The following is a 72,089-nucleotide window of genomic DNA, read 5'->3' as shown; positions in this document are numbered from 1 at the left end:
ATGGGAATGACAGAACACACATCCGACAAGGACAGAAGGCAGTATTTTTGCATCCTTTGAACGGAGTATGCAAGCAATCTTTGTTATAATGATGAACACCGAGATTAAGCAAAGGTTTGTCTCTGAATTCAACGTTGATGTCTTCCGTTTGCTACATGTTGATCTGTTTCCAGATACAAATATCTATTTAATTTCATTTGCTGTGTAGACTGTGTGTGTATGTGTGTCTGTGTACGCGTTCATTTCTTTTTATGTTGTACTGTACCCACTGCACTGTACCGAGTGCTTAAATGACTTGTAATAGTTGAAAACAAAGATGTTCAAACCATTTTTCGTAGTAGAGTGGTTAGCACAGCCCGCTACGACGCCGAGATCCTTTGTTCGAATCCAGGCCTGAGCGTGCGTGCCCTTTGTAAGTGTCCCTTCATTAATTCCATAATATCTTCACTCTTCCTCATTGACGCGATTAGACAAAAGTGACATAAAAACGACGCTGAAGAATCAAATCAACCAACCAAAGCTTTTTGTATGCTGAACCAACCTACTACTTCAGCAACTTGCCGCGGGCAATATTTTATTTTACTTCCACCAAAAATAATGACCCCAAATAAAATTACAGGCTTTATGAGTATTAAGTCGAGCCACATGAAAAACCTTGGCTGCCCCTGTTTTAAAACAAATGAGTTTGTCTCCATATATTTGAATTGTTCGTAAAAGTAGAACTAAAAGCATTGTTATAAGTGAACTTTATGCCCAGATATGCTAATCCAGACTGATCCTACAGTTGAACAGTACGATCCGAACCACTGCCCAATGTGCTTCCATCGATCGATTGATTGATTTGGTGTTTTAAGTCCACTTTATGCACAGTAAGGCTAATCGGTACTTTTTTTTTCCACTTTTTTTTATTTTTTATTTACAATATAACTATTACATTCTACTACTTTTTAACAAGGTTTAACCATACTTCATTTGTAGTTACATTCACAAATGTTACATTATTGTTGAGTCATACAGTGTGTGTTGAATATAGTTTGCATATAACATTTTTTTTTTACTAGGTAAAATTTTCCCATATTCACTTCGGTAATAGTCCCTCATATTGTTTCCTGTTTGTCCATTGAAAAAAATATATATCATGTACGTACCTATAATCCACTGTATCGCTCGATGCTTTGTAGCAGGGAAAAAATTAAATTCCGGAAAAATTATTACTTTCGGAGTAATACACTGAACTGATGATCGACTTATATGTGCTATCATTTTTTGGAGTACCGGCCAGTCTTGTTTTGCCTTTCCACAGTACGTCATCCTGTGTGCTATTGTATCTTCTAATAAACACTGCTCACAATTAGGGTCTGAACCAAACCCCAACCGATGTCGTTTTGCTTTATTATCAATTAGTTCGTGAACAACTTGGTACCATTGACTGCATTGTCTATTGGATAAGTGTTTTGCCGAGATATTGGTAAAAATTCTGTTCCAATTATATTGTGGGTGTTTCTTCACTATGTGCGGCGTATCCATATTTTGAGTAAGGTATTGATTATACAAATCTTTCACTGTTAGCTGATTATAGTCTATTTTCTTTATAAGTCCATATAAATATTCCATTATAGCTTCTCGATATACTTTTTGGGAAGTGGGAATTTTGATCTCATTCACTGGTGCTTCTAATGGAATATCTCTTATATATGTATACCCTGGAATGTCCTCGACATTTTCTTTAGATTGAATCATTGAAAAATATCGATGATTAAACAAAGCTTTTGTTTTTTTACCAACGTCCACCAAACTCATTCCTCCTTGCTGTTTTTGTAAGCTAAGTGTCTGCTGATTCATTCGGAAAACTTTTCCTGCCCAAAGGAACCGGTTTAAACTTTTCTTTATTCGTGCCAAGTTACGATTATCACATGGCCAAATTTGGGCTCCATACCACAGTTTTGATAAGATATATACATTTGCTATTTTGACTCGCGTACATAAAGTGAAGGGTCGTTGTATAAATTTGTGTATGGTATAATTAATATTCTGATATATATTATCATAACTAAGTTTTATGCTTTTTGTAGTGTCATTTGTAACAAACACTCCTAGGATTTTAACTTGATCCACTTTTTTAAACGTCACGTCAGGTGGCTGTTCGTGTTGTTTTCCTAATGTTAAGTAACACGTTTTAGTCTTATTCACTAAGGCACCAGATTCTATTTCATATTGTCGTATACATTCCATTAAGTTCTTAATCGCTGCCTGATTTTGACATATGACTGTGACATCGTCGATATAAGCTCCAATCGTAAATTCTGTTCCTGTAATGTTATTATTTACGGTCGTGCGACAGTGTTGAAGGAAAGGTGCCAAGGCCATTACAAAAAGGGGTAAGCTTAATGGGCTTCCTTGCGGAAGTCCTCTTTTGACTATGCATTTATTAGTTAAAAACCCATTGATTTTTGCCTTTAAGCTTATATTTGTCACTAATGTTTTAATATTTTCATACATTTGTCCATGAATACCCATCTTTTGTATTGTTTTTAACAAAAAACTATGTCCCACTCTATCAAATGCCTGTGAATAATCAATCGCTACGAGGTATTTATTTTGTTGGGAGTCTTGAGATTTTATTATTTCATCTCGTAATAGTGTCAATAAATGGTATATTTTTTTTTCTCCAACTACTCCATATTGATATGGTGTAGCCAGTTTTGTCAAAATCAACTTTAATCGATTTGCTACACATCTAGTCAGTATTTTATAGTCTGTGTTAAATAAAGTTATTGGTCTGTAATCTTTCATCTCCTTGGGTTGACTATTTTTTGGTATTAAAATTATTATTCCTGTTGTCTCATAATTTACTAAATTATTTTTGTTTAATACTGTATTAACCCATTTTGTTAAAATATTACCCATTGTTGGCCATAAAACTTTATATGCATTAGTCGCTATTCCATCTTCCCCAGGTGCTGTTGCCCGTACCCCCTGTACTATTGCTTTATACACTTCTTCATTTGTGTATGGTTGGTTTAATCCAACCATTTCTTCTGATTTCAGGATTGGTATGTATTTGTCTAAAAATTGACTAGCCTTCTCATTATTTTGATATGCGTTTGAATATTTATTTTCCAAATATTTATACACTATTTGTTGTATTTGGTTCCCCTCATTATGGCCTACTCCATGATTATCCTGCATTTCTGTTATCAGACTCTGTTTTTGTCGCTGATATATATTTGTTACGTGAACTAAATTTATTTCTTCTTCAATATCTATATTGGGGAGCGCACTGTGTATACGGATTCCTTCTACTTTTGTTGCCTGTAGGCGCAGTAGTTGTGCTTTTACTTTTTTAATTTTCGTTTGCGTGTCACGGTCATTGTTCTTTTTCTTATATAGGTCGTGTAATACTGCATAATGGAAATTAAATTTATTATACCATTCGTGTTGTTTTTCCCAGGAGTATTGTTTACAATATCTTTGGAAATTTGGCTTAAAAATTTCTGTCCACCATCTATTAATATTTTGTTCATATAACGATCTCTTAGTCCATTTTTCCCACTGTTTGTCTAAGCCAAATCTAAAATCTTCTTCAATTAAATGTGATGTATTCATTTTCCAAGTTCCCCTCCCTATTCTAGTTAACCTTACCGGTGATTTCATTGTTGTAATTACAGCATGGTGATCACTAAAAATCACCGGTTCCATATGAACAGAGGTAATGTTTGATTTTAGTTCACTTGAAACATATCCCCTATCTATTCTCGAGGCACTAGTTGCAGTGACGTATGTGTATCCGAGTTCATTGCCTCTTTTTTCTTGCCACACGTCCTTTAACTGCAAGTTGTGCACCAATTTTTGCAAAGCATTTGAAAAATTATAACCCGGTGTTTGGTCCACATTACATAATACGCAATTAAAATCTCCTGCTAAATACATTGAACCTGCACTACCTGCAATGTATTGTGGTACTGTATATGTATAAAAATTACTTCTTTCGTTCCGGTATCTTGATCCCGACGGGGCATAAACGTTAATTAATGTCAAGGTTCCCAATTTCCCCATGATTAGTCTTCCACTGGATTCTTTTTGTACTTGGATAAATGATAGTCCTTTACGAACTAAAATTGCAGTTCCTGTACCACTTGAATTATAATTATTATATTCTATGTAATTTTGATTACATTCTAGCGAATTTCGGCCTACTTCTTGCAACATCGCAACATCTATACTTTTTTGATGCAAGAAACTACGTAGTGATTTTAACTTTGTTTCATTTTGTATATTATTTATATTTATATTTGCAACTCGTATTACTGATGTTTCCATATTCCTATATAATACTATTAATAGTATTAAAATAATCCACACTTTTGTATAATACATATTTTCCATATAAATAAATTACTCTAAGTACTATGTTCTTGAGCTGCCTTTTCGCTTTCTTTACTTCGATTACCAGTCCCCATCTTCACTACTGGAGAATTTAATCCAATAATTGGAGCACTATTTGAAAAGTTATTTCCTAATCGTCTGGTAGAACGCCGTTTTGCTATAGAGTTTTTTGTTTTTGTTTTTCGTTTAAGCTTAGTTTCACTTACCTTCATTTGATTACTATTCTCACTCCCACAAGTGGAAATGAGATCACTGTCTTCTTCTGATTCTTGTTTGTCACTCAGTGATTTAGTGGCGGATGCAGTTTCCTCTGGTGATAAGGTAGTGGGGGGGAGGGATGTGTCCATGAATTCTTCCTTTTTCTTCTCACTCTTCATTGATTCTCTTGATTCTTTTTCTTCCTTCGAGTGTTTTTTATCTTGAGGTTCTGACGTTTTTTTTATTTGCTCCCTCCTCTTGTGTTCTTCCTATTTGTTTTCCCATCTCATTATTACTGGTTGGCTTCATTTGTGAGGTAACCTCATTTTTCGTCTGATTTGATGCACTAGCTAAACCCTCTGAGCTTACTATGTCGGTCTCACTGGGCAAAGCTGCCTTACTGTAGGTTGCCTTGACTTTCGGTGGGACCCGTAGGGTAGTCATTTGCCGCTGGTTACAACTGTATCTTAAATGTTCATCCGAACCACAGAACTCACACGTTGGAGTTTGTCCCGTATATATCACGTGTGCCTTATATTTGCCAATAGTTACAAATGATGGTATTGGCTTCTTTAATGACATTTTCACCGTACGTACGCCACTGGGCACGGGGTAACGAAACTTTTCACTCCACATTTCTTCTGTCACTTCATACACTGTTCCATATTCACTGAATTTCCCGTGCACTTGTCTTAATTCAACTTCCATAGGTAAATTAAATACACGTACGTATTTCACTGTTCGACTTGCGTCGCTAATTTTTACTTTCACTACGTTCCCATTATCATACTTAAATTCTAATTCACCTGGGTACTGTTCTAGCAATTTTAACATAGTACGTTGTCGCACTAATTTCAAATAAACACCTCGCGCAGTTGTCGGTATTTGTATTGCTAAAATTTCATCAATACTGAGTTTAAACTTACTGTAAATGAACTCATGCACGTCCATTGCACTGGGTTTTGCTGCTCCATATGCGAAATTTATCAAAATGGTATTTTCACGTTCCATTTCTATCCTTTTTGTTCTTATTAACTATTGTCAAATACTATTACCGATCAGAGTCCTATTTTCCACTTGGCTCAACACTCGCACTCGGTTTTCCGCGTCACGCGTTATCTAAGCCCGCACGACTGCTTAGCTTCGACCTGCCTCTCCCGTGGCCAAGCACGGACTGGTACTGGACCTATAGTTTATAGTGGAATGCGAGCCACTATGTGGGTCCACCAGGTATCGAACCCGGGACCCCTTGATTACAAGGTAACGACGCTACCACTGCGCCATCGAGGAGGCCGTATGTGCTTCCATCGAGAAAGGAACGGAAGACACTTGATGTTATAAACATCAATATCATAAGCAATGATGAACAAAATGGGGAATTTACACTAATTGAGTAAATATAAGACATGAGCAATTTGAGAGAGCTGAAATAGTATTTTCTAGCTTTTAGTACTTTCCAATCTGCATTCGAGGGCAACTTTTTTCCAACCCTTCTGTGGTTCTGTAAATTCTTAAACTGTAGGCCCAGTCCTGACTATCAGTGGCGTACGCAAAGGGGGTTACAGGGTTTAACCCCCCCCTTGAGCTTGTGAAATATTATGAAAAATGCTGTGGGAAAAAAAATTGAATGGCCAATTTATCACAGTCAAAGATCTGGGACAATACTATTACTATTACTACTTCTACTACTACTAATAATAATAATTTGAATTATTATTTCCATGCAGCATAGAGAAAAGCACAGCATTCCAAACACACGCGTCTTTCAGAGTGATGCCTTGAAAATAAACACGAGTTCTTGAAAATAAAATATGAGGGTAACTATGATTTAAAAGAGAAAAAAATGTTTTGTATCTCAGTTGCAACAAAGTTCAATACATTGGCGCACGCAGGATTTTTTTTCTGGAGGGGCTGGAATAGTAAATGTGGATAGCTCATGTCTTCGTTTTGGATGGCAGGATGCATAATAAAATATTTCGTATTTTTGGAGCTTTTCAGTCGATTAAAATTGTATTCAAGGACAAAAATGGTAATCGGGACTCACTTTAAAAGAGGTTTCGCATTTACACATTTTCATTTTTTAAAGTTCTTAACGGATTTTTATTTGAAAATTCTGATTTTCTCAAAATTTCGGTAGGGGCTGAAACACCATCGGCCACCCCTCTACGTACGAAAGTGTTCAACGAACATTAATTTTTTTTTGTGTGTGAACAATGAGAATTAACTAAATAAAGTTCTTGGTTCGTTGTAAGAGGCTAATGTATAGACAAAGGCTAGGCGGACAAGAATAGTCACCAGCCCGCCTTCCCATTGTATTGTTTACCGCAGCACGTTTGAATGTCTCTCTTTAAAATGTCTCACCTTGTTGACTAGACAATTATTAAAACGACTATAAGCTTAACTATTGTAAAGTGTTTTGTTGGTAAGAACAGCGAGACAATCCAGATGTGAATTATCGGGTACATTTATGTGGAAAGAAGCCGGAAAAATTCCAACCAATTTCGGGAATCGAATCCGAACCTCCCGCGTTTGTCAGACGCTCTACAGACCAGAGCACCACAGCTCCTTACTCCATACTTTGATTATTTCATTTATTTTAATATATTTTCTTGTTCTTATGGATTTTCTTCACCCTTAAAATGTCTCCCTCGTTAACCAGACAATTATTTTGTAACAAAGAAACAAAAAAAAAATTCTCCCAGGATTTGGTAAAGATCGAATGACTGGAAAGTAACTTCGTTCTATTGTTTTCATAAATACTATATTCATGTAGATTTCTACTACTTAATAGTAGTATTGGTATTAGTAGTATCATTAGTAGTAATTCAGTTAATTAATTAATAAATATTATTAACTAATTGTGATTATTATTATTTAATTAAAGTAGCTATAATAAAACAATGATAATGTGAATTTGGAGAAAGTTTTAGAAATAATCCCCCACCCCTTGATGAAATCCTGCGTACGCTACTGCTGAGTATAGCTTCTCTATTCATAAATACACCAAGCAAGAAGGCCAGAACCTAGGTAGACATGAATTGTACGACCAGATAAGATTTTTTTAGTTGTTTTAAAGCTCCATTAAGCCTTGTATCCATGATAAACACAAACTCAATATGCTGACCAAGTCAGAAATTATTTTATTTTAAAAAACTATAAACTAAACGTTACGTTTCAACCTTCTAGCAAGGTATTCTTCACACTCTGTACCAAGTACAAATGAAATAAGTAAATACACACGCGTTATTTTGGTGTATATATATCTTCCTGTTTTGTACCTTATTTCATTTGTACTTGGTACAGAGTGTGAAGAATACCTTGCTAGAATGTTGAAACGTGACGTTTAGTTTATAGTTTTTAAAATAAAATAAATTCTGCCTTTGTCAGCATATTGAGTTTTCGTTTTAAAGCTCAGCTGAACGTTTGGGCGATACCAGTGAAGCTGTTTTTTAATTTTCCTGTTCTCTCGAAAACCGATATGATATTCCAAGATCTGAATCATTACATATGATTAGAATTCTTTCTACAGCATTCACTTTAATCTTCAAATGATTTTCTTTTGCTGTTTTCTAGACATTATAAATAGTTTAATAGGCTAACGTAGCCATGAAACAATTGAGAATATCTAAATAACAGCGAAAGCAAGCCACGTAAATGTCCATGTGAATGCTCTAGAAGAAGTTCTAAGAATACGTAATTTTTCAGATTTTGGAATATCACTGCAGTTTTTACAAAGGAGAGGAAAATTCAAAAACATCTGCCCTTATGTTGTGCAAAAGTCCAGCTGAGCCTTAAAACGATTCAAAAATTCTTATCTGGTCATACAATTCATGCCTTCATAGATTCTGGCCTTCTTGCTTGGTGTATTTTGGTCGTTCTGGCACTAAGATCTGTGTGATTGAAACTCGCCGCGCTTTCCAGATTTCACCAGGTCCCACCAAAGCTTTCACCAGGTTAAACCATGACGTCTTCATTTTTACACCGACCTCAAGAGCTGGTGCGGCTGGTGAATCAAAAATGGCGTCGTCTACACTGATACTTGTTCTGATTCATGATATGCGTTCTGTAGGCAATAGTACCGGAATGTCACGCCGATTTTGTTGCACGGAGGGCGAATAAACTTGATGCAGGCATAAACGGTTGACATTTTTTATACTATTGCTTCTTCACTTGCACGCAAAGTGAAATAATGTATGCCGATGCGCCAAAACATGCGTCCATCTTCTGCTGCAACATACAGGAAAGCATCCATTTGCAATATTCAATATTTTTGCAAGAGAATACCACTTAAATTCGTACTGAACATGCAAAATAAGATGTCGTTAAGTGAGAATCGTATAATATTCATGAAATATTTTCTGTGATTTAGTCACTGATGGTGATTTTTTCCTGATAAACGCGAATATGGATGAGCATTCCGAATCTAACTTTAATTTGTTTCAGTATGAAACTTTCAAAATTTCACCGAATTTAACGTCATTTAACGTCATCCTCATACAGATTACAAATCACTCACATTCAGACTTACATCACGCCAATACATAACTCATAATCATGGAGCTCCAATTTGGGTCGACAACCTTACCAAGACAATGATAACAAAGTTAAGACCATCACAGAGGAAGATCATCCTTCGAATGTGGAGCCTTTAAAACAACCTGAACTCTCGCTCTTCTCGTAGTCACTATAGCTTTTGGCCCATCGACAAACCGATAAAACTATCAGCGGGACCCATAGGATTCAAACCCAGACAAGTACCCACAACACTCCATTAACTTAAATTTTGCATTTTCGCTATGCAACATTACATACACACATAACCATTAACTTCAACACTCTCTCAACAATAATTACTTTCTTCCCAGACCCTACTCTTCCTGGAGCTTCCAGAATAGTTCTTTCTCATTGAAATCTTTCCAATATACCTCTTTCTCTTAACTTTAACCACCAACTTTTAATATCATCTAATGCTACCTTCCTTTCTACATAACTTTATTTATTCTATTTTCCTTTATATATATTATTACACACTCATATAATACCAGAATGCTTATCCATTTATATACTTATTGTAATACAGTTGGATAATTCGAACAAAGGCACATTCCCCTTGAAGCCCCTATCTGAAACAATGCTAAAAATGACTACTTAATTCGAATTTTGAAGGTTTAAAATAATTTAACTTTCCAAGAAAGGCCAAAGTGATTGCTACATAAGAAATTCCAACAGGACTCGTCCCCTTTTCTTCTTGAAAAGGTTGTTTTTATGGCTAACACATGTGCCGACGGCAGATAGAGAGGGCAGCAGGAATCACCAGAGCTTTTGTTTGTAGGAATGTGACCTTCACCCTCTCAGAAACAAGTTGAGAGGGGAGCGGATAGCCGGACAGAAGGGGTCATTTGTCTGTGTGTTTTAGTGGAGTCACAGTGTCGAAACGTGGTGCGTACAGTAGCTTAACATTAGATAAGAAAGTTGAAGTGCTTAGAGAGGTAGAAAGAGGAATGAAAAACAATCACGTGATGCTAATATTCCAATAAGTGGACTGTTCCTGGATGGAGATATGGATAAAACATAGCAGTTGTAAGGTAAGGTGTACTGTTTGCGTATTAATGCAGTTTTGTTTAATACAATGTACATTGATGTGTTTTTATTATTATATTCTGGTTAATTCGAATTTTGGATAATTCGATTTTTTTCGCAGCCCCTCGGAGTTCGAATTAAAAATAGTCCACTGTATATGTTTGTAAACCGGGGCTATCCAGGACTGCCGAACAGCCTCGGTACTTGGTACTTGATGCTGCAGTACTTGCTGTGGATGTGACGACCTCATCGCCCAGTGACGTGTTCACTGCAGTTAGTCAACCAACAGAGTGAAATGGTCAACATTTTCCTCTGTTGTGATTTACAGAGCTGTCCTGTCATGGCTCTATGAGCGTCCCACAATCGGCAGAAGTGGGGTACGGTTGGTGGACTACCATGTGATCCTCCCAGCTAGATCCGAGGGATCCGCTGACCAACGACAGGTGCGGTCCTCCATTCATATTGGGGGTTAGGCGTAGAGCTGACAACTCTGCACTGTAAAAAGGCATGTCAAGAAACAGCAATATGAGGCCATGGATGTTCCCAAGGTAAAATATTCCGGAGGTAAAATAGTCCCCCGTTCGGATCTCCGGGTGGGGACTACTTTGGGAGGTGCCTGGACTAAGGATAAGATCTACGTTAGGAATAAGGATATTAAATTAGGCACCTGGAATGTTCTGAGCCTTTACCGGCCTGGGGCATTTCAGTGTACAGTTAATGAGATAGTTAAGTATAAATTAGATGTAGTAGCTGTCCAGGAAGTTATGTGGCCAGGAGAAGGGAATTGTAAAACTAACAATTATACTTTTTCCTATGGTGGTACTGAAAATCATAATTTTGGAACAGGCTTTTTCATAAATAACAGAATTATCTCGACTCTTAAAACAGAATTTATTAATGATAGGATATCATATGCAGTTTTACAGGGTAGGTCGTGTAAAATTATTTTAATAAACATACATGCACCAACGGAAGATAAAGATGATAATACTAAAGATGATTTTTATACAGAGTTAGAACAGATCTTTGATAAATTTTCTCAGTATGATATGAAAATTCTGTTAGGTGACTGTAATGCACAGATTGGCAAAGAAGAGACATTTAAACCCACGATTGGTAAAAAAAAGTCTTCATGAATTAAGTAATGATAATGGTGTAAGATTGATTACTTTTGCAACCTCAAAGAATTTAATTGTGAAAAGTACCACTTTTAAACATAAAGATATCCATAAATATACCTGGTCTTCTCCAGATGGTAAAACTCATAATCAGATAGATCATATTCTCATTGATAAGAGAAGGCATACTAGTATAATTGACGTTCGTACACATAGAGGTGCTGACTGTGCTAGTGACCATTATTTAGTAATTGCTAAATTAAGAGAAAGACTCTCAGTGATAAATCATAAGCAACAAAATCTAAAAGTTGTAAAATTTGATACAGGAAAGTTTACTGATAAAAGAATTAAGAAAGATTACCAAATTAAACTGTCAAATAGATTTGATGTTTTGCAGGATTTAAATGATGATGAAAATATAAATGAAACAGACGTAAATAAGAAATGGGAGCACATACGTAATGCAATAGAATCAGCAGCTAAAGAAAGTATAGGATACCATAATCCGAGAAAAAGTAAGCCATGGTTTGATAATGAATGTCATAATCTAATAGAAATAAGAAATCAGGCTAGACTTAAGTGGTTAAATAACTCTGATTATACAAATCTAAACAATTATAATAGAGTAAAGCGAGAAGTTAGCCGCACGTTTAGAAGTAAAAAAAAGAGATTACTTGAAAAGCAAAATTAACGAAATTGAAACAAACAGCAAAAATAAAAATATCAGAGATTTATATAAAGGTGTAAATGAGTTTCGAAAGGGGTGGCAACCTAAAGTAAACTTGATAAAAGATAAAGAAGGTGATTTTCTAGCTGACCCAAGAGATATTCTAAATAGATGGAAGAACTACTTTAATGACCTTTTAAATGTTCATGTAGGAGATAAATCAGAAGCAAATGAAATGCACACAGCAGAACCTTTAGTTCCAGAATCTAACTTGACTGAAGTTAAAGATGCTATTAAAAGGCTAAAGAATAACAAAGCACCTGGCATAGATTTAATACCAGCTGCGTTAATTAAATATGGTGGAAATTCGTTAATATGTCAAATTCATCAATTAATTTCTTTAATATGGAATAAAGAAGAAATCCCTCAACATTGGAAAGAATCCATAATTGTTGCTGTGTTTAAAAAAGGTGATAAAATGAACTGCAATAATTACCCTGGAATTTCTCTACTCTCAACAACATATAAAATATTATATAACATTATTTTAACAAGACTAACGCCATATGCTTTCTCTCTTCATAAACTTTCGTCTTCTCGTTTAATATCTAAGAAACTAAAAGTTAAAATATACAAAACAGTAATTTTGCCTGTAGTATTATATGGGTGTGAAACTTGGTCCCTTACATTGAAAGAAGAACATAAATTGAGAGTATTTGAAAATAAGATCCTTAGGAAAATATTTCCTAAGATTCTGGCACCTGAGCTTAGTAGAAAATACAAAAAAAAAAAAAAACATTGTAAAATATCCTGTATCAACTACTAATACATTCTAAGTACAGTATTAGTAATTGAATAATAATTTGGCAAAATAATTCAGAAATTTGAAAACCCCTGAAAATATTAATTTGGTTTAGTTTTTGTTCAGAGTAGAGTTCCTTGTTCTAGATTAAAGGAATTGCGCCAATTCGACAGCATTCATTATTCTCTTGTCACTAGATGTCAGTGAAATCTTAACAAGTATTATTTGAAAATTACTACAATTCATCAATCTAATCATTAAGAGTCGAAATATAAAAAAAAATATTAAGATACATCTTACGGTTGAAATACTATGCAGGGATACTTTGAAAGCATTGATAGAAGGAAATTCAAGGCAACGTCTGGTGAAGAGTTCTTCTGCAAATGGCTTAAAAGGACTCGAGGCATCTCTAAGTATGGATCACCTTCACTCTGCAGTGGGATTATATAATCTTCACTCTTTTTGCATAGCTAGAGTGGGGCCCCATTTGCAGCTAACTAGAGAGAAACCAAAATCGCAATTGGCATTTAATTGCCTGTAATTGGAATGTGCACGAACGTGAGAATGACTTCGGTGCATTTACGTAGATGTTGGGACTAAATAACAAAACTAAATCTCTTTACAGTACATAACATACAAAATTAATGTTTTTTGAATTTTCTTTACATTAGCCTTTACCTCTAAGTGCAGTCATTTTCTTATAATTTCAGAATAAAATAACAAATATTATAATTAGAATGAAGAATTCATTTCCTTTGAAATGAGTCTCTACTATGAATAGGAAAATAGCAACAAATAATTTGAGACAAGCACCTAATTTCTATGACTGTAACAGGTTTATTATTCCGAAAACAATATGGCGCAGATTTTTGCAACATGGCGAATTTTGTTGCACAAGGATATAGCCTGTTTGTAATTCTCAGAATATATTCATGTATACATATTGAACAGATCTTCGAAATCGAAAATGTAACACATTTTGCAAGAAAAATTCTAAACACTTCGTCAAAAATAAATAAATAAAAAATAAAATCATTATTATGCAATTTGTTATTTCATTTCATATTCTTAAAGATGCGGAAACGAAAAAATAAACGTTTGGACAAAATACTTGAGGCAAGAGCCACGTTTCATTTCCACGGTAAATATGACTTGGTGAAGTCATCCCAAGACGTTTCGTTTTGTTATTCAAAAAGGAGCAAGTGTATCCAAAGAACGTGCGATTACACCGAGAATGTTTTAGTAAAATTTGCGAAGACAGCTTTTCTAAAAATGCAATGGCGCTTGTTTCCCTCTAGTTAGCTAGTTGAGATATGAACCTCCACCGGGATGCAACCCGGGAATCCTTGAATACAAGGTGACAACCTTAACCACCAGGTTATCGAAGAGGTCCTAATTTTGTGTCTCTCTTTGCTGAAAGGGAAGAGCGTTATCTACAGAATTTAATAGTTATTTATAGAATAATCGAACAACGTTCGCGTACCTCTCCTTATGTATACTCACGCACTAGGTGCATTATGCTTAATCTTCGATATAGTCTAAGAGACCATGGCAAACGTGAGGAAGTCATTTCTCTTTGATGGCTTAAGGTGAAACGATTCTCGTCCTGGGTCGATGCCTGTCCATGTGTAATGTATTAATACCTGCAAAAAGTAATGATCATGTATATTCACGTAGTTTATGTACGTGAAAGGTGTTTGGGCACACACACACATACTTTACTATGTTTCTTTGTGGGCGCACCACTACTAGCTACGAGTGCCACATCCCAAAAAGATTCCATGTCAAACCAAAGCAGAGTTGCTACAAGGTCGCAAACAAGTCTTGTCTGTGGTTCCTATATACCTGAAAGAAATGTAGAATCCGTTTCGAAAGTAGGAACAAGGAAGATCTTATAGGTATAAATTAAAATGCAGAATGTGTCTTTAGATTGATTAATTGAGTTGGTAAAGTTCACTTTATGCATAGTCAGGCTAATCGGGTCTGGACCTAGTTTAACGTGGTGTCCGAACCATTATGTGCCTCTACCAGGAATCGAACCCGGGACCTTTTGAATTACAAGACGATGACGCTACCACTGCGCCATCGCGGAGGCCCTAGAATGTGTCTTTAGAAGCAACAAAAATAGCACACACACAACCATTGCCGTTATTATCACGATTTCATTGCTATTTTTATTTTTGGAAAGTCTAAAGCTAAAGAGCTGTTTTCACCAATCCCAGGACGCCAGAGATCACGGGCTCGAATCCTTGCCTGGGCATGGTTGTTTGTGAGGGTCCAATCATCAATTTATGGGCCTCCCCGTGGTAGCGTCGTGCCTTGTAATCAAGGGGTCCCGGGTTCGATTCCCGGTGGAGGCACATAGTGGTTCGGATCTCAATTTAAACTGTAGGTCCAGTTTCGATTAGCCTTACTGTGCATAAAGTGGACTTAAAACAACAAATCAATCCAATCCAATCATCAATTTCATCGTATCATCACTCATCCCCATCTTCGCAATTAGCCAAATAGGCAGAAAAGCGAAGTAAAATAAACCAAATCAATCAATCAATCAATCACCAAACCCAGCATCTAGACTACTCGCTGATGAAGTGAGAAACGACGGCCAAATTGCTAACTAAAGTGGACAGTCATTTGTTTACTACTCTCGCTTATACACGAGTGTTCCCGTGTTGCCATATTTACTCGTATAACTTCCCTTCCTTGTCAAAAGAATTCAGCAACGTTCAATACCACGTCTCTGCTTCCCCTGTGTGCAGTTTCCCTCTTCCTTGTGACACAAACACTTGGCACTGAATACAGGAGGAGAACGTTGTGCATTTTGGCAACGCACAGGGTCAGGATTACATTACAAGCAGCTGATTGCATCACCCATGCTACTTCGCTCGCTTCAGGTTAAAAATTTGACGACAGCGCGAGAAAGTTTTTTCTCTTGTAGGTAATTAGGTATCATGTGCATTGCAATTAACGTGTTTTGTGATGCCAGATCAGGTGAGTGAAGACTTTCAATATATTATATTTGAACCTACATTCGCTACACAAATTTTGTCGCTGACACAGATCATCTATAAAGCATTGCCTGATATATTTGTAGTACATGTATAATCTTTCGCCTCCCAGATGGCGCACTGGTCTCGGGTTCGATACCTTAGCCTTACTGTGCATAAAGTGGACTTAAAACACCAACTCAATCAGTCAATCCATGTGAAGTGGAAAAAGTTTGTACCTAATTAGAAAATTGTGAACTTTAATTGATGTTCCAATTAATTATAAATTATGTCTCATGAACAACGTGATAAATTTACTACATCAAAGTAAACATCAATATTTCATAAAACTGAAAATTGTATGACAGTTTGTTGTTACTTCATATCAAGTTGAATATTTAACTGTACATGTTACCAACAATTAGTAACTTATTAACTGTACTCTACCCAAATTGTTTCTTTTTTATACATTTTCATGATGACTTATTTAATTATTTGGGGTTAACGCTTTCGGCGGTTTTTCCCGTAACGGTTCACTGGACATTCTTTCATATTACCTTGGTTAATTATTTTCCACACAAACACATTCCACTGTTGATCCAAATCTCTTCTGCTTTACTGAAATCGCACATTTTCTAAAAAATCACAATATATATCCGACTGTAAGTTTACATTCATATAGCAACGATAATTTTTCATTCTGCCATAATGTGTTATCAACACCAAGGATATTACTAACAATGCAATTGACACCTTTTATTGTTAGACGGCGCTGCAACATGAAATTTACGCATCAGTGACTACATAAGGGTCCAAATAAGAATAAGAAACTAAAGTACAGGTCTTGAATAGTGTCATGGGCACCCGCAGGGGGGGGGGTGCACTTCTCATCCCTGAGATTTCTGGAAAGAGTTAATGTCATTCGAATAGTGAAATTGTAGAGATAATTTATAACAAAAAGTATTCTGTGACTTACAGGTCGTTACAGCAACTATTATTATTATTATTATTATTTGAAGTAGGGTTACATTTAAGCTTACAGTCTATTTTACACTGATATCTAACTATAAAAAACTGCTTTTTCTCCTACGTGATTTAATATTAAGTATACAGTTATGCAAATTGTATAGATATACAGAATATGGAAATTACAAATGTATGTATTTTTTAAAAAAACAACATAAAAAGTAGTAGTAATAATAGTAATGTAATAATAATAATAATAACAAAAATAAAAACAATAATAGCACTAATAATAATACAATTTCTGTGAGACTGCCGCCCCTGAGAAGAAATCCTGGAGCGCCCTTGAATAGAGTATGTGTGTGTGCGAGAGGAGGGAGAGAGAGAGAGAGAGAGAGAGAGAGAGAATACAGAGTGATCATCTTGTGATGGTAAACTTCGTTCACAATTATTTTCTCGCTCTAAATTTCATTTACACTTTATCCCTGAGCATTGACCACTGCTACTTCAATCTAGACAGTGTAAAGCAGAGGCATTTTCATATAGTCGACGTGCTAGCTACGTTAACGACCGGCTGGCTTTCAAGTCGACGGAACGTACCCACCAGCTGCAACAATGACAATGAACGCACAGTGTTGCCACACATCTACTCTCCACATCTACTCTACGCCACCTTGACCCTCCGCACACAAGCACCTTATCACGGTCTCCATATTGAAGTTGCAAAGTACAGCAACAGCGTATCCGCAGGTATGTAACTGAGACTCCACGTGGAATAGACAAGCAGAATGACAGCTGCGCCCATTGGCTCAAGGACTCCACGTGGAGTAGACGAGCAGAATAACAGCTGCGCCCATTGGCTGAAGGTTGAGTGTCATTGGACGAAAACAACTCGCCCGCTGTTTATCCCCACCCATGTTTGTGGCGGCGGCTTTCTTCAGTTCTTCGACGTTAACGAAGTAAACCCGTTCACTATACCAATAGATTTATAATAAGTATGCTCATATATCATTTTCATTTCTCTCCTACACCTTTCTTCCCCCTCCTCTTCCCCCTCCTCTTTCCCCCATTGCTTTCTATGTCTATTTCTTTCACTCTAGCTGTCTATTTCACTCTCTCTTTCTATTCCTCCGTTTCTCTAGGATTCTATTGATTCACTCTATTTTTCTCTCTCTTTTGTTCTCACTCTCTCTCCTGCTGTATATTTCTATTTCTTTCTTCCCTATTTCTCACTATCTCTATTTTTTCTCTTTCCATTTCTCTCCAAATAGGTCTGTTTCTCAATTTCTATATCAAGCGTTTTCATGGTACTGGCAGTGTTAATCCTTGTTTTTTTTTCTTCAAGTCAAGCGTTAGGATCATAATTAGATCGACGAAGAAAAGTAATATGTATATTAAAATAGCCTTTTCAACTATCATTTACAACAATTTTCTGAAATCTTCTCGATTCTCTGCGTGAGGAAGGGTGTGAAAGATCTTACCAAGACATTAGGGATATGAGAATGGAGGTATCGAGGAGATTGGAATACCGACAAGGTGGGGGCAAGGGGGCATTCTCTTCCAGTAAATTTAATGTCATTCCAAAATTATATATTTCACACATGTAAGTTCATCAGACTATTGACAATTTGGTATTTTTGCGTCATTTATTAAGACACTGATACTTACGAGTAAGACAGGTTGCAGGTATGTGATAACTTCACACTGAAGCAGTGTTTCGGGGGATATTGCCTTACTTGCCCGCCTCTTAAAAAGTTCATGGGAAAAATCTTGCTGACAACGTCGAATGCCGCCAAGATGGAAAGTTCAAAAAGGAAGTGCAACTAATTATAAAATTTGGAATAATATAGATAAAAATCGAAATAATTAGAAACGTTAATAGTAATAATGGGGTTACAGGTTATCGTTTTACGAATCGATGCTATTTTAATCACGTTGTATTATTTTATATTTCTAAAAGAAAATCTAATGTAAAAGAACTTCCATCAAACCTCGCCGTTGGACGCGCAAACTGCATCTCATAATTTTCCTAATTGTAAGGTATACTTATTTTACAGTGAAATTTTTGTTTCTCTGAAAGTAGTGTGTTACTGGCAATGTAAAAGAAACCGTTAGATATTGAAAGATAAAAAACTGAATGGATGATAATCTATTAGAAGTTACTTCATGAAGCACTCAACTTTTCGCTTCTCAGAAGACAAGATTGTGCCTCCCACAGCGTTCTATGTTCCATAGACTGCCCAGCCAATAATCTGACAACTCGAACAGACATTTTTGAAAATCTCGCACGTTTTAGAAGACTGTTAACTAAAAGTATATAAGTCTCTTAACCACATGTAATTTTATATTATGTTATTATTTTTGTTGTTATTATTTTTGTCGATATTTTCTGTTGCTAATACGTTCCAATGTAAAATGGCTAACGTTGTATTTGGAATCTACTGTTAAATAAAATAAATAAGTAAATAATATGTTTTCAAGCGGAAGACAGATGGAGTAACTTATATACAGGGTGTTTCTAAAGGTCATTTACAACGCTTGGGAGGTGATTCCTCACACGAAAACAAGCAAAAAGTGTGAGTTCCATTTTTACGACTGAGGCTTCGTTTCCGAGATAGGAGCCTCGCAAAAGGTGACAAAGTGAACGTCACACCTAACTGGGACGAATACTATCACAGATAGAGAGGCGGTTCCAAGGGAATCATCAAGGAATCGTATGTGCTCAGTCCGGAAGTCACTATGAAAAGTTCACTGCACGCATGCGCAATGGAGTCCTCAAAGGAATTGGGGATTTCCAGCAAGAACAATGCATGGAAAGGGTATGTAACGCAGCAAGAAGGACCGTGAGTAGTGTATATTAGTTGTTTCAACGCAATACTTTGTAGGTATCCTCTTTTTTTATCAATTGAATATCACTTTTTGACATATTTTGACAATTTTTTGTCGATGTTTTAGCGTTTAGCGATGTTTTAGTACAAATTTTCACTATACTCATTTTTTTTCCACTCATACTTGGTAGGTATATCACGATCTTACGTGATACAACTTAACCTATCCCTTTTTTTTACGATTTTTTAATTTTTTTTACGATCCTAAGTGATATAACTTAACCTATCATTTTTTTATTTACGCACTGAACTAACCTACAAGGGACTCTGTTTGTTTTAATATTTCAGTATTATAAGGTTTTCACAAATTTTATATAACCTAAAATGTGTTGGATGTTGATTTTTAGTATGTGGCAATTTTTTATGAATTTTAAAACTGCTCTGTGACCCTCTCGTTCTTCACGTCGTAGGCGAAGGACTTCTCTGCAATCAGGATGACACTGCATAGAGTATCCTCGGGCAAGGCGTCGCGGAACTCGCAAACACCCACTCTACAAAAATTCTACTATATGATCTTTCACTGGCTAAGCTAACCTACAAATAGGAATTGGCAGCACTGACTTATAAACCCACTGGGTCTTCTTGGCATGTTTTTTCATGATGTGTTGCCAGGCTATTGGGCATCTTGGCGTATACAATGTATATATTTTGAGAGGGGGGTTATAGCTTTTTATGCTGTACGAATACTAAAAACTTGACAGTGACAACCAACAGAGTAAATAAACCTACATGCAAAAACTAACAACACTAGTTTCTGACAGTGAATTTGAAATAAAATATTAAACAAAATACATGAGTAAGCACTGTGATTACAAATAATACCAGTGTTATGCCCCCCAACTCCAACTGGACAACTGGGGAAAATAATTGTACAACAATTTGTACCTAATTGTACAATACTTGTACCTAATTGTACAACATATACACAGACATAAAAGAGAGAGCCTTCCCGTAACTTACCTCATGTACAATTTATATGATTTTACAACTGTGAAAAGAAAGCATATGTGTTCTGTATGCACACATTCATTCTTATTTTTCGAAGTTGAATGGAAGCACATGTTTTTTTACGCTCTCGTAATACTGACCTTGCCCCAGTGATTTTAAATTGCTTCCATCTGCTTTTTTTTCTGTGTTATTTCCGCATGCACGCAACATTCGTTTTCAATAGTTTAATGAAATACAGAAGGAGTGTTAGTATAGCAGGCTCCGAGTTTACAATTTATTAAATTAAACAATAATTTATGTAAGAATATACTTGTACTTACCGAACACAAAATAATAAAAGCACATGTGAATTTTTGCGTGTGTTCATGTTATATGACGACTGAGTAAAAAAATAATGTTGACTCCCCGAAAGATAAAAGTTCCCGGTTCGATATCAGATGCATGCAAATTTTATGTTTTGCTCTCCAAAATCTTGATTTTTATGTTTGTGCTATTTGTCATACAGCAGAGGAGAAGAGGGGAGAGGGCAGGGGAGGGGGTACTATTAGCGCCATCTATTAGCAAACAATAGAAATAAAAAGTAGCGTCAAACTTTTTCAACACCCAAAAATTTTAAACGTCCTCGCGTAGTAATACGATCTAGCTGAAGATGTTTGAAGGAGTACTCTTAGTCGACGAAGCTAATTGCTAGGGCCCATATATTGCTAAAATGTTCTTTGATTTGCATATTTCTCATACCGCCATATGTTGTTCTAGTTGACTTCTTCCAAAAAAATGCTAATTAGCGAGAGTTAATTAAGCAAGGCAAGTAAAAGAAGCAAATAGGACAATATGTGGTGGCGTGAGAATATGTAAAAATTCGATTCAGAGGTGGATCGAATTAAAATTGGGGGATATTTTGCATTTTTTTCCCTATAATGTACAAAACATTTACCGTACATAATCTTTTCCATTTACAACAGTATAAAATAAGAGGAATGTGTGACAATATCCATATTAATTAGGAAGGTATGTTGTATGCTAGGTTAGCTAATTGTGTCTTCTACAACTTTACTGTATAGAGGAAAGATGGAAAAAGAGAGCTCTACAAAAACTAACGCTCTTAACAATATTGAATGCCCCGTGAAAATTATATATAAATAAGGCATAAACGTATTATCTGCTTTCATGTCAGATTTTCCCGACCTGTGAGCTGTAGTGTTTAGGTGACAAGCGACGCGCTCAAATATAATACCGTTGACAATATTGTATGCCCCGTGAAAATTACATATAAATAAGGCATAAGCGTATTATCTGCTTTCATGTCAGATTTTCCCGACCTGTGAGCTGTAGTGTTTAGGTGACAAGCGACGTGCTGAAATATAATACTGTTGACAATATTGAACGCCCCGTGAAAATTACATATAAATAAGGCATAAGCGTATTATCTGCTTTCATGTCAGATTTTCCTGACCTGTGAGCTGTAGTGTTTAGGCGACAAGCGACCTGCTGAAATATAATACTGTTGACAATATTGAACGCCCCGTGAAAATTATATATAAATAAGGCATAAGCGTATTATCTGCTTTCATGTCAGATTTTCCCGACCTGTGAGCTGTAGTGTTTAGGCGACAAGCGACCTGCTGAAATATAATACTGTTGACAATATTGAACGCCCCGTGAAAATTATATATAAATAAGGCATAAGCGTATTATCTGCTTTCATGTCAGATTTTCCCGACCTGTGAGCTGTAGTGTTTAGGCGACAAGCGACCTGCTGAAATATAATACTGTTGACAATATTGAACGCCCCGTGAAAATTATATATAAATAAGGCATAAGCGTATTATCTGCTTTCATGTCAGATTTTCCCGACCTGTGAGCTGTAGTGTTTAGGCGACAAGCGACCTGCTGAAATATAATACTGTTGACAATATTGAACGCCCCGTGAAAATTATATATAAATAAGGCATAAGCGTATTATCTGCTTTCATGTCAGATTTTCCCGACCTGTGAGCTGTAGTGTTTAGGGGACAAGCGACCTGCTGAAATATAATACTGTTGACAATATTGTACGCCCCGTGAAAATTATATATAAATAAGGCATAAGCGTATTATCTGCTTTCATGTCAGGTTTTCCCGACCTGTGAGCTGTAGTGTTTAGGGGACAAGCGACCTGCTGAAATATAATACTGTTGACAATATTGTACGCCCCGTGAAAATTATATATAAATAAGGCATAAGCGTATTATCTGCTTTCATGTCAGATTTTCCCGACCTGTGAGCTGTAGTGTTTAGGGGACAAGCGACCTGCTGAAATATAATACTGTTGACAATATTGTACGTATATTGTATTGTATAGGAGACTAGAAGCATATAATTTGGCGAAAAAAAAAAACCCAAAGTAAGATCATAGAAAATAGTTAAAAAAAAAGTGAGCAATTATATTTTGCATTGCACAGCATTTGGTATTAAATAACATACCCCCAAAAAATCTCTGCATTATGCGTTCTGAAAAAAATTGCCCTACGTGCCAAATTACTGTGTCAAGTAAAAATTTTCAAAGGCACTGTCGTACTTGTGTGCCGGGAAAGCGAATATGTGCGACCAAACTGTGCTCTAAGTGTGGAAACAATTTTTCTATTGACTACTTCAAGCGACACCAGCTTACTTGCAAGAGCACTGGAACATCTCTACCGCAACCTTCCAAGCGAAAGGTAGAAGTAACCTCCCTCGATGCATCGCCACCTACCAAATGCGTCAAGCTGACGAAGAAAGCAGACCGAATTGCGTTTGAGCATTTATTAGAAGACTTTAACATAACATCAGACAGCTTCTGCGATGTGCGTAGTTTTCTGGAGAGCAAGCAAGCTAAGATAATATCCATCCTCAACGATGCATTGGCTACATACTCCACTAAATTCTATGCCGTGCTATGCTGCAAGTATAAGAAACCGTCTGATAAAATACCGGTCTTTTTTCACAATGGCTCGGGATATGATTTCCATCACTTGGTTACACATCTAGGGTACGACAATGCGAGAATCAATGTCCTGGCACAGAACGAGGAGCGTTATATTAGCATCAGCAAGTGGGTGCCGATCTCCAACTCAAGCAACAGCATCGAGCTTCGGTTCCTCGACTCTCTGAGGTTCCTCCAGGCAAGCGTCGATGCTCTTGCTGGGAAGCTCAGAGACGACCAACTAGCCATTACTACATCAAGTTTCCCGAACTTAGATGTCGCACTCATCAGACGTAAAGGGGTCTACCCCTACGAATACGTCACAGACCCTTCCAAGTTCGAAGAAGAGTTGCTGCCTCCCCAGGATAAGTTCTACAGCCAGTTGAGAGGTTCAGGTATTACCGACGAGGAGTACAAGCATGCTCAGTCTATGTGGGTCGAGTTGGGTTGCCGAACTTTCGGTGATTACCACGATGCATACCTGAAGCTTGATGTGACGCTTCTAGCATGTGCGACGTTTGTTGTGGTGGGATCATTGGGGGAAATGTGATTCTCCCAATATGTCATCTGACTTACTAGCATATGCGATACGAAGAACAGGTGTGTATGTGGCTTACTAGGATTAGGCTCATGGTAATGAGGTCCTAGTAGCTGAAACGTTGTCGGGGTATTTTGCAATTTTTTTTCAAATATGAACACGTTAAACTGGACTGTCTCGGATTTTGAGTTTTGTATTCGCCCCCGAGAAAATTCTATATAAAATAACATACCTGAAAATTATATTCACAGTAGATTCATTTTTTGAGTCTTGTAATTACCCCAAGAAATTCTATATAAAATAACATACCTGAAAATTGTATTTACAGTAGATTGAATTCTTGAGTTTTTGTATTCGCACACAAAAAATTCTATATAAATAACATACCTGAAATTCTATTTACAGTAGATTGAATTTTTGAGTTTTGTAATCACTCCAAGAAATTCTATATAAAATAACATACCTGAAAATTGTGTCGCTATATACTAGACTTTTTGATTTCTGTAATTTTGGAGAAAGCAATGGCATCCACCACCAGTTTCAATCGTAAAAATGATAAAACTGAATGTGTTACTTGTGGGAAGCTAATCTCAAGGAACAATTTATCGGTACACAGGGTAAGATGTAGCGAAACAGGTTCGAGAATTAATCGTTCGTTACCTTCTAAGCCCTGTGCTCGATGCAGAAAAATAATCAGCATTGCAAATTTAAGTAAACATCTCAAAATTTGCAAACCATCGATCGAACAAGGAACATCGAAAAGGAAAATCGATAATTCAGAAACGGAAGCTTCCACTTCCAAGCAAATTAAATTATCTAATGAACGCAAACCAATTAGATCTGCATTTAACGACCAACTCCAGGATTTTTCAATTAAGTCAGAATCAGGTCGTGACATTCTTAGTTTCTTGGATGAAACGAAAACATCTGTACTAAATATTTTAAAAGATAAACTTGAAAACAACTCTATAAAAGTATACGTTGTTCTGTTTTCTGAATACGAGAAAGTTGATGGCACAACGAGTATTTTTTATCATCGTACAAAAAACCAGACTCTTTATTTGGCGGACGTCGAAAATTTGGACAACTTCTATTATAAAGTTTCCAACGAGCTGGTTAAGAAATATGACGATTTCGAGGCTAAAGGGTCGGGATGGTCTCTATGTGGAAGTCCTCACACGTTAACTGTTTACGTGAACCAATTCTCGCATCTTCGCGCTTCCAGCTACGTTCCTCTTCCACCGAACATTCAACACAAGAGGGCTGTGTTAAATATACAGAACAGCGATAAAAAGTGTTTCCTTTGGTGTATATTGGCTGCACTGCATCCTGTTCATTGGTCAAATCATCCAGAACAGGTTTCTAATTACAAACAATACGAGACCGACTTTCAAAGTGTAATGTCTGACATTGAATACCCGGTGACATTGTCGGATATAACAAAGTTCGAAAATCGTGCAGGAAAACGCATCGCTATTAATGTGTATTCCTTCACGTCAGATAAATATCTTGTGCATCCCGTCAGGATAAGCGATATCGACGATGATGATGCTCGTGTGATTAATCTCCTTCTCATTTCAAACGAGGATGTTCATCACTACACGCTAATTCGTTCACTATCACGTTTGGTCAGAAGTCAATCAACCAAGCATGCAAACAACATCGAAGTTTGTCCGAGATGCCTAACCACGTTCGACGATCAAAAACAACTCGATTATCGAAAATACACCGGACGTCAAATTGCTATCGAGAAACTTGCCGAACATAAAATTTACTGCGGCGACAACAGACCGGCTAGAATGTTGATGCCCGAAACAAACGAAGTCGAAGAATTCAAAATGCACAAGGCATTGTTGGAACATCCTGCAATCATCGTCGCAGATTTCGAGGCGTTCCTCAAACCACTCTCCTACTGCGAACCGGATCCCGAACTTTCCTCCACAACGCCGTACCAGCTTCATCAACCTAATAGTTTCGGCTATGTTGTTGTGCGACGTGATAAAATAAATGAAGCATATATATACCGCGGGCCAAATGTAATCGAACACTTCCTGGAAAAAATGCTGGAGGAGGTTGAGGTAATTGGTAGCGTACTGCTTACATCAAAACCGATGGCACCTTTAACTGAAAATGAACTTCAAAATTACAATTCCACTGAGGTGTGTCCGGTATGTGATCAAAGTTTCACTGATGAGAACAAAAAAATATTCCACCACGATCATTTCAGTGGAAACTACATAGGTGGAATTTGCAACACGTGCAATCTTAAAATCCAGAAACCTAAATTCATCCCCATATTCTTTCACAACGGAAGCGGATATGATTTTCACCACCTTGTGAGACATCTTGGCTACGATCCGAAACGTATAGGTGTCTTGGCCGAGAATGAAGAACGCTACATTAGTCTCAGCAAGCAAGTGTCGATTCCGGGAACGAAAAATACAATCGAGATGCGCTTCCTGGATTCGTATAGATTTCTCTCTGCAAGTCTGGATGCTTTAGCGAACAAACTCACCGACGATCAATTTAAAATAACTAGAGCTAGTTTTCCCAACGTAGACGTAGAACTTGTTAGACGTAAAGGGATTTATCCTTACGAATATGTCAGTGATGGTTCTAAATTTAACGACGACGCTCTTCCACTTCCAAGAGAATTTTACAGCAGACTCAGAGAGAAAGGAATCACGGACGAAGAATACCAACACGCGCAACTCATGTGGGAGAAATTAGAATGTAGGACACTCGGGGACTACCACGATGCCTACTTAAAATTAGACGTGACGATACTCGCGGATGTTTTTCAAGCGTTCAGGAAAACGGCAACGAATATTTATAAATTAGATCCAGCGTATTTCTACAGTCTACCGGGATTAGCGTGGTCGGCAATGTTATTCCAGACAAAGGTCAAGCTGGAACTGATATCGGACGTTGACATGTTGCTATTTATCGAAAGAGGGATACGAGGTGGAATGGTGCAATGCGTACAGAGACATGCAAAAGCTAATAACGTACACATGAAAGAAGATTACGATTCAAATCGAGCATCGAATTACATCTTCTACGCCGACGTTAATAATCTCTACGGACATGCCATGGTTCAGAAACTTCCTTACGGGGGATTCGAATGGTTAGATCCCACTTCGATAGACATTATTCATTTCGACGATAGCGAGTGTGGTTTCTTCGCAGAGGTAGATCTCCAATTCTCCGACCACCTGCACGACACGTTTTCGGATTTGCCTCCGACTCCCGAAATCAAATGTCCACCCGACTCGGTTCAAGACAAGCTTTTGTTAACATTGGACCCTAAACAGAGATACGTCGTCCACTACAAGAATCTCCGGTTTTTGATTGGGAAGGGTGTTCAGATAGTAAATGTTAGAAGAATACTAAAGTTTAAACATTCCACGTGGTTAAGACCTTACATAGAAACTAACACACAACATAGAACAGCTGCCACTTCCGATTTAGACAAGGATTTTTTTAAATTAATGAACAATGCGGTGTACGGAAAGACCATGGAGAATGTTAGAAAGCACGTAGACGTGAAATTAATTTCCGATAAGAATAAATGTCGGAAGTGGATAGCCGATCCTAGATTCAAGTCGAGAAAAATTTACAACGAGAATTTAGCACTTTTCAATCTACATATAAAATTGATGAAATTCAGAAAACCAATTTACGTTGGCGCAACGGTTCTCGACTTGTCGAAACTTTACATGTTCGAATTTCATTATGACGTGATGAAACCCTTCTACAATGATAAAATATCACTTTTGTACACGGACACCGACAGCTTCATTTACAGCATACAAACACCTAACCTATACGAAGACATAAAAAATCCTTCCATGCTTGAGTATTTCGATACTTCTGCGTACCCTCAACCCAACAGATTTGGAATTCCATCCCTCAACAAAAAAGTCCTAGGTAAACTGAAAGATGAATGTAACGGTGATATTATTGTCGAGTTCGCGGGTTTGCGTTCGAAGATGTATGCCATGAGAACAGAGAGTAGCGTCACGAAGAAAGCAAAAGGTGTGGGCAAAAATACGGTGGAGAACAAACTCACCTTCCACGATTACATCGATTGCCTTTACTCACAATCGACGATACTAAGCATAGAACAAAGAATCCAAAGTGTAGACCACGTGATTACAACAAACAAAGTTAGGAAAGTAGCATTAGATCCGCATGACGATAAAAGATGTATTTTGTCTTGTGGAATCCACACGTTGCCTTGGGGACACTATCGTTTAGAAATTAGTAAAAATTGTAGGCAATGCAAATGAAAAAAAAATGAACTTAAATAACTATAACTAAAATAAAAAAAATTAACTATCTCACATACACAATAAATAACTAGCAAGGACAATGAATCACTTTGGTTTCCGAAAGCAAACAATGGAGACTGTACACCGCACGGCAGATCATGAATTTCTACCTTCCATGTTATCTAAACTCAACGGTCTGTTGATCAATCAATTTTCGGAACGCTGCTCTTCTTGCTGGAACAGTGACGATTTCGGATTCGCGACGATCGACGTGACGGGGAAACCCAACGACGGAAAATACAGAAACAAAATCAACGACTTTCTAAACGTTGCAACGTTGTGAGAATAAATAACCAGCATGCCTATGAATTTGTTCGGTTTCAAAAAACAGATCATTATGGAAACCATACCAGATCATGAAGTCTTACCTTCCGTGTTACCTAAACTCAACGGTCTGTTGATCATTCACCTCAACAGCATTTGGACGAAACTGAATGACGATGTGGGCAAGATGTTTTATGTTTTTAATAACAATTTACATTTCTACGAAATTCCGATCGACGGGAAACTTCAAATCACCGTGAATCCGGAAAACGCAGGCGAAATCAAAATTTCTACCGGCAAGAACATTTTTCGAATCAAGCACGACAAGATGCTTTCTAACATTACGTACGATGTGTCTGCAGGAGATTATCTTTACATGGAACTCCTCGGAGATTACGACAAACTCATTCCTCTTTTTGTAGAATTACGAATCGTCTATCCTATTATAAATAACCGTTAACCAAAAATGCCTAACGACATTTTCGGCAACACCAAGCGTGTAGACCACGCAGAAGAGATTCTCATGTTGGACATTCGAGTTAAGAAGTTGAGGACCGATTTGATCGCTTTGCAGGAGACCTTAAACAAAAGTTTAGAGTCGGAAATCGCTACGCTCCAAACGCAATGTCTCGACCCCATTCTGAAAATCGATTCCGAACTGAAAACGCTCATAAAAAATTATGTCGACGTACCTTCTTACGACAGCGTTCAAAATATACAGTTCAGCGTGGATTCGCTTCAAAATGATTTGGCCAAATTACAGCAATTTCAATCGAAAAATGAAGATTTGGAAAAATTGAAACTCGAAATCGAAGAACGAACTTCCGCAATAGAAAAGAATTTCTCCGAACTTCAAACCGTCGTGAACGATATAGACGCAGAACGCTTGCACGTCGTCGTTTCCAAATTACAAGAAGAATTCACCGGCACGTTGGAAGAAATTAAATCCAAGTTGCAGACTTTGGAAGATACCATGACGAACCTACCATCGTCGGACGAACTGCAGGTCATCGGTAAAAGCGTCGCGAACATAAAAATTCAATTGGAGGCCTATCAAGATTTCGAACACATTCAAACCACCATCGCCACGCTTCAGGCGTCCTTGGAATTGATCAACGAAGAAATTAAAAATATTCACGCTGAAGCGAGAGCGTTGACAAGCATTCAAGACACGTTGAGCACGGTTCAGCAGAAGATCGAATATTTAGAAAATTTGAACGTCGAAACGAATCTCGCTCATTTTCATCACGTACTCGACAACATACAGGGTGACTTGGAATCGTTACGGACGAGCGTGCCTTCGAGCGAAGATTTGGAAAAATTGAAAACGGCGGTGACGGCACTATCCGATTCGAACGACATCAAAAGTTCATTGAGCGATCTCGAGAGTAAAGTGGCCAATCTCCCCACCTCCAAAGAATTGCACGCTTTGAAAAGAAACATATCTCGAATGCTGAAACGACTAGAAACAGAAACGGCGAACGTGGAACAGATTCGAGACGAAATTAGTTCGCTGGTGTCGACGCTGCCCACTTCGCAGAGCGTCGCCGACCTTCACACGCAGTTTACAGAGATGCGAAGCATCGTGAACGATCTTACCGAGAAGAGCTCGAAATTGAATCAAGTCGAGAACCTTCAGAACATCGTCGTCAACATCAGAGATCAAGTTGGAGTGCTGGAATCCACGCAGGAATCGACGCTAGCCTCTTTCGGTGCCAAGTTGCAAGAACTCAACGAAAACTACAAGCAGTTGAACGTGGAAGTGAAAATCAAACCGTCGTTTTCTACCGTAACGGATACCATAGTCGAGCATTTGCTGCCCATCGAAAATAAACTCGGACAAGTTCACAGTAATCTGCTCGGCGTCGACACTAAATTCGCTAAACTGCATTTTCTGCAAGCCATCGAAATCAACAGCATACCCAATCAACAGAGAATCTCCACGTTCGTCGAAGGTAACAAACTGTACATGTTGCATCCTTATCATCCGTACTACAAGTTTCTCCTCGATGGCACGATTCAGATAAACGAATTTTCGTACTGGTCTCACGGTAGAAAAGCTAGCGTTCCCACCATGACCTTGATATCGAATCGTGGTGTCCAGAAAGCAGGAAACATTCCTCTGGCACGTTGGAACGAAACGCGCAACATATATGAAATACACGAAGACGAAGATCTCACCGTTTTCGACGTGAGTGCCGGCGATAAGCTGATCATTCAAAACACGAGTGAAGTACCACCCTCTTTGAATCCCATCACGCTGGTGCTTCTCTTAAAACGTAATCTCTAAACAAAAAAAATGTCTAGGCAGGCCATCGTCGAAGAATTGCATAAACCTGCACGCCGCAACTACGAACGTTTGGCTGTGGTAACCAAGGGCATCGACGACCTCTGGCAAAGTGACCTCGTGGAGATGAGTAGCGGCAATTTGAAAAACGTGCATAAATTGAACAAGGGCAACAAGTACCTCCTCACCGTCATAGACACGTTTTCGAAATTCGCATGGGCTCTACCTTTGAAGGCGAAAACAGGAACGTGCGTCACGGAAGCATTCAAATTAATTTTTCGCGAAAGCGGCGGCAGACGACCTCGGTTTCTGCAAACGGACAACGGTAAAGAATTTTACAACGCCGTATTCCAAAAATTTATTCAAAAACATGGCATTCGACATTATTCGAGCTTCAGTCACATCAAAGCCAGCATCGTGGAAAGATTCAATCGAACCTTGAAAACACACATGTGGAAACGATTCACGCTTCGGGGAAATTACAAACGGGTCGACATCCTGCCGGAACTCGTCGACACCTATAATGATACAGTACACAGAACAATAGGCATGAAGCCAGCCGACGTTACCAAATCTGACGAGCAGCGTTTAATTTCTACCGTTTACTGTCCAAAGTACACACCCACGACAAAAAAAGCTAAATACAAAATTGGAGACCAGGTGAGGATCAGCAAATTCAAATGCACCTTCGAGAAGGGATTCACAAAAAATTGGAGCACGGAACTTTTTACGGTGGTTCGAGTTCTACCTGGAAACCGACACACGTATATAATAAAAGATAGTAGCGGCGAGATTTTGAAAGGAAGATTTTACGAAGAGGAACTCTCTAAAACGAAACACCCCGACACGTACCTCATCGAGAAAGTATTGCGTAGGAAAGGTGACAAACTGTTTGTCAAATGGCTGGGACTTCCGGAAAAGAGTTGGATCGACGCGGACGAAGTGATCTTGTAAGTACGTGGAACGTGGTGAAGCGTCTACCGGATCCGGAAAGTCAAACGAAGAAAAAGAACGGCGAGTTGCTTCCCGACAGCATCCGCTGTCTGATCGTAGGTCCTTCGGGGTGTGGGAAAACGACACTGCTCGTGGACAATTTTCTCCTCGCACCGAATTGGCTAGATTGGAAGAACAGGCACCTGTACGTGTTCTCGAAAAGTTTGGAGCAATCCAAATACCAGCAACTGATGAAACTGTACGATGGTCTGGACATTGCAACGTTCGCCTCGGAAATAAAACCACTCGACGATTGTCGTGAAAATTCAGTCGTCGTGTTCGACGACGCCATCCTGGAAAATCAAAATGAAATTCGCAACTTTTTCACGCAAGGTCGTCACAAAGGAATGGATTGTTTCTACCTAGCTCAAACGTTTTCCAAAATTCCAAAACAGTTAGTACGCGACAACGCTAATTTCATATGTTTGTTTCGTCAAGATCACACCAACCTCAAGCACGCGTACGATGACTACGTAGGCGGAGACATGAACTACAATCAATTTTCAAAACGCTGCTGCTCTACTTGCTGGAACGGTGACGATTTCGGATTCGCGACGATCGACATGACGAGGAAACCCAACGACGGAAAATACAGAAACAAAATCAACGACTTTCTAAACGTTGCAACGTTGTGAGAAACGACGTATATAAATAACGTCATGACGAAACGAAAAATCGAAGACGAAAATCTCAAGCTTCGCGATTACCTCGCGAAACGCTTCAAAGGTTGGAAATCCGAGAATCGCGGATTCTACGAAGAGAAGAAACGTCAGGATCAACCCGTGATCGATGCCATCAGCAGTCTAGGTAAAGAAATTAAAAGTGTCACGGAACAAAATAAAAATTTGATTAATGAACTCGTACCGCTCGCAGCTAAAAGTTACGCCGTACCCACGCCCATTTCGAGCATTCCTTCGACACCGTTCGAACTGAAGGATGCACCGGCACGACGTCGAGCCATAGGTAGCACGTCGTCGTCTTCGGATAAAATCGAGTTGGGACCTTTGGCACGAGACTACCTGAGCACGGGGAAATTCGACAAGGATGAAGTGTTCGGATTGTATCCCAGCATGGAAACCAGCGAAGGCGGGGGTGTAGTGTGGAAGATTGGGAAATCGAAGGTGACCTTCGAAGGCAACGACATTAAAGTCAATTTAGGCGACAAGGATAGTTGGAACAGGTATCCGGGTACGGTGGGACTGTGGGAACTCGTCGCCAAAAAGCAGCCGAAAGATTACACCGACGAAGATTACCAAAGTTACAAGGAAATTCTGATCATGACGGATGCCTTGTACCAGAACAACGTCGCCTCGCAGAATAGGGTGAAATCGAGCAGCGGCGAGAAGTACAGGAATCTCATCAAACCGATTTGGAACCAGGTCAAAACAGGCAGCGGCGTCAAACGCTACAACACGTTACCCAAAGAATTCGTTTGGGTGGACGATGTTAGGAAACTCGTGGACCGATTGTTGGTGATAGCCGGCGAAGAGAATGCAGGCAACCGTAATTTCTACAACGAGAAGGTTGGCATCGTGGACATGATCAGCACGAAACTTTCCAACTTCATCGTGAACGACGACAAGGGCATAGGTTACCTGATCAAAATCATCAACACGCTGCCTCCGAAATTTTGGAACGTGGCCGAAGGAAAGGGACTCGTGAACGACATCATCAACAAGTTACCTTTCGAGATGCATCTACCTGGCTACCAGTACTGCGGGCCGGGTACCAAACTCGAGAAAAGATTGGAGAGAGGAGACAAGGGTGTGAATCCGTTGGACGCCGCATGCAAAGATCACGACATCGCTTACAACACTATGCAGACGGATCTGGATGCACGTCACGAAGCAGACAGAAAATTAGAGCACGCAGCTTTCGAAAGGTTCGTGAGCAGAGACGCATCGCTGGATGAACGGGTCGCCGCACTGGGTACCACCATCGCCATGAACACGAAACAAAAATTGGGGTGGGGTATATAAATAACATACCGTAAAAAAAAAAACTTGATATATAAATAACACACATCGTAAAAAAATAATCTTCGGTATATATAAATAACACACATCGTGAAAAAAAAGCAATTAAATTTCTCTCTAACACTCTGACAACTGAAAAAATGAGCGATCTCCAAGCATTAAAACAAATGCTAAATTTGTCAGTCGAGTATGTAAAAATTCAGGAATTGGAAGTCGACAAACCTTACACGATAACTTCCGGTTCAATCGTTTCTACCCAGTATGGTCCCAAGGTACGCCTGTTGCTCAACGCACAATACAGTCTATTTTTACCAGATCGATACGCTAACATGTTATCCGACGAGAAGCTATCTATTTTAATCGAGAACAAAACTCGAATCGTGTACAAGGGGACAAAGGAACTTCTTGGCAAGAAAACGAAGCACGTAATAGAATTTGTGTAACGACTGCGAGGCCTTGAAAATATATAAATAACATACCGTAAAAAAACTACACAAAAAAAAATCTCAGAATATATATATAAATAACATACCGTGAAAATAACACATAGAGCATCAACATGAAGCCCAAGGGTGTCGTGTACCAGATACCATACTCCAATCTTAAAAATCTAGGTGCCCTCGATGGGTTACTCACCAAGAAACAACGCGAGAAGAAACGTTCTTGCTTGTCGAAAGGACATGGAATGAAATTGCTGCTCAGCACACCTCAATTGAAAAGATTGCAGCGTTCGCGGAAACAGCAAAAAATCGGAGGTTTCATATTCAGCATCCCGGCCATCCTGGCAGCATTGGGGGCCGTTGGAAGTTTGGCCGGCGGAAGTGCTGCCATCGCGAAAACCGTCATCGACTCGAAGAAGAACAAGGCGGAATTGGAAGAACAGAAACGTCACAACCTGGCCATGGAGAAGAAAAAGGGGAAGGGGGTGATGAGAAAGTTTAAAAAAAAGAAACAGAAGCACTCACCAACCGAGACATTGAATCTCTGATCGAACCGTTACAAATCAAACACTTCAGAGGAGTTTTCATGTCCGACTCGTTACCTTCAACCGTCAAAAGAAGAGAATGCGGAGTAGTCAACTTGGACGGTCAAGAAAATCCAGGCACGCATTGGATATGTTACCACAAAAATGATGATAAAGCATTCGTTTTCGATTCTTTCGGAGGTGTTCCACCTACAAATTTAGTCTATTATCTGAAAACGAACAATACCTCCATATACTACAACGACGAACGCATTCAAAATTTCGGAGACGTGAACTGCGGTCATCTCTGCCTCTCCGTGCTCGCGTTTCTCTCTAAAATAAATAACCCTACGATCGAGGATTTCCAGAAAGTACTGTGGAACCTGAAACAGCATCACTAGGATGGGCGTGTTCCATCTCACGAGCGAATCTTCAATCTTGAAACTCACGCTGCACGACGACATTGTCTATCCTAAATCCGTGGCTCTGCGTGCATTCTACAGCATGTACCTCATACCTAACGTCACCCAGCACAACAACAAAATTAGCGTCGGAAGCGAACACATCGTCGTCACGCCAGGACAATACAATCTTTCCACTTTGCAAGCTCAATTACCCAAAGGCACATACCTTTCTCAAAATTCGGTCACGCACAGAGTGGAAATCCTATCCGCGACGGAGACCGTGGACCTGGGCACCATGGGAGAACTTTTAGGTTTCGAGAACGACACCAAACTCGAAGCTGGCATCAAGCACGTAGCAACCAACATTCCTAAATTCTTGGCCATAGAGACTCTGAACGTACACTGTAACGTGGCCGAAGGTATGATCACGAAATCTTCGGACGGATTGTTAGGAAGTCACAAGCAGACGGGAATCATAGCCACTTTCAAACCAAGTTCCGAGTTCATGGAACCGATCATCTACACGCCCTCTTCGCCGATCTATTTTCCAGTATGTCGCAACCGCATAGACGACATAGAGTTGGTGGTGACGAACGAGAAAGGAGACGTGGTGGATTTCGCAGGTGCCACTACGACGGCCATCGTGGAGATCAACGTATAATAAATAACCATACATGTAAAATGGAGCAAATCGAAAGTTACGAATTGCAATCTTTCCCTCCCAACCGTCGCACGTTCGCCAATCTGAACGAAGCGAACAGGGAGATCGAATACGACGTGGACGTAGGCGACGGGTTTATTCATCCTCACAGAGCGGATCTCTACCTTCAATTCGACGTGGTGAAGAAAGAAAGCGGAGACGCGTTTCCTGCAGCAGCAAACTTGATACTCGTGGACAACTTCGTGCCTCACCTGTTCTCGCAGGTGGAGGTGAGGAAACACAACACCGTCATCGACAGAATAGATTATCCAGGCATCACGTCGACGGCAGTGGGAACGTTGAAATTATCCAAAACGGACGCAGCATACTACCAGGCCGGGGGATTCGAAGCCGGGGCCAAAATATCGACGAGAAGTCACACGGTGCTCTTTCCCATGCGTCTGCTGCCTGGTTTCTTCTCGGACTACAAGGAGATCATGTGGAAGGGAGGACTGAGGATCACGTTTCGAAGAGCGGCCAACGACAACGACGCACTGATGCGATACGCTACTTTGGGTCCGGACGGCACCACGCCGATAGCCAACACTTTACCCGAAGCGGCGAAATGCGTCATCCGGAGCATGGAATTGAGAATGCCGGTGGTGGAATACGAAACGAACTACGCCCTCAAGTACAAAGCGGAGATCTTGAAAAGTCCGCAGGTGCCGATTCACTTTCACGGTTACCAGTGCGTGCAGAAGATGGCGTCGGGAAGTCACATGGAATTCGACGTGACGACGCAGTTCAACAACATACAGTTCGACATGCCAGATTTTGTCGTAGTGCTTTTTCAGACCGGGCGCGATAACGATCAGGAAAAAGATTCCAGCAAGTTCGACGACTGCAAGATCAAAAACGTTTATCTGAAGAATGGACGCAACGAAGTGTTCCCGCGCGAGAATTACAACCTCGACGTGACCAAAAACGATTACCTCAAACTTTACGAAGCGTTTTCGGCTTACAAACGCGTGACCGAGGGAAGCGTGGACATGTACTACACGCCCAGCGAATTCAAAGCCCGGAGACCCATGACCGTCATCAACACATCTAAGAGGAAGAAGGTTGTGGTCAACGATCGAACCAACATCAAGGTCGTCTGCGAGTTCCACGATGCCTTGCCCGAGGATACTCTATGCAGTGTCATCCTGATTGCAGAGAAGTCCTTCGCCTACGACGTGAAGAACGAGAGGGTCACAGAGCAGTTTTAAAATTCATAAAAAATTGCCACATACTAAAAATCAACATCCAACACATTTTAGGTTATATAAAATTTGTGAAAACCTTATAATACTGAAATATTAAAACAAACAGAGTCCCTTGTAGGTTAGTTCGGTGCGTAAATAAAAAAATGATAGGTTAAGTTATATCACTTAGGATCGTAAAAAAAATTAAAAAATCGTAAAAAAAAAGGATAGGTTAAGTTGTATCACGTAAGATCGTGATATACCTACCAAGTATAAATGGAAAAAATGAGTGCAGTGAAAATTTGTACTAAAACATCGCTAAACGCTATAACATCGACAAAAAATTGTCAAAATATGTCAAAAACTTATATTCGATTAATAAAAAAAAATACCTACAAAATATGATCCTCAAATGATGACGTTCAAACAGTGCATAAATAAAAAAAATGATAGGTTAAGTTATATCACTTAGGATCGTAAAAAAAATTAAATAATCGTAAAAAAAGGATAGGTTAAGTTGTATCACGTAAGATCATAATATACCTACCAAGTATGAGTGGGAAGAAAATGAGTATAGTGAAAATTTGTACTAAAACATCGCTAAACGCTAAAACATCGACAAAAAATTGTCAAAATATGTCAAAAAGTGATATTCAATTGATAAAAAAAGAGGATACCTACAAAGTATTGCGTTGAAACAACTAATATACACTACTACCGTGACAATAAGAAATGCGTTAAAGACAACACATCCCGACCTCAAACATCAAAACATGAGCACGGAACACAAAATCCGAAAATTTGAGCACGATTGCATACCCCAGTTACACGCGAGGAATGAACCAATCATGTCATGTGGCATAAAAGTAAAAAAAGGTAAAGTGTTCCCCTGTGCTTAGCACCACGCCATGAAGGCGTATAGGGGGTGTGGGGGTAACGCCCCACACTTTCTTGATCCGGTCGTGAGTGGGGCTGATGTGATCAGCATCACGCCCCTGACCGCCTTTACCCCCCAGGGTTTCCCCCAGGTACCCATGTTATTAGACGCTGGGTAGGCGCCGGGGCCGCTTCCACCGTTAGAAAAGTTCCCGGATTTGAACCGACCGGGGATCGAACCCGGGACCTTAAGCATGGTAGTCAGACGCGTTACCACTGAGCCACCGTGGCATACGAGAGACATATTACTCCACCAGGAGGAGGGAAAGAAAACACAATATCAGATGATTGCGACAACGTGTATTTTTACAAGCGACAACTACGTAATATCCCCCCCCAACACTCACACAACAAACAACAAATGCTACAATGTCTTACGCACAGACAGTGCGTGTCACTGTACACCAACTGAAGGTGTCACTTTCACCACACAAAGGGCGTTGGGAGCAATACCAAGAGTGTTCTCACTGGGATTTGCCGAGGGCGATAATCACAGACGGTTTTCAAAATGTGTGCCGTTCACTTCTACGCAGAGATTACAGCGACGAATCAAGGATTGTCGAGTACGAGCAAACAAGCCAGGTGTATCTACTACCGTCGCGGCGGCTCGTTGATGCGAGCAACGAGGTCCTCAGCTGATGTGACAGATGTGTCGTATACGAGGGTTTTCATTTCTCCCCAGAAGAAAAAATCGAGAGGTTTGAGATCTGGGGACCTCGGTGACCAAGGCACAGGCTCATCCCTAACAATGAACCTATTGCGAAACACGTCATGCAGGAAATGCCGTACATTACGATCGAAATGAGCTGGTGCCCCATCGTGTTGGTACCACATTTCTTGCCGCAGTGCCAAAGGTACGGTCTCCAACAGTTCAGTCAGAATCTCACTAAGAAATGCATGATACGTGCGACCATACAGGAGAACAGGCAGAATGTATGGTCCAATTAAATGATCATGTACTATCCCGCACCACACATTCACTGAAAACCTGTGCTGGTGATGGGCCACATAAAGTGCATGTGGGTTGTCAAAGTCCTAAACATGACTGTTTCTACTATTGAAGACATCCATCCTGGTGAAAATGGCTTCATCTGTCCACAATACCTTTGCCCCGAAGTAAGGGTTTGTGTCCAGCTGATGCAACAACCATTGGCAAAACTCCATACGAGGGCGAAAGTCACGAGGTAACAGATCTTGTACTTTCTACAGTTTAAAAGTGTGCATTCCTTCCTCTGACAACACTCGCCAAACATTCACATGAGACGTGTTTCGTGCCCGAGTAAGCACGCGCGTAATGGTGCCAGGATGTTCTGCGACCGCTGTTAACACATCTTCTGCAAACTGATGTGTGCGTACACTTCGGGGTCTTCCAACTTCTTGCCGCGGTGGTAACACTGACCCTGTTTCACGCAGTCGACTGTCCACTACCTGAAAGAAGGCGTGAGACGGTAAACGTCTATGTGGAAAGCGTTCTCCATAAAGACGCCTTGCCTCACGGCTATTACCACGTGCCTCCCCATACATGAGATGCATGTCTGCTAGCTGCTGGGTCGTATACGCAGCCATCTGTGTAATAGGGAGCTGGAACTGCAAAGTATCGTTTTTGTTTAACACTGGCACACTGCACAAATTGGCCGTATCACCGTACGAACACCAGAGACCAATTGTTGACCAATTGGGGGATATTACGCAGTTGTCGCGTGTAAAATATACGTTGTCGCAATCATCTGATATTGTGTTTTTCTTTCCCTCCTCCTGGTTGGAGTAATGTGTCTCTCGTATGCCACATGACATGACTCGTTCATTCCTCGCGTGTAACTGGGGTATGCAATCGTGCTCAAATTTTCGGATTTTGTGTTCCGTGCTCATGTTTTGATGTTTGAGGTCGGGATGTGTTGTCTTTAACGCATTTCTTATTGTCACGGTCCTTCTTGCTGCGTTACATACCCTTTCCATGCATTGTTCTTGCTGGAAATCCCCAATTCCTTTGAGGACTCCATTGCGCATGCGTGCAGTGAACTTTTCATAGTGACTTCCGGACTGAGCACATACGATTCCTTGATGATTCCCTTGGAACCGCCTCTCTATCTGTGATAGTATTCGTCCCAGTTAGGTGTGACGTTCACTTTGTCACCTTTTGCGAGGCTCCTATCTCGGAAACGAAGCCTCAGTCGTAAAAATGGAACTCACACTTTTTGCTTGTTTTCGTGTGAGGAATCACCTCCCAAGCGTTGTAAACGACCTTTAGAAACACCCTGTATATACTGTATTAACAATGTTAACTTTGCTCAGTCCGGACAATTGCGACCACGTTCCAAAGAAACCAGTTTAATAATGGACAACTGCGATCTGAAAGGGTGATCGCCTCTTTCGCTCTCCCGTACCACACACAAACATCTTATAATTGAGTTTCTTTCTGCAAACCACCTTCGCTCCTTCGAAACTGATCCTGGTTTTTGTTTCTTAAGTATTGATACTTTGTTTACTGGTAATGAATTACAGCAGACCACGGTAACGGATGGTTAGCACAGGCCGGACGACACCAGGGATCCGGACTGGGAATGGGTGTTCTTTCATAATCTCTCTTCATCAATTCCATCATATCATCACTCATTCTCAGAGTAGCGAATAGCCAAAAGTGGGAGAAAAGCGATGCCAAATAACAAAACTCAAATCAAAGTGACGACAATGATTTTGCCACCCATGATCTAGTAGACAAGTTCGGGAAACAGGCCACAGGTTTGGATGTCCTGTGCAGATTTTGCTACCAAGGCTGAAATAGAAAATACAAAAGGAAATAGATGCTTAGTGTACAGAAAAAATAAATAGAACTACAGCATATAAATGATGCAGGTAGGTGTGTGTAGTTCAATCAGAATGAACTACGAACGATGTGTGAATGTCTTCATAATGTGAATTCGAACTGAACGGGTATGTTAGAAGTCCAACTTGGCAAACTCAACCTACTGTATCGCATCTATTCTTACAGTGTTCTCTATTGGAGGCTTGCCGAGAAATTACGAACCGAAGTCTCATAAGAAACCAAATCAATTACCACTATGTCTACCTTGTATTTCTCTATCCTAGCTTTGATGTCAAATAAAGACAAGGCAAAGGGAAATTTTGTTTCAAATTATGTACATTAAATTATTTAATTTTGATTTTACAAGATACTTTGATACACTATAAGGAAGTATTGAACTGAATTGAATTGGCTTTATTTTTGGGCGAGGTTCAGCTGTTGCTGGTCTACCACCTAAGTATACCTATGCATTATTAATATACTGTACATAGATTGCAGGGTTGTTAAAGTTCCAGGAATTTTAAAATTCAATTCCGGTCCAGGAGAGAAAATCACGTGGTGTGGGAGGAAACAAGGAAAGGATGGAAGTAACGGGACCTTTACATTGATATTCTAAACAGTGACAAGCAACGGGCACGAGAAAATTTCAAGCACAGAATAAAAATCGGGGGAAACATATTTACGTGAATAAATTTTCATATATTAGTGCAGCTTACAATCGTAGTAAGTAGTGTGATGGGTTTAGAATTCCAGTTTGTTTCCACCCAAGATCATAATTGAGGACTAAAAGTGGTAAACGTTATAAGTGCCAAAAGCGAAAGTGTTGGGAAATCGAATCGTTCCGCACATCAGCCCGTAAGAGCGTGCACACTAGTGACCTCTTTACACGCCCTTTGAACTACTTAGAGGGCAACCAGCCACTTTTCACGTTTACCACATTATAAAGCATGGCACATTTCACAGTTTAACGTGGAAAACGTTGTTTGAATTATTGTGGCACTTACAGCGTTTACTAATTTTAGTCTTCGATTGTCCGTGGTTACACTTTTAAAGAGGTAAGTGATCGCAATTGGCTGCACTTTTGTCTTGATCGCAATTGTCCTACACTCCTTTTTCAAGGGCAAATGTGCCAGCTGTTAAATATGCGAGTAATTTCAGATCTTGAGTTCTCGTTTAAAGTTCATTCATTCATTCCTGTTATATTAATTAGCTCAAGCCAGGATTTAAGTACATTTGGAAATATGTTTGAATACGATGGTAAAAATTAAGGTCTAAGTTTCAAAACTGTTTACCTTAAGTTAGGAACTGGTGTTACAGGATTCTTACTGCAAGAAGAGCGCCACTAACAGCCAACACCAACTGAAGTCACGGAAACAAAAGGTCGCAACAATCACAACAACAATCACGAAATCAATCAGTCGTCAGTTAGGAGCGACTTCAATTATTGATTTGAATATTATTATAACGACAAACGACAGTGATTATCATTTCAAGTTTATACGTTCGGTAGTAATAATACATTTAGAAGTTGGATCTTCAACTTCATTGCAGCAGATGTGACTTATGCCACACTTGGTGGCGGAGTGCTTAGTGTAGCGTGCTACCGAGTATTCATCCATCATCGTTGCGATTAACGATGGTAGGCGGAAAACTGGCGTAAAATAATTCAAATATAGAAGTTCGGTAGATGAGCTCGGATTCGATCCCTGCTAGAGGAACATTACACACGCTTTAAACTGAAGGCCCAGTCCCGATGAACCGTTCTGCGCATTTGTTTATTTCTCCCCTTTGGATGTTCTTAGTTCTTAATACGTGTTCAGTAACGGCGATCAGGGGGGCGAGGGGGCAGTTGCCCACCTCCCACTTGTTGCCACTTTTGCCCCAGCACTATGCTAAACCTTATCTACGAAGGAAAAGTAAACTGTCCGAACACTCAGAGGCGGCGATTAGGAGGACCGGGAAGTGGGGGATGCAGTCCCCCCACCACATTTTGCCACTTTTTTGCCCCCGCACTAAGGCCTCTTTATGCTAAACCTTTTCTACCAAGAAAAAGTATATTGTCCTTGCCCCTCAAATGTTGGCACCCAATCGCCGCTACTACAAACATTCAGATAGATTTGTCAGTTGTACAAACCTTGTATGCTAAGAAAAGTGACCCCCAAGGAGTAAGAAAACTCTTTCAGTCAAAAACTCATACTATGCTCAGGAACTTGCATTTAAATTACGAGAAACTTCACGATTGTCTACCATCGCAATTTCTATTATTGTCGCCGAATATATAAAATGAAGTACGAGTATGTGCCTTGTATTTGCAACACAAGCTTAAACCTAATTCACATTATTTCACTGTATTAACATTTATGAAAGAATGTGATTAGAATGTATGGCTGTTTTATGGCTGCGCATGGGTAAACACTTCCTTGAAATAATTGTGTCCATCAGAGACAAAGCGAAAGGAAATGGAACAACATGCGACAATAGATTAGAAAAGATAAAGAGGAAAACAAGAAAAGGAAAGGGAAAAGAAGCAAGAAGAGAATCGGGAGTGTAAGAGAGAGGGGGTACGTCTTACATACACATATATACTATATATGGTTTTACATTTATACTGCCCACCCTAATCTATCAATAAGGAGCTTCTGCCCACCCGGTCGAAAATTTTATTCACTTCAGTATTGGAGTGATTATTGTGATTCCTTCTTATTAATAGAATGAATATAAAGTTGATATTTCGCATACCATATTGATATTTGAAGATAACAGGTATATAAAAATTGTAACGAAATAAAAAAAGGGACACTTCTGGAATTTCAATGCAGAGCTAATTAAAACTATATTATACTCTCTAGCATACTTAAACCCGAAGATTTATGGCTGCAGCAACACAAGCCTTCAATCTGTCCCTATTCAGGACAAGATCAATCCAATCTTTCCATCCATGCCGATTTATTATAGGTCCGTCTCAACGTTATCCCTCCATCCTCGTCTTGGCCTTCCTACTGGTCTCTTACCATCAGGTTTCCCAACAACAATCCTGTAAACTATTCTTTCCTCTGCCATTCGTGTCACATGGCCTGCCCATCTAAGTCTTCTTGATTAAATTATTCTAATAATAATAATTAAAAAGTCGAAATAAACAATAGTGTTGCCGGAGGAAGTAACGGTAGGATGATGTTTTTATTTGTTCATTTGCAGATTATTTTAACCATACCCAGGCTGGGATTTATATATGTATGTGGAGCCCTAGAGCTGCAGTCCTCAAGTTCAACCCAAACCTACTAAGCCTACTAAGCCTAAGCCAACTAGCTGCTTTTAATCATTGAAGTATTAATTTCATCACAGTTTTTGCTTAATAGCTCTAGTAATTACTTTCACTTTCTAATGACAAAATTGGTTTCTTATGGGTTGATAATATGTGAATATTTCTAGCATAGATAATATTCACAAGTAAAATATACATGTTATGAACACCAGAATACACTTATTTATCGCATCATTCATATAGCTATCTCCAAGTATATTGAATTTGATTGGGTGGGCAATCGGGTGGGCACAGGAATTTTTGGGTGGGAACTCACCCACCCGTGCCCACCCCTGTCGCCGTCCCTGATCATGTAATATTTTTAGCTAGTTCTAAAATATGTCACTACAAACTGTAAATTTATAAACTCATAACAGTAACTTTAAGTGAAATAGGTTAGCTGTACGTAATTGGTAAAAAGCCAAAAAAGACAACATTTCAGGGTTTTTAAAAATTTTATTATATAATATCATTGGTCATAAAAATTCCCACAATTTCTTTTCTGACAATTTGGAAGTATTTACTAGTTTAAGAAAACCCTATTTGGAAAATCGGAAAGAAATAAAGTCTTCGTATACTCTTCTGAAACAGATTTACATCTTATCAACTAACTACATCTTTATTGATATTGTTATTGCTTTGCTTTATTTTAGTTTGCTTTTTGTGCCATTTTTGGCTAATTTGCGAAGATGGAGATTAGTGATGATATGATGGAATTGATGAATGGACACTCACAAACATCCATGCCCAGGCCGGGATTCGAACCCGGGACCACCTCTTTAGAAAAGTGTACCAAGCTTCTCTACCCAATCGGGAAGTTATCCTGCAGATAGTTTCCAGAAGCTAATTTCACTTTATCTTATTGCATCGTTTCACACTGTTTTAAAACAATTTCCATCTCCTTAAAATGGTATCCAAGAGCACAAATGAAGCGAGCTAGTAGCCAGAATGTATTTGAATACGTTTTGGAAAGGAAGATAATATGTGTAAACAAAATAATATTTTTGTTTTGAGCTATTACAAAATAGGTCATTTTGACAGCAGCACCTTGCTATTGTCAAATTATTTTAGGGAGTACAGGCGGTACAACTTGGATATACGAATTTAGGGGGTACTGTACCCTCTTACAATGTACCCATGTTCTTGCGCCACTGATGAAGAATGGCACAATTTCCATCAAGTTCGAAAATTTTTAGAAATTGCTTTAAATTTAAACCAGAGAAATTAACAGGTGTCGCGTGAATTTATTACACAATACAAAACCAATTGTTATTTAATAATAAATGGCGAGTTGAAGTTAAGTATAGTCGATACGAAGGACTGTATACTTCACATAAACTTATCACGGAGTCAGGGGCGGCTTAAAAGTCGGAATCCCCCGGGCGCCGTCAAACCGGAAGCATTACTCTTACATAGGCCGAAACCTTATTTCTGATTACTCCTTTACAGGGCTCCAAAGATCATGAAATGAACTTAAAATCCTAAAGCCTATGTTTACTGTAAAGAGATAAAGTAGAATAATCCACCCCCTGGTAATGAGATATTTTTAATAAATAAAAAATGATTAAATACTTTTCGATTAAGTTAACTAAAACAATACAAGTTGAATGTTCAGACACATTAGTACAAGAAAAAATGTATTTCATTTTTAAAACATTCAAGCATGGTCTGAGAAAACCAATACACACAGGTTCACCCGGATTTTTCAGTTTTCTTCCGAAAAACGTATCCGGGTTTGTTTTTTGAAAAACTCCAAAATGCCTAACCTTGGTTAAGAACGCTATTGTTCACCTTAATCGAGTGAAGTGACAAAGTCAAATGCAAATGTAAAATCTGGCTGATAAGAAAGGAAGAAAGAATCCAGTCGTTGAGATTGGTAAAAAAAAAAGAACAGAAAAGCGACGCAAAATAACCAAATGCGTCAGTGAAGAAAGAATGCGTGGAATGTAGCAGCTATTGTGTCTGCTGGACGTGTATTCTCTCTGACGTCTATAAGCGAGTGAACAATCAATGTCTAACAGAAAACAATAATCCTATTAAAGCTCATAGAACGGAGGTCACCTTTCCAATCTCCCCCAGAGGAAGAGTCGCCAATACGCAACACGTGCAAAGAGATAACGGATATAAGGTGTACTGTGTCTCGACCTATTGTTTCAGTTTTCGAATTCCAGACACCTTAAGTCATCGTATAGCAATTGTCAACGCTTGGTCTATGTTGCTCAGGATACATCATTACATGAAAAACAGGACCGGAGTTATAGCCAAGCAAAGAAAGGATTCTTGTCGGAAAAATTAGGGGGAAGCTGGAAATTTTGTATATTTTTAGATCATCATAAGAACTGCATTTTCCAAAAAGTCGTCCCCTCTCCCTAGAACTTCTCCTCCTACGCCGCCTTGACCATTCAATATGCACTGTTTCAGGAAATCATGAATATCTCCGCAACTGGTGGACATATCGGGACATTCTTTTTTTAAAATTTCAGTGCCAACATTACTCTACAAATTTCGTCATATTCATGATTTAAATATTCCACATGGTTTTTGCGTAATTTTAAGACAAAATGAAGAAAAAAAATGTAAATTTTTATACTTACGTTTTTTTTTTCTTTTTGGGCTGTATTTTCGTTACGAATGATAATATTGGAAAATTATCCGAACAAAAGTTGTATAGTATAAAATTATATTTCATTTGATATCAATAATGACAAGCTTGCTACTAAAATTTCCCGTGTAGCGAGTAAAGTTTGAAGGCAACGTGCGCACTGTCGCTGCCTCCCGCAAAAATTGACTTACTTTGTAAACAATTGTGCTACATTTAAACAATATTTTTAATATTTTGTGACATTTCAAAGTAACCCATGTGCTGCAGATAGATAGAATAGCCTATACAATTTTAAATGTCTTATTTTGAAAATATTAAAATGCAAATATCTGCATTGCTTACCTCATTCTTGTCTGCCATTTTCAAATTGTAAACTCTACACATGATTATTTCAAGTACTTTTTTGTAGCCTAGTTACAGTCTGTATCGTGAATCTGTGGACCAGCGCCGCGCACAACGGTATAGAAGGGGAGATAGCGAGTGCGCGGATCAAACCAGTGCACTCTGCTGCAAACAGCTGGTAGCTGCAGCCGCGTTTCCCCTCCATGCACTCACGCGCTCGTTGTTCGAACCCTTTCAAGTCCTACCTGCGCAGAGGACTTGATTTCGTTTAGTCTATTTGTCACTCAAAGCTCAAACTAGTGGATTAGTGATTGAAGGACAGAAAGGATGACCCTACTATACAATGGTTGTGGATTTTATCGGCCGCTGTTGTTAATAATTATCGAAGACATCCAAACGTTGGTCCGCAGATCTGATTAATTCACTTCATTGGATTCAATGTAAGGTTTGGAGGTGAAGAAGGCCTAGAGCCTGACACTCTTATAGCCTTTACAAAGAGAGCAAAGAAGAAAATTGTTATAACTCTGCATGGATCAATGGCAATAACTACTGTGATAATATCAGGTGTCTGTTAATGACCATTTCAATCACCAATTGATATTTCACCGTTGCATTGGCTGTATGGATGGTTGGATGGCATAGTGGTAACGTCGTCGACTTATTCCAAGATGTTTAGGGTTTCATACCTAGTGGAGGCACATAATGGTTCGGATCCTACTTCAGTCCCGAGTAACCTTTCTGTGTGCAAAGTGGCCTTAAAACAAAACTGAAACAAACTAAGCACCTTACTGGTGTTCTGTCATGTTCCAGTTGTCACAAAGAAGAAAAAAAGCAGGAAAAAAAACAATTCCGTCATCCTCCCTACAGTCCAGATTTATCTCCAAGTGCGTTTCATTCTGAAATCCTTCCTTGCTGGCTGCCAGGTCCAAGACGACATCGAGTTCAAAGAAGGTGTTACCGTGTGATTTATACACTGCAAGGGGCATCATTCTACTCTGAAGCACTTATTTTTCGGAGGGGGCTGAATTTGTAAAGGAGGATATTACATAGATTCTTTTCAAGGGAGACGGAATACAAAATAAAATTTTGTAATTGCCATTTTTAACATTCGTTTTGGAAGTTGTTCAAATACAAAATGGTAATTGTTAGTTTCTCTTGACAATTTGGATTTTCTAAGAATTTCGGGAGGGGCTGTAGCCCATAATCTGCCCTTCTCTCTCGTGTGCGCGCCAATGCCTGAAGGAGTAGAAAAACTGGTGCCATGCTGAAACAAGTGCTTCAACAATGTTGAAGTTGAGGAAATATCCTTTTTTTCCCTAGTGTCCGAAGACGAGGCCCAAAATAATATATGTTCATTTTGGGTCATTGTAGGCCAGAAAGAGGTGGGTTTTATTTGTCCTTTTTTGCCTTTTTCTGCGATCTTTGGCTTATTGGTCCTTTTTTAGCCTTTTTTAGGTTTTAACGGATTTTTTTTTGCAACTTCACCTTCTTTCGACTAAGTTTTTACTGCCCATTCTCAATTCTCATTCTTAAACATCCTTTCTGTAGTAAAAGAATAAATATATATATATATATATATTTGAACCATCCTTAAAACAAGAGAAAATTTTTTTTGGACGACTGAAGCAGGTGCGGTACAGTCACGGACACTGCTGGCTTGTAACGATTCCATTGAAAGTCAATGTATTCATTACAAGCCGGCAGTGTCCGTGACTTACAACGTCCTTCAACCGTAGCTTGTCTGGAAGGTCGCACTGGAGATGACTATTGTGATATATTGCAATGCCAACTGAGGTAAGGTTTCGCAAGTCCTATTTCTGTAACCCTAGTGTGGTTAGGCCTAATATGATTCTTCAAATATGATTTTTCAAATTATGTTAATCTAAAAAATATATATGTCTGAAAGAAGATGCATTTCATTCATATAGTTTTTTCACACTGTGTGTTCCATACCACCAGAATTTTGTATTTTTTTAATTCATTAAATATGTCATTAAAACTGAAGTTATTAATTAATTTGGATCACATTTATACGTCCTTTTTCCGTTTTTAGGTCCTTTTTTATATTTTAGGTCTCTTTATAGATCCTTTTTTGGCAATTTATAGGTCTTCAACTTCCGAGACCTATTGATAACTGTGTAGGAAAGTAAAGCACGAAATGTATGTTCAACACCAAATGGCAATAATAATGGTTTTGTTATTATCTGTTTGAATTGTTGCTTTGAGTTCACTTTATGCACTTATAGGCTAATGGGGACTGGGCCAACAGTTTAAAGTGGAATTCGAACCACTGTGTAAAGTACCTCCACCAGATATAATGTAAATGGTTCATCAATATATTCTTGTTTTTCTTTAATAGCCCATAGCAACTTACTTTGTGGACAATTCTCGCATAAGAATTGGAGACAACTGTTCATAAATTCTGATATGTACTAAGATTTGATGTTGATGTTAGAATGGTGAAATGATTTAGCCTACATTTTCCCCTCTTATACTATTTTACGTATAATTTGTGAAAGCGTTACCTTTGGGCCTCCTCGAATCAAGGAGTCACTGATACAATATCCGATGGAGGCACAAGTGGTTCGGATCCCACTTTAAACTGCAGGTCAGTGACGACGCCAGATGGGGGGCGGGCACTTCAGCTTTACAAATATGGAACGCAAAAACCCCCACTTAATGGATTTCTTCGAAATCCTATAAAAGTATAAATTGATATTACACAATGTTCACACTCTAGTTGTATTCACTGTAACAATTCCACTTTCCAATGCAGTGTGTGAAAGAACCTTTTCGTGTTTGAAACCTTTGAGAAGCTTTGCTGGAAACAGGATGCTGGATGCCAGCTGCCTCATTTGGCTGTCCTTGGTATTGAGAAGAAGGAATGTCAAGTCTTGGACGTCGATGGTAAATGTCTTCCAATACTGAAATAGGCCACTAGAAACAACGCAACTTGCGGCAGTTCCTACGAATAAAAAAAAAGAATTAATGCCTTTATTAAAGTGAATCATCTGGAGATAAACTCGTAATCAAGAATTAAATTTAGGCAGTAAACGTCTACTCTGAATAAAGTCAAACACAAAACACCATACATGAATATAATAATAATAATAATTATTATTATTATTAATATATTTATGTATATATTATATTTATATATAGTGTTTTCGGGCGTTTTAATGTGACTGCCCCCCACAATATTTTGTCGCCCACCTTCCGACCTCCCACTCACTTTTCCCTGGCAACGTCACTGCTGTACGACCAGTCCCGATTAGCCTTAATGTGCATAAAGTGAACTTAAATTACGAACTTAAAGCATTACTCTTTGTATCCAACAAAGACGAATACTTAAAATACTGAATATTTGTTGATGAAAAATTTGGGTACTGTCAACTTCCCAAGATTAATATGTGGTTACATTTGATAATCGTAATTAGATATTTTAACAAGCCTGACTAATATTTATTGGGGTGGGGGTAAAATCGATTCCGCTACGGATGAAAATTTACCTATGTTTCCAGTAATAGGCTACTCTTCTCTATTGAGGAGAAAAACTTGGCACTCGCCCCCGTTAATTTGCACCTTGTATAGTTAGTAAAATTCTTGTACATAAAGAATTAATAATAGTTCAAAATAATAGTTTAGTGGTGATGTTTCTTTGTACATAGTTAATTATCATTAGAATTCCTACTAAGATATAAGGGTTTTCTTTAGTCATTAATTTGAAATAATGTGAAACGTTGAAGGTGATGTAAGTAAATTGTTGAAAATGTTTCTGATATTCAGATGATTTACATATATTATTAACTAAACAGCAGCAGAAACACAACCAGTGCGTAGTTGAGATCGGTTTGTTCAGTGAACTCTCCAGCCTAACTATTGCCTATTTTTGTGGGAGCAGGAAAAGGTTTATTATCCATTTGCCTTGACTCATCTCACCCAACAGGTTAGTAGGTGCCGGGGCTTCCCCGAGTTGATACTTTCCTGGAGATGAGTCCTTGCTCGAAAAGGTTTATTATCCATATTATTAAATAAACAATTTTTTATTTTCCTAAACAATATACAAAATATGGTTACATAGAAAGATTATTATTTTATGTATACGGATGGATCAAAAAGTAGTCAAACTACTTTCGGAGGTATGTGCTTATGCCCTGGTACCTGAAAATTAACCCAGGGCGTCAGTTCCGCGAATTCCTCCGCTTTTCTTTGATTCATCCTATATTTTCCATTTGTGATTACAATAATTCACTGTGACATTGGCATGAATGCCCCAGTGTGAAGAACCAAATTTGTTCGGTTTTCCTGAACAAAGTTGGTTTTACATCATTCTACAAGGTAAGAAGATTAAGATAAAGGTTAGTAATAGTAGGAAGTAAATATGTGTTAGTGTTTAACATTAGTATTATTTATGAACACAGATACGAAATTACATAAGTGTGTAATTGGGTGGGTAATGTTTTGTTAGGATAAGTTTTATTGTGTGTCGTGTGCATTAGTGTTGATGAATGAGATGAGGGATGGACATTAATACGATTCTATGAATGTTAAGCAGGGTCTACGTGCTAGTATGTTATGTTTGAGATAGTGAGAGTATTATTGGCTTTGAGATATAAGTATTAATACTAGGAAGGAATATGAAAGAACGAGTGGTGCTTGATGCAGGGAGACTTGCGGGAGACCAGCAAGAGTTGGTCGGGCTGGGATGACGATGGTTGGTACCCGGGACATCATCAGGAAGGAAAGAAGTAGGGAAGGATATATGAACGAAGAAGGATTACATCTTGAGGGTCTGGTGCGGGGCACATTCATCTTGCAACAAAAACCGAAACTACATGCTAAGAACTCTAAACCTGGCCTTTCCCAAACTAACAATTTCTGACCTACAATTCCGATTAGGCCTAATAATGCATATGTGGTTAAATTAGGAGGACCAGGTTTAGGGCTCCTGTTAACATTTAGTTTTAGCGTTTGTTGCAAGATGGGCGCACCCACTTCCCGAAGCCTGATTTCCACTACATGAGTAGGGAAACTCTGTGCGACAAGACAATATCGGTTCCTTGTCCAACTTAGAAACTGTTGTTTCGCTGAAATTCAAAACTGTTTATGAATTTATACGCATATATCTGCAGTAAATATTTAAACTAAATTGCTGGAAATTTACTGGGTTATCATGGTTACAAATTGATGCTTTGCACTCATTTGCGCCTACTATAAACCAGTGGTATCCTTGAAAAACAAAATAACTTTTTCAGTGTTCATTCAAATTATTGTCCATTATTTAATGTGTATACGTCGTAAATATACCCTTGTGAGACCGATTGTTAATGTTTGTGTAATTTATATTCTATTATTAGCCTAAATTCTGTTGCCACGTGTGTTGGGGGGTAAGGGGTGACGCTTCCACGTAATACACCCAATCGTCAAATTCACTTTCACTGCATTTTGCAGACTAACGAGGCTCTGACGTCTAGACCTATGGCCGGTATAATCCCCTGTATAGATATGTTTGTGTTGTCTTGAGTTTTGTCCTTGTGTGTGCTGAGTGCACCTTTCCAGCCTCAGCTTTTAATCCAGGTAACATTTACAGTTCCGTTATCATAGTTATATATATATATATATATATATATATATAATGTGAAGGTTCAAAATAACCTATGAACCGACGCACCAAAAATTTCAAATTCAATCAATCAATGTTGCCACCTGTGCTAACACTTTATGTTGGTTTGTTATTGATTTAGTTTATTTCCCGTTCCGTCCCTTTTCTTCCACCTAGCCTTCTCGCGGCCAGTGGCGTAGCCACAGGTGGACTTTGCGCCTTCCCCCACAACCTTGGATCGATTCTAGGGGAGTAAGGGGGACAAATATAGACGGCCAAGGCCACCTGCATGGGGGTACAGAGGGCAATCGTTCCCCTCGATTTCAAATTTTATGGAAATAGAAATACATTTCGTAAAATTTTCTTTCTCGTTTCGCTCGCAATGCCTCCTTTTTTCACTTTTATCAAATGCAGAGTTGTAACTAGTGGCCGGAGGGTGACGATCTAAAAATTAGATCATTCGGCGCCTAAGGTTTTTGAGACACAGTAAATAAATTTTCGAGCCCAACTTCGCGACCCACGCTCCATGGGTTGGGAAACGATGATCTAAATGTAAAAAATTGTGAGTGCCATGGCGTCCCGTGAAATTATTTGCACACTATTAAAACAATATTATTTTCAGTTTGCAAAAAATTGGATCAAAAAATTTTCTTGCTCGCTTCGCTCTCAATGTGTAGTTGTGTTCTGTAATTCATTGTAAATTACCAGAAAGCAGAAAGTCTTCCCGTCATTGATATTGTCTTAAATGCATGAACAATTGTCTGGAGAAAATGGAGCGTGCACATTTGAGTTACAATTTATATAATTTTTGCTGTTGCATTATTATGATGTGGATGAATCGGTTATGTAATGTATTTAAGTAATATACCTACGTTGTATCCATTATGTTAAAGAAACTTTGAATATGTACACAATTTACTGTTAGAAAGTTGCATATGCATTTTCTTATTTTTCGTCGATCCATGTTGCATATATGTAAAACGTATGCTCTACATGAGAGTTATACATGTTACTTGTAAAAAAAAAATTATATTCGAAATGCATTAAACATGCATTTCCTGTCTTTCAAAAATACAGATGTGTATGCTTGTTTTCCATTATTAATGTGAAATTGAAAAATAATAATTAAAAAAAAATCAACACAAATGCTTCAGCACCGATCTCTACCCCTTTTTTGCGTAATTTACGATAATAAGGTATTTGATAATACTACTACTGCTACCACTAATAATAATATTATTATTGTTGTTATTATTATTGTTAATGATAAGTTTATCCTAGTACTTGCCCCGACCAGACAAAAAGTCGTGGTTGCGCCTCTGTTCCCGGCGTTTAGCTGTGTGGGAACACTTTACTCCTTACGCTGTTGGAAAGTGCTGTGCGGAAGTGGCTGGACCCAGGTTCGATTCCGGCCACAGCGGATGTAACCCAATATATTAACGTCTTCCTAGTTCAAACATTCCCCCCCTCCCCCCCATGTGGAATAAACGGGTGCTCCCTACCGTCTCGTATCTGCGGCTGGTGAAGGTACCGGATGCTTCTTTTGTTACTTGTCTGATAGTAGCTCACCGAAGGAGAAGGCTGAAGAAATAAGTATAATGGATGCCCATAAATTAAATTACGACGTTCTTCCCTCTTTGCTTATCTCATGCGAGGAAAAATTGGATGACTCCTGTCCTCCCTTTCCTATATTTTTCAGGTGCAGTGACGTCATCGTGGAGGTGTCCGTGATGGAGTCTACTTTGGGGACTGAATTTCAAGGTATAATGTTTCGGGTGCTAACACTATGTGTTTAGTTGAAAGTTCAGGGGGAAAAAACAGGTAAATAAACTTGCCAAACTCCAGACAAATGAACTTTTAATTGCAAAACGTTACTCGATATCCAAATGAAAAGGTAAAAAGCATATGATTTGATGAATGGAAGCGTCAAATACTTGAAACGCAAGAAAGCATGTTGTAAAGCCCAGCACAGCACCAACATGGAAGGAAATGTCATAACTACTACACAATTACTTGATTTAATTAAGGGTCGCCTTCTTGCCACTTTTGGCTAATCACGACGACGGGAATGAATGATGATGAGATGGATGAAGGGACAGTCACCAACACATAAGGTAAAGTGCCCGAAATCCGCCCCTGCTCTATAATTGCCCCCCTCTTTAACTTCCATGGAAAGTGTTGCCATCTTGTGAGAGCAGCAGGAAAGTCTTCAGAACCATTCGGTAGCCTATTGGCTTTGTTCTGTTCATTCACGCTTTAATTTTTCAAAAATAGTTTGTGTGAAAGCTTGCTACAGCGTGAAATGAACTTGAAACAGTTATATTGAGGCCTAGCGGTAAGTTTTTCATCAGTTAGTGATTGATAATTATAGATTAGTACTTTAACATTGAGTTCCAGTTGTCACAGCCATGTAGCTGTAGTCGTCTGGTCAGGAGCAGTCGCAATTGTTGTTATAACTGGAGTCCTAAATCCATCCCCTTTGAGATTCCCAAATCCGTCCCGGGGACGGATTTAGGACCCCCCCCCCCATTATGTTTCTTTCTTGTGATATTTTTTTTTTCCTGACCACTTAGACTAGTTTCGATTGATGTATGATCACTTGTCGACCTTCTTATAATGTGTTTAACACTACTATGCCTTATTCTTGAAAATAAAATTAATGCTAATTAATAAAAAGTATATATTAAACTTAAAGTTCTATGAAGAAAATAACAAATTTAAGATTGACATCAACGGTGGCGCCAGCAGGGGGTCCGAGGGGGCACGTCCCTTCCTCCTCACTCAACAAATTAGCTACAGTCATTGGAGGTAGCATTTATGTTTCTTCTAAAAAATCTATTCGCAAAGGCTATAGAGCAATGTTTGGCCTCTAACCCAAACCGAATTGTGAGGAAACTACAAGTATCCAGTTTTTTCTGCGAAGCGTACCTTCGTGCTCCTACTCTTAAAACTGCCGTCAATGGATTTAGGAAATCTGGAATTCATCCGTTTGATCCCGATGTCTTTCAAGAGCATGACTTCATAGCTAGACAACTTGAAGAGCCAGAAGTGCCTGACAATGGAGGGAATGATGACAACCAGAATTATCCAGCTCCACCTCAAGTGGTCAGTCCAAGAGACATCCAGGAAGTTCCAGTAATCCAGCCTTCCACATCTTCTAGAGCCGAGACCTCATTCTTGGTAACAGAAAGTCCACGTAAGATGTCTCTAAAAGCCTCTATGGAAAATAAACAAATGACGGAAGAGCGTCAGAAGAAACAATCCCAATCAAAGGCCAAGAAACGTCTCATCATTGAAGATAAAGATCAGATTGGAACATCATCGACAAAACCTCCCAAAAAGAAAACAAAGAAATATGACTCAAGTCCAAGCTACTCTGAGGATGAAACACAATTTCCACTGGTGTCCACCGATGACGAGGATACGTAATTCAAGCGACGAAGATGCGTCATGTCCTCATTGTGGAAAGCGTTTTTCCCAAGACAAGCGAGGAGAGAAATGGGCAAAGTGTTCGAAGTGCGTCCAGTGGTGCCACGAGATGTGTTCATCTTCAACAAAAGTCAAAACCTTTTGTTTGCGATTTTTGTCTGAATGGGTAAAAATGTAACTTCAGTATAAATATGTATAAACATGTTTTTATCTCAATAAATTTATTACAAGAGATTTTAACACTGTTTTTATCAAATTTCCCATAAACTAAATGAGTAGATAATAATTGGAAAGGGGCGTAACTTGATGGAAAGAAGCGCCCAAATTTTCAAGTTCGTTAAAAATTTCAAATTAATGGTATTTTTGTCAACCACATAGGGCCTGAGGAGCGAAGCAATGAATAATTTTTATGATTTTTGTAAATATGGCAGCTACTTATCGAAATAGTCCTGGATACCATTTTCATGGGATATAAAACATTTTTTCTGCCTCCGAAAGTCAAGTCTCCAAGTTCAATTCTGCCCCTCCAATGCTAGATCCCACGTTATGCCCAAACCTGTTCATGTGATAATAACAATAATAATATTTATTTGTTTGCATATTTTATATTATTATTAATAGACATATTAATTTTATTAACCTGTAGTTATGAAATTGTTATTATTATGTTTGTATTATTATTAGCATATTATTGTTGTTATGGCATGGGTTCAGTCTCTGGGTTCTTGGTCTGTGTGTAGGACCTTTTGGCAACTCACCATAGGGAGCTGCGAGTGAGTAGCGTAAATCTCCTATAACGGCTGAGGGTTAGACGTGCTGACCCGACGTCACCCCATTACCGGTTGAAGATCTCCACACCTCTAGGTAGGATTGTGGGAGAGAGACTGGCAGTCGGGGGAGATAGGCCTAGGCCCTTCAAGGGCTGTCGAGCCATACGTTATTATTATTATTATTATTATTATTATTATTATTATTATTATTATTATTATTATTATTATTACATGTGAAACACTTGGTTCACACGAAGCACAAAATATATTTATTTTATTTATTTTTCCTCTTGTTTTACATAGCGAAGTTAAGGCTGGGGAGCCTTTTCTTCCACTTGACCATGTTTACACAATTTTTTAGTATGAATTTAGTGGTCTACATTGAAATATTATATAAGAAAGAAAAGCAATATAAAAATTACAAAGGAATAAAAAATACAAGGAAAAAATACATGTAGGAGTGTAGGTCTAAATGTGTGTCTGCTGGCTATGTCATACCCAAAAATCCGAGAACATCCTATGGCACAAGTAGACAGCCAATATCAAGTTTTGCATTCCAAACAACATACCACTCATTGCTCGATGCAATGCCAGAAGTAGCATTGAAAGATAGGAATGGAAACAAAATTATTCACTGCATTGTACTCGGAGTGTACCCATTGTTCTACGAGCACTTATTCCTACAGCGGATGTTTACAGTGTCACAGCGATACCCAAGAATCTGAAGACATCCTGCGACTCAGGTAGCCACACATTCCGAACAACATGTCACGTTTTTCTTTTTTTGCTGCAATTCCAGGAAGCAGCACAGTGAGGTCGGAAGGAAAACCTAATGAATCACTGTATTGTGCTCGAAGTGTACCCATTGTTCTTTGAGTACTATTTCATACATGAGATGTTTTTATTGCGTAGTACGTCACTGAAGGCGTGGCCTATGTATCCTCGCACACTATAAAGCCCGCCCCGAACCAAGAACTCCCTCATTTGTTAGTTTGTGCTCTGTGGTGAAAGATCGCAAGCGTACAATCTGAAGACTTCATCCATCATGATGGGTTTGAAAGGTAAGCAACTGAGGAAAACCAAGAAGACCCAGTGGAAGTGATTAGGGGGGCGTGGAGGGCAGCTGCCTTCCACTTTTCGCCACTTTTGTCGCCGCACTATGCTAAACCTTATCTACAAAGAGAAGTAAACTCTCCTTACCACCCCAGTTTTGACACCTTGCCCCCCCTAGTTTTGGAATGCAATCACCGCCACTGTGAAGGGCTATGTTCTTGCCTTAACTCCACATCTCTTCCGTCTTACTTTCTTTTCAGTTTCTTTCTTTATCGTGTAGTGGCATTGTTAGTGCTCCTCCGGGCCGAATTTATGCAGGAAGTGCAATGTGACAGAAATTGACTCAACCAGCAACCAGCAACATTCCATGCTGGATGTGTTTGATACGTGTGTGTGTGTACTAGTGTTGTGAACAAAGGATCATGTACTTTCGAGAAAACATGTTCTCAAAAGTGAAGTTAGGTGCGTTGAAAACAAGATTCCGTCAGACGATCTATCAGAAGAGAATGTTAGTTAAAGCGTACATCAATAAAACTCTGCAATTAACCGTGGACACAAATGATCTTGTCCCAGTGTGGTGATGAGCAGTTTGCAGATGTCGATGACGAAATAGGTTCGATTCAAGATAGACTTCAGCAAATGTTCGCGAGATTGTATGTATCTCAAAAGCAGCGAAGCACTACAATGGCTGCCAATGCATGGACTGTTAAAGTGTTAGTGGCGCGACGTTGCGGTTAGTGATGCGAGAGTGCCTAAATTGGAGTTGCCTGTTTTCGCGGTTCGGAGTTTTTTTTTTTGTGGCATCTGTGCATAACAATAGCACTATGCGACGCACGGTGTTAGAAGCGATATCGGGCGGAGCTACGGAGAGCGTGTCCTTGGCGACCAGCCAATGGCAGGAGTGCAACCACAGATTAGAAATAGAGTGCAACGTTGTACAGTTAGGAAACTGCGGCGCGGAAGTTAAACGCCGTGTTCTGTATTTTTCTTGAGCGCAAGATGTTTTCATAAAACTCGCCACTTTAAGGTTCATCATAAGATGGGGCACGACATTTTGAACCTGACTGTCCAAGTCCCATGAATTTCCGTCGCCTAAAGCCGGAGTTATCGTTTGTGGAAGAAACACGGGGAACAACACGTCTCTACACACACACAATGACCCTTTCGTTTTCCTTCCGTGTTCCGTCTGTTTTGTTATTTTTCGTTGCCGCCGTGTTGACCCCGCTGAGTTGTGTTTTGGTAAAGCTATGGGTGTTAAATTCGGCTGAATATGCACAATGACCCTTCATTGTCGTGGGCGTTCAAGAACATTCCGAGTCAGTTAACCCTCCGCTGAGCACGTGGGGTCTTTAGAAACTGTATTGTGCTCGAAGTGTACCCATTGTTCTTCGAGTACTAATTCATACATGGGATGTTTTTTCAAGGGTAACGACTCAACGGTTGAAATATCTTATTTTGATTAATTTTCTACAGCATCGTCATAATAAAACCCAAAAACTAATTTTATTTTTTCGTTAATTGGTCCTAAATATAATGCCGCGGTGGCTCAGTCGGTAACGCGTCTGACTACCATACTCAAGGTCCCGGGTTCGATCCCCGGCCGGTTCAAATCCGGGAACTTTTCTAACGATGGAAGCGGCCCCGGCGCCCACCCAGCGTCGAATAACATGGGTACCTGGGGGAAACCCTGGGGGGTAAAGGCGGTCAGGGGCGTGATGCTGATCACATCATCCCCACTCATGACCGGATCAAGAAAGTGTGGGGCGTTACCCCCACACCCCCTATACGCCTTCATGGCGTGGTGCTAAGCACAGGGGAGCACTTTACCTTTTTTAAATATAATGCCACTTCAAACGGGCACTTGGGGCCTTTGAGAACCCCAATGAATATTTCGATTTATTGTTTCTTCTACCGATCGATATTATTATTATTATTATGATATTATTAGTATTATTATTATAGTATAATTTGCTGTTTTTCAGAATTCTGATTGTCAGTTGGTCTGGCTGCCAAGTATTACGCAAAAAGTCCCGTTTCCCGGATATATTTTCTTGATACTAACTTACCTAATGTATTGTTTACATTTCAACTTCTGCACAAAAGGCCAAAATTGCCCTTGCACTCCCCATCCTCGATGGAAAATTATGGATAAAGCCCTGCCTACCTCCAATCCAGAGCCTCGGTGGTACAGTCAGTATGGCGTCTGACTGTACGCGGGAGAGACGGGTTAGATTCCCGGGTGGTTAATGTAAGGTCTGAAAACATGATTATAGACTGTGATGTTCCTAATTTGTTAAAAACAAGTAAAACTATGTTGTTATTGTCAAATATATAAAAAAGAAAGGTTATATTGTGATCTTTCCGTAGGTTTAGTAACAGGAGTTATCTGAAATTTCTAAGGGAGATTTGAGAATTCTCAGAATTGGATTGTTGGTTGGCCACGCTGCAGTGTCATCGCAAAGAAAAAATAAATTTAAGGTGAAAACACTTATTGGAGTTACAGTAATGATTTGCATTCAATATATTATCCACCAATTTCAGTTTCCTTAAAACATAAAGCTGGGGATCTTAAAAGACACAATGATGACCGCGGTGCCTGGATGTACATAGTTTGGTGTTTGTAAGACTTCCCAACTTTTCTTAGAAATGAAAGTCCTTGAACGAACCTCGTATGATTTCAAATTTGCGTCACCACATTAGCTGAGTCACTACCGCATAAGATCCAATATTCCGTATAGTGGTCATAACTCAGTATTCCCCAATGTGTATTTCAAATCAATGGTCTGAGTGGTGGTCGGGGGAGGGGGGTGGGTTGTGGGATGGACAATGATCCCCAGGGATGAAAACCTGCGTAAAATATCTCCCCACCTGTTCATTATGCTAAAAAAGAAAAATAAAACCACTCATACAAGAATTGATGAAAAAGAATGAGGTTTGTAGCTAGTATGTATATTGTAGTAGTGTCTAACACTTGTGAGAGCAAACACATCTATTCAAATTGTGTAAACTTTTTTCTCTATTACATTCCAGATATCTTCGTAAGGATCATAGCCTTCGTGGCAAACATGGTCAAGTGCATGAAAAACTTGTTGATGGCTGCTGTTGCTAAGACGTATGACGCTACCAAGGGCACCGTGGAGATGTTCCACATGTATATGGGCCTATTATTACTGCTGTATTTCATCGTCATCTCATCAGTCCAGATCTTCGGCCATCCAATTGACTGCACCATCAAGGGTGAAGATGCTGCAGCTACTAAAATCGCTGAAGATACCTGCTGGCACTCCAAAAGTTTCAGTTTCCCAGAGAACTCTAACTACAACACGAAAGAAGTCTATGAAGCTAGCTACCAGACGGCTCCAATGGCTTTATTCTTGCAAGGAATGCTCTTTCTGCTGGTCTCTGACATCTGCACAGGAAGTCAATGGCTTTCTGTAGCCTTCTGCTCCCTCAAGCAGTTCCACGGACATCGTTTTCCAAAGATACATGACGTCACCCCAAATGTCGCCGTTATTACCCTCGCAAGCCACATCTTCCTATTGGCGAACGTCTTGCTAAATTTATTCTACGTTGACTCATTTCTTGGGCACGCCTTCACTAACTGTGGATTTGGGATCATGCTGCTGCCATACCTGGAACAATCAACGAGGAACGACGTCATCTTGACTGTTTTTCCCAGAGTCATACGATGTAACATGGACAAAGTGGATTTCTGTTTCTTGCCGATCAATATTTTGAATGAGAAGATATTTGTCACTCTCTGCCTCTGGTTTCTATCCCTAGCAACTCTCATCTGTCTGCAGATATTCTTAGACTTGGCTCATTTGCTCTTTTGCAGAAACAACAATAAACGCACTAAGTATACCGCCATGCAGTTGAAGCCTAAGCGAGTGAAGATGATTAAGAACCGGTTGATCGACATTGAAGCCTGCCCAGGAGAAGAGTTCCGCGTGCGCATTTTCAACAAGCCACCTAAGGACACTCGTAAGTCGCGCAAATTATGGAAGAAATGCCACCCAAGGACACTAGGCGTCCTTGATAATAAGGAGAATGGAGGGAAGGGCGACGTTTTAGTTCCTGTGTCAGAAGAACTGCCTTAGATGCTCAGCAGCAAAGAATTTGCAGAAAATACAGAGTAAATTGACTGTCAATGATGGGTAGGTAATTGAACAGCAAACAAGTGTTCAAAAATTCAGAAATGAGTTTCGTTCTTCATGTGATCTAAGGGCAGTGTCAAAATTATGTGGTGGGTAGAAGGAACGCAGTGCAGCACGTTGTTAACTCACTTTCTTAATAGTAAGCAATGAAATGAATTTGGTAGATACAAAATTATGTTTCAATCGGAGTAAATTCAATGTATTTGATGCAAGTAATCGTTAAATTAAATATTAACAATAACTAAATTATTTTAATCTAGAAATTTTCAAAATTTATTGTCAATCATAACAAAATAAATGTATTGGATTGGAAGTAATAAAGTTCGTTGTCAGTCATAAGGAAATTTGTGTATTCATACATTTTCCAAACAAACTAGGTAATATTGTTAAAATGGTCAGTGATAAACCTACTTGCTGAAGTCTACTAGTCTTAAAGGTATTATATGCCAGTAGAAAGACCAAATTGTCACCTGTCCTTATAACAATGTGATAAGATTAATTAATTAATAATTTTATCATTTAGTCTCTTATATTGACAAAAGACACTACAGCAAGAAGTCCAGGTAACAAGTCCTTCCATAATTGTAGGGATGTTAGTGACAGTGGATTTTAGTATCATATAATCTCAATTAGACATTATCTATTGTCCATATTTTTATCTGCTCTATAATATCGAATATACGACAGGTAAAATAATAAATAATAGATAATGGATAATGTCCAATTAAGATTGCATGCCAGTTAAATCGTAAATTAACCATATTGTAGCAATGAAGATTGAGTTGAGTTTCTATTTACGTCTACTTTATGTACAGAAAGGCTAATCAGGACTGGGCCTACAAGTAGTATAAAATACGATATTACTGGAACACAAAAAGTATGACCCCCCTACAAAAGTATGACCCCCTCAGACTGGTTTTGGTTACACTTAAAACTATGTCAAGATGTTTATATAAGCTTATTGCCTACAGTGTGCTACTCTGTCTAATCCAAGACTTTAGTAAAAAGCCCTCGGGGATTGGCTGTAAAAAGTATGACCCCCCTCAGATTGATTTGGCTACACGTACAAAAAGCTGCATCTGTCAGATTGTTATCCATAGGATTGTAAAAAATATGCCCCTCTTGGCATTGTTTTCGCCACACTTAAAAGTAAGCCAAGATGCTCATATGAGCTTATTGCCTTTAGTGTAATATTCTGTAAAGTGTGCTTAAATACTTGACAGTCAGTTCAGAGTATTAATATGTTAACCCGAATATTTTAATTGGGCACCAAGCTCAACTTGTATATCTAGCACTAAGATAATGCATTTTGTATCAAGGGGTCCTGGGTTCGATACCCGGTGGAGGCACAATGTGGTTCGGATCCCACTTTAAACTGTAGCTCCAGTCCCGATTAGCCTTACTGTGCACAAAGTGGACTTAAAACACCAAACTCAAACAGATAATGCATTATGCAGAGGCTTTCTAGAATTGCTCTGTGACTCTTTGTTCCATTTCAGCATATACGACCAGTGCACGATCATCACTTATTTTTAAATTCTTATACAATTCCTCCATAGAACATTGTATCAAGTGTATGATCTTTTTTGTATAGATCAATCTGATATTTGACCAATCCAGCTTATCTGTTACAAGCCAAAGCATGTGTGTTAACTTTTACTATCCCAGTTTGTCATAGAGGGGTCATTCCATGTCAAATCATCCAGAATTTTGTGAAAATGTCACCCACCATCTCCGATTTTGATGAAATTCAGTATACTTATAGAACTTTTCATGCTGATTACAAAAATGACAATTTTTTTGAGATTGGTCAAGGGGTTCAGAAATTACGCGATTTTAAAAATTTCCCTGTACGCCACATGCGGCTCTAATTTGAATGACACGCATTAGGCTATAAATTATAGTATCTTCTCTCAGGTTTGCCGTAGAAACTTCAAGTTTGATTTCTTTTGCTCATGATAGTGTAAGCTTTCATTTAAATAAGGTTTCTGATCAGTGTATCAATAATCATGTATTTTATGTATAGTTTCATGTATTTTTTTAGAAAAATAAATGACTAACTTCAAGAGCGAATTTCGTGCAATGCCCCCCCTTCAATTTCACCCAAATTTTGTATGCAGGTAGCTGAGAGTGGGTACTAATGCTTGATGGAAAAATTGGGATGGGCGGTTCAGAGACAGGGTGATAAAAAAATCATTTACATTAAAAGTTAATCTTATTAAAAATACTTATGTATTTAGCACAAAGTCTGAAGTGTAATATGTTTTGAGGTATAATATTCAAAATTTCTGTTCACTATGTGTGTAGGTAAGCATAGGCGTAACCTGACGGGGACAAAGGGAAGCATTTCCCCCCTCCAAAATTTATAGATTAATTAAAACCTACAAATAATAATTGCAGTGGAACCCAGATTTCAAGTTCCTCGATTTTACATTTTCCTGCATTTTACTTTCAATCTTGGTGGTCCCAACATAGCAAATTGCTTAGAACTTTTCCTGGGTTTTACATTTTCTCGCATTCAAGATTTTTTCAGCTTGGTCCCCTGAACAACGTAAAATCGAGGTTCCACTGTATCTAAGTTAGTTTCAACTGTCTTCAATTTTTTAAAAAAATATAATCCTCATCATTAGCATTCCCAAGTTTAGCAAATTTTCTTCGAGAACATTCTTCTTTTTGTGCATTTTATCTCAATATAGATTTTTTTTTGCTACTCTTCACGGAGATACGTAATATGAAGTAAGAATTAATAATACACATCTGTGCTGATTGAAGTTTTTCCAAATGGAGCTTTTCTTGCCACATACCACAGAAAATCTCCTTGTGATAGGGTGGTTGGAACACTTAGAAGACTTGTATAGACATCAACAGTATCAAGTAACAAGTTCAGCAATGAAGTACCAATTCCATAGAAATAGTATTAGAGGCATAAATTTCTTATTAATCACGTAAAGTGAAATGACAACAACCCGCAGTACAATGTGTCAGCGATTGCAAAGTACTATACAACAGCACCAGGAAGATTAAATATGCACTATTTTGAACTTAGGCTACAGGCTATTTACAGTGTTCGGTAAGTTACTTTTTATTAGTATCCGAGTTTCAGTTACTTATTTAAAAAGTAACTCAGTTACAGTTACTGGTACTTTGAAAGTAACTGTGAGTTACTTTACAGTTACTGTGAAAGAAACTTACAGTTAATGATCATTGATTTGTGTAAGAATTACAAATTGTGTTTCTTGTACAAAATCCGTATGTCTTCATAAACCTACATTACTACTGCAAATAAATGATGAAACACAGAATCAACTTTGCTTGAACGATTTTAATTAAGAAATCATTTGAATGCTGACCACGGTATTTTGAATATGGTGTCATTGATTCCACTTGCACCTATTTCTTTCTCCTCCATTCCAAGTTCAACAAAATCCAAAGATCCACTCCTTCAACGATGACTGTTTCCTAGCTCGATAGTCCACCTAAAACACTGAAGTTTTCACATACAAGTGGATATGAATTGAAGTAAAGCGTGGATGAAGTTAGCATGCAACAAAGCATAGCTTCCTTGACAGGCCAGCAATTCCAAGAAAATCCTTTTACGTAGCATCCAGAGAAGGTACAGGTATATATTTTTTTTACAGTTGGGAAAAGAAAATGTGAACGGCACAATTTATAGTGCATGAAATTTTGGCAATGCATAGAATACAATCGTGTAAGTATTTTTCGGTACTATCTTCATGGGCGTAACTTGGGAACTTGGGAACTATCTTTGGTTGAGAGAATCAAAGTTTTCAGTCTCATAAAAATGGTGTCAAACATAATTTGCTAAATACATTTGAAAAATCACAATAATTAATCTATTTTTTTTGTTCCTCAAGTGCCAGGAGGTTCACAAAATATATTTAACTTGTAGGTTTTAATTAATCTATAAATTTTGGATAGGGAAAATGATTCCCTTTGCCCCCACCAGGTTACGACTATGCTTACCTTCACACATAGTGAACAGAAATTTTGAATATTATACCTCAAAACATATTGTACTTCAAACTTTGTGCTAAATACATAAGTAAATAAGATTAACTTTTAATGCAAATGATTTTTTTATCACCCTGTCTCTGAACCGCCCATCCAAATTTTTCCATCAAGCATTAGTACCCTCTCAGCTACCTGCATATGAAATTTGGGAGAAATTGAAGGGGGGCATTGCACGAAATTCGCTCTTGAAGTTAGTCATTTATTTTTCTAAAAAAATACATGAAACTATACATAAAATACATGATTATTAATACACTGATCAGAAACCTTATTTAAATGAAAGCTTACATTATCCTGAGCAAAAGAAATCAAACTTGAAATTTCTACAGCAAACCTGAGAGAAGATACTATAATTTATAACCTAATGCGTGTCAGTCAAAGTGGAGCCGTATGTGGCGTACAGGGGGATTTTTAAAATCGCGTAATTTCTGAACCCCTTGACCAATTTAAAAAAAATTGTCATTTTTGTAATCAGCATCAAAAGTTCTATAAGTATACCGAATTTCATCAAAATCGGAGATGGTGGGTGACATGGCTTGGATGATTTCACGTGGAATGACCCAGAGGGATAATATGTGCTGGCATTATTCATTGTAAGAAGTTCAGTATCAAGCCCAGTAGGTAATTTCAAGACTGGTTAACTTTGAAACGTGCCTAGCACTTGAGAAACTCAAATCGTGCTGCAGGTTGCGTGCCGACAGTTGTTCAGTTCATTTGAGATGTGCAAGGCCACGTGGTTATTAACATGGTGCCGTGTCGACACATCCAGCTTGTCGTGTACACAGAAGATCAATGCTACATGATAAGCCTGTGCGGACACGTATTTGCAGTAAATTGTTGCTTCTATAGATCAACGTAATAGATTATTAACTTTACGACCCATCATAATTTGTCAGACATGTTCTTTAAAAAAAATGTATAGTTTTATTAAGTATATAGTTTTTGATTTGAGCCCCAAGAAATTATATATAAATACCAAAACCAAAAAATAGTAACACACTAAGTATACACACTAAGTATACAAAGCACACTGCTGAACCCAACTGATATTATTTATTAAGTATATAGTATTTGATTTGAGCCCCAAAAAATTATACCGCGTGAGGCACCTAAAAGTACCACCTGAAATAGCGAAGAAACCAGAAACAGTAGCGATGTGAGGTTTGCGGGAAACAATAATATCAAATGGGGCTCGTAAATCGGAGGTATGGGGTGGGTCGAAAAATATCGACAAATGGGGCATCTGGAGCAAAGTCATATTTTTTTAAAATGGAACGATATACAATAACATGCATAATATAAAAGAGCACACGCAGAGAAACACAACGCCGTTGGTCTCATGCATCTACTGCACATAGGAACGAAGATATGGCCATGTGAAAATATGTAAACAAACTAACAAGTGGCCCACTTGACCGTCAGTACCACGGCATGTACAAGTATGAGATGTCGGAAGCCATTGGACAAGATGAAGACAGAACGTGTTAAAGGAAGAAAAAATACAGTAGACATTGTCAGCACCATGTATTTGACAGTGTTACAGTATAATGGAAATGACCATGACAGTACGTCGAAGAACCACTGCGTAAGAAGCGAAAACCTGTCAAAGTGTGTGTTCAAAGTGGTGGCCGTCAGCTGCGATACAGGCAACGAGGCGCCCACGCAAAGATCGTTGCACAGAATGTAGCATCTCGTAGGGAATGTCCTTACACGCCGCAGTAATGCGGTGTTGCATATCCTCTGGAGTTGTTGGCACATCCCGGTAGACAATGTCCTTCAGCTTTCCCCACAGGAAAAAGTCTAACGGGGTGCAAATCTGGGGAACGAGCCGGCCATTTGACAGGCCCTCCACGTCTAATCCAACGATTTGGAAATGTATTTTCCACACATGCTGTAGCGCGTCTTGCACTGTGAGCTGGGCACCCGTCATGTTGGTACCACATTTCCCTCCTTGTCTGAAGTGGTATGTCCTCCAATAGTACAGGCAGTTCATGTTGTAAAAACTGTATGTATCGGTCAGCATTCAGTGTCCCTTGTATAAAAAAAGGGCCAATGAGATGTTCACCCACTATACCACACCACACGTTCACACTCCATGGGCGCTGGCGTTCCACTTGGCGAAGCCAATGTGGATTTGTCACCGACCAATAGTGCATGTTCCTTAGGTTGACATTTCCATGATTGGTAAAAGTTGCCTCGTCAGTGAAGAGGATACGTGACAAATCGGGTGTGTCGTGTCGTAACATCCATGTGCACAACCGAACACGGTCCACGAAATCATTCCCGTGAAGTTCCTGATGGAGGGAGATATGATATGGGTGAAACTTGTGTGTGTGCAGAATGCGCAATACACTTCGCTGACTCATCCCAGCATCCCTGGCAATTTCACGGGAGCTAACGTGCGGATTCACAGCAACAGCGGCGAGAACATTTGTTGCACCTGCCTCACCTGTAGTTGGCTTGTTCCGCACACGTGCTCGTGGTGTTACACTTCCGGTGTCTCGTAAAGGCAGTTCTGTCAGGCACCTGAGAAGTCTTACATGCCGTGGTACTGACGGTCAAGTGGGCCACTTGCTAGTTTGTTTACATATTTTCACATGGCCATATCTTCGTTCCTATGTGCAGTAGATGCATGAGACCAACGGCGTTGTGTTTCTCTGCGTGTGCTCTTTTATATTATGCATGTTATTGTATATTGTTCCATTTTAAAAAAATATGACTTTGCTCCAGATGCCCCATTTGTCGATATTTTTCGACCCACCCCATACCTCCTATTTACGAGCCCCATTTGATATTATTGTTTCCCGCAAACCTCACATCGCTAATGTTTCTGGTTTCTTCGCTATTTCAGGTGGTACTTTTAGGTTCCTCACGCGGTATATAACATATACCTTACGGATGAGAATGTAAAGAATAAATGGAGTAGGAAATCGAGTAAAGCGAATGCTTCAAATGAAATCTCAGCCAATGGGCGTTGTCGGTTCAATCGCCTCAGGCAGCTGGTTTTCCACGGTTTCCCATCATCCATAGCGGCAGCGTGACCGACTTGAAATCGCGTGAGCTTCGGCTCGGCTTCAGCTGTGCTCGGAACTGGAGTGTTTTGAAAATGCATGATTTTCTAACTCCGGTTATTCTTTACCTTATCCTCTGTAAGATATGTGTGATAATAGTCGTATTCTCCGAAATCTCATATTTTCATTGATGCACGATACGCACCATAATTTTGTTTCATACCTGTTGTCACAATAATTAAAGCTACCCCTTCCGAAGGAAAATTGCATTGAGTTGGATAGGAAGAAAACAAGTTTTCTCTTTGCGAAGACTCAGTCCCAGCGCGTCGTCTGCTGTGACGTCAGCACTAATGGAGTCCATAAGCCTATTTGTGCATGAAGTGGGCTTTTAAAAATAAACTCCAACAAATAGACATTCTCAGTGACGCTGCTTAGGGGGGGCGAGGGGGCAGTTGTGCCACCACTAATGCCCCGCACCATGCTAAACCTTATATACAAAGGGAAATATACGGTCCTTGCCCCCCCCCCTCCACCTCAGTTTTGGCACTCAATCGCCGCCACTGGACATGCTTATTTAATCAGAAATAAGGTTTTGGAGCTAATCAAGGAGGACACACCGGTTTGGCGACGCCCGGCTCTTGCTAAAGCTGGTTGTAGTTTTGCAAGAGGTATTAGATTTTGTATTCGTCAGAGGCGGCAACTTCATATACGTAAATATTGGGGGGGGGGGAAGATTGACAACCATATTTTTTTACGTATAATGTATATAGTAGGGGTGTGCAGGACAGAATTATTTTGGTCGGGACGGGAATTTTCTTTAATCCCGACATTCGGGACGGGAAAAACTCGCCATTTTCCGACAAATCTCGAATTCTACACGTCATTTTCAAATTGAGTGATTGTTTCTGCATTTCTGGAATAAAAACAAAACAATTTCCGATAAGTTCCACACACTTGCAATGCAGAAAACGTAGAGAATTAACAACTTTTTAAAATGACCATTCGGTATTTCCCGACTGCTCGGATCCCGAAGTTGCGATCGGGACGGAAACTTCTTTTCCCGATCCCGGTCCCGACTTTTCGGGATCCCGCACATCCCTAGTATATAGCCTAAATCTTGAGGAATTTTGGGAGAGCAGAAAGTTCCTTGCCCCTCCTAGGTTCGGGGCTTATGATTCGAGTTGCTTCCTGATGAATGTTTAATTTTGTTTGACCCCTATAGGCTACTACCAATTCTTTTAAAATCGTTGTTATCTTTCTATTCGTAGTTTTTAATTTGATATGATAAGATCGTTCATGTGTGCAGTGTTCCAGATTGGCTATTCTGCTACATTTGTATGTTTCGTGTTTTGGTAGGGAATTCTTGATTTTCCATTATAGTTTTCCTCTCATTAAAACCTAAGTGTGTGTCTTTATTTTATTTGTGATGCAATATAAATTTTGTTTCTCGTGATCTAAACAGCTTGATTTGCCAATATTCAAATAATATATTAAATTATTAATATATTAATATTTTTCATGGTCAAATTTGATGAAATTTATTGCGTGATTCCTGATTTAAAATTTCCACCTGCGATCGCAGATCCAGGCAGAGACGTCGGGAGCGGGATAAAACCGGTCTGTCAACCTTCCTCTTCCCTTGGAAATTAGCAGTTTTCATATCAATTTTAAAAAAATCAGACAGCTTGTTACTTTTATTCGAATTTGAAATTTTATTTTAAACCAACTTTAACCACAGAGAGACTAATTGGGACTGAACCTACAGTTTAAAGTAGGATCCGAACCACGATGCAATGTGCTTCCACCGGGTAACGAACCTGGGATCCCTTGTATAGGAGGCGACCACCTTACCATTACGGCATTGGGAGGCCCAATTTATTTTATTGTTACTTTTATTGTTAATAACCTAAATAAAATTCAATTATCCAGTTTTCCAACAGAATAACGAAATAAAAATTGTGTCAAATCGAAAAAATACAGGAACCAGTTTATATTTTCGTATTCTACCATTTAAACAAAAAAATAAATGGTTTCACAATTTTTAAGATTACAAAAATTAGAGTTTTATGTACTAGGTGACAGAATGTAAACATGACTAATATTTGTCTCTGGCTCTTAAAGAAATATCAACGATGTGTGTAAAAGATAATAACAAAATAGAATAACTATGTCTTTCAGTCCCTTTAATGTATGAAATGTGAAGAAATATTAGAAATAACCGTCGTTAACATTCATCTGGTGGATCGAGTGGAAAAGTATCCGCAAGTATATAATAATTAGCCTAATAGTTATTATTGCTATTATTATTATTATTATTATTATTATTATTCAAGGTTTATCGTTTGTGGTTGCACTTCTTCCCACTTTTAACTGTAGGAGTAGTATAATAATAATCCGTTGCGCAACAGCCCATGAAGGGCCTAGGCATACCTACCGACTGCCGATCTCCCTCCCACGCTTTCCTTCGTCACCTCTAAGCGTGGAGATCTTCAACCAGTATTGGAATAGTCGGGGGGTCAGCCCGACGTATCCCCAGCCGTTATAGTAGGTCTTCTCGACCGGATTACGCTCACTCACTCGGAGCTCCCCAATTTCCTCACGATGGTGGGTTGCCACCGGCCCTATACGCAGGCCGAATAAATTCCGACCAGAGGCGGATTCGAACCTACGCCGTCCCGCAGCGAACGATCTCAAGACGAGTGAACGCCTTAACCCGCTCGACTACGGAGGAGGAGGACGTCTACTTTATGTACAGAAACGCTAATCAGGACTGGGCCTACAAGTAGTATAAAATACGATATTACTGGAACACAAAAAGTATGACCCCCCTACAAAAGTATGACCCCCTCAGACTGGTTTTGGTTACACTTAAAACTATGTCAAGATGTTTATATAAGCTTATTGCCTACAGTGTGCTACTCTGTCTAAT

The 72,089-nt window shown here is 39.0% G+C and overlaps 1 protein-coding gene across 1 annotated transcript; it reads left to right on the top strand.

Annotated features, from left to right (window-relative positions):
• Positions 1-57,903: 57,903 nt before the first annotated feature.
• LOC146004735 (innexin inx3-like) lies at positions 57,904-62,335 on the top strand. Its single transcript, XM_083143696.1, has 2 exons — positions 57,904-57,968; positions 60,991-62,335. The coding sequence occupies exons 1-2, from the start codon at positions 57,953-57,955 to the stop codon at positions 62,058-62,060; spliced, it is 1,086 nt and encodes a 361-aa protein (XP_082999822.1). The 5' UTR covers positions 57,904-57,952; the 3' UTR covers positions 62,061-62,335.
• Positions 62,336-72,089: the final 9,754 nt, after the last annotated feature.

Source organism: Lepisma saccharinum, chromosome 22 (genome assembly GCF_977018435.1).
Source record: "Lepisma saccharinum chromosome 22, izLepSacc3.1, whole genome shotgun sequence".
Lineage (NCBI taxonomy): Eukaryota > Metazoa > Arthropoda > Insecta > Zygentoma > Lepismatidae > Lepisma > Lepisma saccharinum.
This window is presented reverse-complemented; position numbering and strand designations above follow the sequence as displayed.